The sequence below is a fragment of the Gobius niger genome, assembly GCF_951799975.1.
Source record: "Gobius niger genome assembly, chromosome: 9".
Classification (NCBI taxonomy): Eukaryota; Metazoa; Chordata; class Actinopteri; order Gobiiformes; family Gobiidae; genus Gobius; species Gobius niger.
In genome coordinates, this window is record NC_136860.1 from 33,415,117 (window position 1) to 33,487,205 (window position 72,089).

At 40.4% G+C, this 72,089-nt stretch overlaps 2 protein-coding genes across 2 annotated transcripts in view; both read right to left on the reverse strand.

The window, feature by feature from the left end:
• Positions 1-18,277: 18,277 nt before the first annotated feature.
• On the reverse strand, positions 18,278-34,249 carry sec22a (SEC22 homolog A, vesicle trafficking protein). Its single transcript, XM_079563478.1, has 6 exons — positions 34,013-34,249; positions 26,337-26,500; positions 25,029-25,211; positions 22,273-22,391; positions 20,277-20,342; positions 18,278-18,753 (listed from the first exon to the last, which is right to left on the reverse strand). Exons 1-6 carry the CDS (start codon positions 34,192-34,194, stop codon positions 18,553-18,555), a joined length of 915 nt encoding a protein of 304 aa, XP_079419604.1. The 5' UTR covers positions 34,195-34,249; the 3' UTR covers positions 18,278-18,552.
• A 17,856-nt stretch (positions 34,250-52,105) lies between these two features.
• pdia5 (protein disulfide isomerase family A, member 5) overlaps positions 52,106-72,089 on the reverse strand; it is a 175,103-nt gene continuing 155,119 nt past the window's right edge. Inside the window, exons 16-17 of the mRNA XM_079563441.1 lie at positions 55,469-55,603; positions 52,106-52,975 (exon numbers count right to left, since the gene is read on the reverse strand). Coding sequence (XP_079419567.1) covers positions 52,895-52,975; positions 55,469-55,603 — 216 coding nt within the window. The 3' untranslated portion in view covers positions 52,106-52,894. The remainder of the gene's footprint in view (positions 52,976-55,468; positions 55,604-72,089) is intronic.

A 72,089-nucleotide genomic window follows, 5' to 3' on the forward strand; every position in this document is an offset into this window, starting at 1 on the left:
GGCTGGTCTCAGAGCGAGTCATTCTCCGCAGCTATTACGAGGATCTCAGTCAGGCTCAACGACACAACATCAGCACAGAATCACAACACAACAGGACTAACCCGGAAACACTTTTCCCTGGAAGTAAACACTGATATGCGGCACTCGTGGGCAGGAGTTATTTCACTTTTACGCTGTTTAACCTGAAGCTAAAGCTAGCTAGCTCAACCAGCTCAACTGTTTATGGAAACAGCTGCGGTGGAGTCGCTCACACCCGGGCCCCCCCAACTGAAACTTTTATGTTTGACTTTACTAATCCAGACAAATATGCTTAAATGCAGGATCATTTTATGTACGCCTGAAAATGATGAATAGCCTTAACCGTTTTCAATAGAAATGTAAAGCTCATATGTTATTAACAGTAGCTAACCTAGCTGCTCACTCTCCTCTACAAACATTTATCAAACATTTTGTTTTGGCCAAAAACATTGAAATTAACACAAAATCCATCTCATACGTTCCTGTCAGTCACTAATTACGCCTTTATCTGATTCAGCTGTGTCATGCGTTGCTATGGCGATGCCCACAGCGGAGTGATATCCCAGTGATTTAACTACCGGACTACGTGTGCGGTTATACGAAAATAATGCACCAGCCAACCAGAATCGAGTATTCACCCAGAAATTAGAAATAAGTCACCTAAGCCTTATATTGTCAGGAGAGCAACAGCCACGACTCCAAATGTTTCACGTCTTTACAGCTAAATCTTATCGTTTTCTGTGTCGTCTCTGTCCAGGGCTCCACCTGTTTGACTTTGTGAAAATGTCCAAAGTCCAAACGCTGAGAGCTTCGGTGAATGAGCGTCTGGCGGCGGCGGCTGAAGAGATTTCTGCGCTGTTTGAAAGAGCCACAGCGGAGCATGAGGAGGAACTGTGTCACTCTGAGGAGCAGAACCGGAGGACGCAGCAGCTCCTGGACCAGGCTCGGAGCAGAAGAGTCATGCTGAACCAGGGTCTGAACCAGGACTTTACAGAGACTGCTTGGATTAAAGAGGAGCCAGAGGAGCAGCACGTCACTCAGGAGGAGGAGCAGCCCCCAGTGTAGGCTCTGACATTCTAAAAAACGTCCACTGCTATTTCACTGACAAATGTTATTAAGTCTTTCTGTAATTGATTATTCAGGCCTGTCCCCGAGTCCAGTGCTGTCAGAGTGAAGCCTGAAGAGTCCTCAGAGTTTCAACAAAGACAAACTGAGCATCAAGAGGAACCACAGGGAGAGCACATCAGCTCAAAGCCACATTTCCACACAGAGACTGAGGGACACACTGAGCACTCGCCCGACACTGACGACGATGAGGACTGGGAACCTCCACAGATGGAGACAGAGGCTGATGGAGACGACCAAGTCCAGAACAGAGGCAGAAGCACCAAACTGTCCCCCAACAACTCGTCTGCACCAACAACCGTCCACAAAGAAGACAAATCAGGGCCTGACGGAGCCGAGAAGAAGAACCAGTGCTCAGTTTGTATGAAGAGATGTGGGACGAAGCAGCAATTACGAAGACATATTAGAGTTCACACAGGGGAGAGGCCTTACAGTTGTTCAATCTGCAACAAAGCCTTTACAGCAAAGTTTTCCCTCATCACACATAGAAGAACACACACAGGAGAGAAACCATTCAGCTGCACAACCTGTGGGAAAACATTTGCACAACACAGTAACCTCATCACACATGGAAGAACACACACTGGTGAAAAACCTTACAGTTGTTCAATCTGCAACAAAGCCTTCACAGCACAGGCTTCCTTCATCAGACATAGAAGAACACACACAGGAGAGAAACCATTCAGCTGCACAACCTGTGGGAAAACATTTGCAAGACCCAATAACCTCGTCACACATAGAAGAACACATACAGGGGAGACACCTTACAAGTGTCTAACCTGTAACAAAGCCTTTTCTTACAAATACCAACTCAAAAAACACATGAGCACCCACGGAGGACAACACCGAGAGCTCGATGGAGTATTTGAAGTGTGATGATTTGGTAAAACTGGAGCCAAGAATCTCTTCATTTTGTGACACTGCAATAAAAAAAATCTGCATATTTCTGTGCCTTTTTTTGTTAAGTTAGTTTTACTCTGTCAAAAGTGCCATACGTAATTTTCACATGAAACATTCACTCAATTTACACATTCAACAAAGACTGGTAAGAGTTGAAAGTCTTCACTGTGTCCGCACAAACAAACTAAGATGAAATTGTCACTGCTCCTGTCTTGTCGGCCATAAACATTTCAGCAACATAGAGGCCACACAGGGACAGATCTAAACATGGTTTGAACACACATGTACAGAGCGAGGGAGGTGAGGCGGGACAGCAAAAGAGCTCTCTGTAAACAGGAGAAAGAGTGAAAGAGGATGTGGAAGAGTTCATGCTGTATGATGATCAAAACCCGATACTGTCAATCTGTTGTCTTTCATTGTCATCCTGAGTAGAGATATTGTTACATGCTGTAGTACTGCATAATGCTACTTCGGTATTCAAAATGGCCGCCGGAGCTATCCGTGATGTCACTGGAAACCCATGTATGTAAGTTTAGATCATTTGCCATTTTAAAGGAATAGGCCACCGTTTTTACCTTAGCTTTGACGAGTTCTGTAGGACCTGTCTGATCTTCACCCGTGCCTTCAGTCACGTAAACACAGCGCAGACGGCGTTAGCATTTAGCCTCTCCCTCTCTCCTCTATAGCTCCAAAACTGGTCAAGATAGAAGCTACCAAGCTCTTCCACGTTTTCACCATTTAAATATGGTTACGTGAAGTGTCACTACAAAGTATAATACACAAAATTAAACAATGTTGATTTTCTAAGCGGATAAAAGGGGGAACTATATTGTAAGGCGTAATAATACCAGGAGTAATTTGGCATCCGCACAGTAAAGTGAAGATTACTGCGCGGTTTTCGAACTACTACTGGTAGTCGTCAAAGCTAAGGTAAGAACATATCTCAGTATGTAAAAACGGTGGCCTACTCCTTTAAGAGACTCAAGTATTGATTTTATACTTTTCTATGCATGAATATTTAAAAATAAAAAACGTTCCCTGGGAAAGCCAACTGCAGCAAAGCACTTCCTTTTTGGCCACACAGTGTTTCATTAAATGTGAGGAGCTGGATTTGAAATTAGAAAAAAAGCAAAAAAATTGTGAGAAAAATCGTCAAAAAAGCAAAAAAAACATGACAAAAGAGTGACGACATCAGTTTTGTAGACCTTAGCTTTCAAATGAGGCGTTGCACTGGCCGGTTGTAAACTCTCCAGTCAAGAAGCTTTTAGATTTGGGTAAGGCTGAACTGGAGAAAATGTGCTCAGTTAAGGTGGGGGTTTAGAGGTTAAAAGAGAGGTCTTGGTCAAACAGAACTCCAAGGTTTTTCACTGTAGTTCTCGACGATACGCTAACATTATCCAGGATGATGATCCGTTCAGATGGAGACTCTCAGTTTTTGAGGGCCTAATATATTAACACTAGTTTATCAGGTGGTGGATAGTTTGTGAACTGCAGGCTATATTAACCCCTTAACTCCCACCTGAACCGAGCACATTTTCTCCAGCTTTACCCCAGTCCAAAAGCTTCTGGAAAAAGGTGTGAAAATAGCAACAAAACTGAGACGAAAACAAGGATGAAAATGTGAAAAAATTGACAAAAAATTGACAAAAAAGTGAGGAAAATTTTACGAAAAATTGAGAAAAAATGGACGAAAAAGTGAGAAATAAGTCATGGAAATTTGACAAAAATGAGATGACTGCCCAACAAAAAAAGGGATGAAAAAAAATCTGATGTGAGGAAAAAGATCAAATGAGGTGTTAGACTGGCCTAAAGGATTTGGGTAAAGCTGAACTGGAGAAAATGCTCTCAGTTCGGGCGGGAGGTCAGAGGTTAATAAATAGGATTTAGGCACAGAAAAAGTATTTTGGGGGTAAATTTTGTCCCTCAGCGCCCCCTAACTAAAATATCTTCCCACGGCTCTGGTCTTCCAGGTCTTAATGGCTTTTACGCAGGAACTAAACCTCTCTAATTTATCATCTAATTCATCCATCTGACCTGAAGAAAATTGGCCCGGGCACTCAACCCTGTGGCACCTGTAAGAATGACTATTGTATCTGCCTGTGTAAAACTTATAAACAACCCATTCGGAGAAGAACAACGTGAACTTTGTGTAATGATTTTGCTTGTGTCATTGTTATATTAATGTCCTGCCTTGAAAATTACTGGCAGATCTATGATGGCCAAAGTATAAGATCAGTGATGGAAAACAAAGTTGTTTTGCTGAAACTTGCACATACCATCTGAGTCAAGGTCAGTTTGTGCGTCTGGTTTAGAGGCAGGACTAACAGTATAAAATACTAAGACAGACTTCCATAGACAGACTTCCCATCAAATACTTGTTAAGATGTGACGTGTATTTTGTGCTATTGATCAAATAAAGACTTCTTCGAACGGACGCCTTCTCTTGAGCTTCTTATGTCCCGGAGCTGAAGAATCTCACACACCCCTTTGATTAGATTAGATTAGATTAGATTAGATATAGGCCTAGTTGGCTAAAATATCAGGATTGAGATTAGGTTTTTCCAACAGTGGTTTGATCACAGCAAATTAAAAGCACTGTGGCAAATCCCCTTTCTGGGAGTTTTGTGTTTTATTTTTTGCATTGTTACCCAGACTTGAACATGTTGAATTGATTTGAATTTACAATGATCAAGGATAATGTTACCTTCTACAATATTTGTTATTGTTTCCTAGATTAGTTATACATTTCTACATATTTATTTCCATTTGAAAACAGCTCTGCCCAAAGTGTATTTGTGTTTGTTTCATTTTAAAGTTTGTTTCCACAGCAACGCTTCTCTCTTACTGTTATGAGTAAACAACTATTGGCTGTGATTTCGTGGTTTCGGGAGATTTTACAGGTAAGCCCTGTGTTCAATTGATCCCATATGTTATACAGGATTGTCTAAAACATTATTGCTGCCTTTTATCATGATGTTTAGATGAAGTTTTAGCGGCAAGTTTGGATTTTGTGTGGTTGCACTGTGTTAAATGAAGGTATGACTGAAGAAAGTAAGATTTTAATGACTAATGAACTGAACACAATCTGTTTTATAGAATTGTTGCTAATTAACTCTCTAAATGAGGTCCACTGACAGTAAATATTGTGTATTTTGGTCAAAAAATTCAATCTCCTTCAATCTCAATCCCTAATCATAAATAAGTCACCTAAGCCTTATATTGTCAGGAGAGCAACAGCCACGTCTCCAAATGTTTCACGTCTTTACAGCTAAATCTTATCTTCTTCTGTGTCGTCTCTGTCCAGGGCTCCACCTGTTTGAGTTTGTGAAAATGTCCAAAGTCCAAGCGCTGAGAGCTTTGGTGAATGAGCGTCTGGCGGCGGCGGCTGAAGAGATTTCTGCGCTGTTTGAAAGAGCCACAGCGGAGCATGAGGAGGAACTGTGTCACTCTGAGGAGCAGAACCGGAGGACGCAGCAGCTCCTGGACCAGGCTCGGAGCAGAAGAGTCATGCTGAACCAGGGTCTGAACCAGGACTTTACAGAGACTGCTTGGATTAAAGAGGAGCCAGAGGAGCAGCACGTCACTCAGGAGGAGGAGCAGCCCCCAGTGTAGGCTCCGACATTCTAAAAAACGTCCACTGCAATTTCACTGACAAATGTTATTAAGTCTTTCTGTAATTGATTATTCAGGCCTGTCCCCGAGTCCAGTGCTGTCAGAGTGAAGACTGAAGAGCCCTCAGAGCTTCGACAAAGACAAACTGAGCATCAAGAGGAATCACAGGGAGAGCACATCAGCTCAAAGCCACATTTCCACACAGAGACTGAGGGACACACTGAGCACTCGCCCGACACTGACGACGATGAGGACTGGGAACCTCCACAGATGGAGACAGAGGCTGATGGAGACAACCAAGTCCAGAACAGAGGCAGAAGCACCAAACTGTCCCCCAACAACTCGTCTGCACCAACAACCGTCCACAAAGAAGACAAATCAGAGCCTGACGGAGCCGAGAAGAAGAAGCACCAGTGCTCAATTTGTATGAAGAGATGTGGGACAAAGCAGCAATTACGAAGACATATTAGAGTTCACACAGGGGAGAGGCCTTACAGTTGTTCAATCTGCAACAAAGCCTTTACAGCAAAGTCTTCCCTCATCACACATAGAAGAACACACACAGGAGAGAAACCATTCAGCTGCACAACCTGTGGGAAAACATTTGCACAACACAGTAACCTCATCACACATAGAAGAACACACACAGGTGAAAAACCTTATAGTTGTTCAATCTGCAACAAAGTCTTCAGAGCAAAGTCTTCCCTCATCAGACATAGAAGAACACACACAGGAGAGAAACCATTCAGCTGCACAACCTGTGGGAAAACATTTGCACAACATCATCACCTCATCACACATAGAAGAACACATACAGGAGAGAAACCATTCAGCTGCACAACCTGTGGGAAAACATTTTCACAACACAGTAACCTCAACACACATAGAAGAACACATACAGGAGAGAAACCATTCAGCTGCACAACTTGTGGGAAAACATTTGCACAACACAGTACCCTCGTCAAACATAGAAGAAGACATACAGGGGAGACACCTTACAAGTGTCTAACCTGTAACAAAGCCTTTTCTTACAAATATCAACTCAAAAAACACATGAGCACCCACGGAGGACAACACCGAGAGCTCAACGGAGTATTTGAAGTGTGATGATTTGGTAAAACTGGAGCCAAGAACCTCTTCATTTTGTGACACTGCAATAAAAAAATCTGCATATTTCTGTGCCTTTTTTTGTTAAGTTAGTTTTACTCTGTCAAAAGTGTAAAAGTGTACGTAATTTTCACATGAAACATTCACTCAATTTACACATTAAACGAAGACTGGTAAGAGTTGAAAGTCTTCACTGTGTCCGCACAAACAAACTAAGATGAAATTGTCACTGCTCCTGTCTTGTCGACCGTTAAAGAAATTCAGCAACATAGAGGCCACACAGGGACAGATCTAAACATGGTTTGAACACACATGTACAGAGCGAGGGAGGTGAGCCGTGACAGCATGAGAGCTCTCTGTAAACAGGAGGTTGTGGAAGAGTTCATACCAGGGTTTCCGTTAGCCGGCTGTAGCCGGCTTTTGGCCGGTTTGAAAAGCAAATGGCCGGTAAAAATAATTTCCATCGGCCAAATTGGCCGACAGTAAAAAAGTGAGAAAAAATATAAAAAATAGAAAAATATAGGCTATTAAACATGCCACCTAAGTCAGTGACTAACATAACAAAGTGTTTTCGAGACAGGCCTAAATATTAAAAAAGGTTCAATATTTCTATCAAAAAAGTTTTTACGCCTTTAGCCCGTTTTACAAAGCGCAGTCGAAGCTTCATCATCGCTGTCTGGATATGTTACGCTTTTTCTTCGTGCTTCGTCACATTTTCCAAGAAAACTGCAAACTACAGGTACATTTACTTTTATATAAGTGTGTTAAGAACTCAGCAGCTAATACGTTTGAGTAGGATATTCTTGAAACGCGCGTGTGTTCAGTCAGACTGACGCGCTGTCCCGCAGCGGCTCTTCCTGGGAGAGTGGCCGGGTTTAGAGGCGCTTCCCTCGGTCGGTCTGCGCAGACGCCTCGGCTCAGTTACCGGTGTTCGGAGCCGCTCTACAGCGCGGCAGAGCTGGGTCCGTTTTGAATCACTCGAGACTGACTTTTGTGACTTTAGTGCTGTCGATTTGTCTCTCCACAATATTTCCGTGGTGAGGGAATTAATCACTATTTTACACCTGAAGCCACGTAAAAGCGCGGAAGGGCATCTACAGCCCAGCCCTCGCTGAGCAGCTGGCCAGACCTGGATAAGGACAGCGTGAGGGTCGTAGATATCGGCTACTTTCTGTCTGAGTTAAAGTGCATATGAGTGGTGTATATCCGCGTGACACCTGCTGCTCCACCGTCTCCACGCGCACAACTTCATGTTTGGATTTTCGCTGTTGCTACATTTTTCTCACGTCAGTCTTTTATTAGAAATAGCCGTGTTTTGGGACCCACTAAAGCACTCGTGTAGCTCTGTCTAAATGTAGATTGTTGATGATAATAAGCCACGTTCATTATGTATATATATTTTTAATGGCCGGTAATTCTTGGGAATGGCCGACATTTTACGACCCAGCCGGCCAAAGTGGCCGACAAAAAAAAAGTCTAGCGGAACCTCTGGTTCATACTACATGATTTCAGTAAGGATGGGTACCAAAACTCGGTATCATAATGGCCCCGGGGCCACATGTGCCGGTCCACCTGGGCCAATAAGCTCCTTCCTAAACGGTCTTTTTAACGGCTCGTCCACACTAGTCATGCATGTTAATAAGTTAATAATTGTCAGGTATCGGTATCAAAAACTAAGTATCGTTAAAGTAACAGTATCAAAAAAATGTAATGGTATCCAGCCTTACCCGGGAGCGCACAGTGTGTGCAGCGAAACAGGTCCTAAAACATGCCTTATGCAGGGGCGGACTGGGACTGACAAAACACCTGGACTCTGACCAGCCTGGCCCAAATTAACGTAATTGTGACACTTCCACAAATACATATTTTAACCTCTTACCCCCCGCCTTAACCGAGTGCATTTTGTCCAGGTCCACTTTTTATTATTTTTTATTTTTTTATTGGTATCATCAGCAAAAAGAACTGGAAAGGTGGTCATAGTCATTAATATAAATAATAACGGTCCCAAAATTGAACTTTGTGGCACACCATACTCCACGGAATTCCTTTTAGATTCATATTTTTTTTAAACTGGGCTTTACCCAAATCTAAAAGCTTCTTGACTGGAGAGCAACAATGTAACGCCTCATTTGAAAGCTAAGACCCACAAAAGTGATGGAAACATTTTGTCAAGTCATTTTTGTCATATTTTTGTTGTTTTTTCATTACATTTTTGTCACTTTTTTGTTGCTTTTCCAGCACATTTTTGTTTTGTTTTCATCCTCTTTTTCTCGCTATTTTGATGCTTTTCTTTTTAGCTTTTAGATTTGGGTAAAGCTCAGTTGAGGCGGGACTGGTGGCCCTAGAGCCAGTGGCCCTTCTGTGCTCTTCCAGAATGGACATATGGCCAGTCCGCCCCTGGCCTTATGTATACAAAAACGCTATACATACCTTTCAGTCATGTAACTTTTGTTGTTATGGTGGCCATTTTGAATACCAAAGTAGCATTATACAGTACTACAACATGTAACAATATCTCTACTCGGGATATAAAAGAAAGACGACTGATTGACAGTGGCATTTTCATGAACTCATAATCATTGCTCGAGAAGATAACAGTTAAAACACGGCCCCAGAGACGAACGGTTATGTGAAGAAACCGGTGAGTCAGTGTTTAAGATGTTAGCATGCTACCGGTTAGCATTTAGCTTCAACAGCTCACCTCCGACCCTGAACCACACTCCAAACATCTAGCCTTGGATACAACATGTGACCAATGGGCGCTGGCTGCTCTGCTTTATGCCCACGACACTGGGGGCCGGCATTGCTGTAGTACCTCCATATCGCCACTAGGCCCCCATTGAAAAGCATTGGAGTTCAGACACGTTAAAAACAACTTTAACGCCTGGTTCTATTTTTTCAACACTAGACTAGATCTTCCTCCTGTGATAACGCTGGGTTAGTCACAATTTAAGAAACAAGGCTGGTTTTCGTAAGAAGAATTTTAGAAATCTCGTACTTAATGCGGCTCGAACTGTTAGCATTGGAGCAGCGCGAGCTACACGTCACACAAGGGCGGAGTCGACAGTGAAGATCCCGCCCTTTTGCCCTTTTTAGGGACATGCTTTGTCAGAGCTGGGGAGGGGGAGTCTGTAAATCCGCCATGACTTCCCCCTCGACCATGGTCATTATGGTAAATGGGGAGGAGTGAGGAGAAGCTGTCCATTTATATATACAGTCTATGCATGTGACAGAGGTCAGAGCTGAGCTGTTACTTTAGTATTTCATCAGTGTTCATAGGTGTGAGCCAAAAATGCCACTGTCAATCAATTGTCTTTCATTTTCATCCAGAGTAGAGATATTGTTACATGCTGTAGTACTGCATAATGCTACTTCGGTATTCAAAATGGCCGCCGGAACTATCCATGATGTCACTGGAAACGCATGAATATAAGATGAGACCATTTACCATTTTAAGAGACTCAAGTTCTATAATTTTTCTATGCATTAATATTTAAAAAAAAACGTTTCCTGGGAAAGGCTCGCGCCCCACTGAAAACTGTTCCCCAACCCGTTGAGAGTCACTGCTATGAACTTGTCTGAGATTAGATTTGAACCTCTGACCATTGCGGAGAGACAAACACCTGAACTACTGTCAAAAATACTGTAACCTAAAACATATTTTTTCATTCAAAGATTCCAAAGAAGGCGTAAACTGTAATGATGGCAGTATTCCTTATATTTATCTCACACACTCGCTTTGTGGCGTCTTTATTGATTCTAACCTTTCCTGCAGTTTCCACGTGACTCCTGCCGCGAGATCAAGTACATTATTAGCCCTGACATTCACTTCAATCCGAGCAAAGAGCGCTTTGAGCTAACGGCAATTTTCACCTCCAGCGAACAATACGCAATTAACATTCACGGCTCCGGTCAATGTGCTTTTGATGATGTATAACGCACTAAATGTGATCCGGGCATAATTTAACTTCCACTGACATTCACATTCTAGCAAGTAAAGGTAGATTTGTGACGAGTGCAATGGGCAGAGAAAGGAAAGTGGCTGCCGATCTGCGCCAACGGCTTCTCCGACCATGATCGCTCATACTTAGGCAAGTGAAACTGTAAACTTAATGATCTTAACCTTGCCTTTGCCAATATCAAGTTGAAATAGCTATTTTTGTACAACCAATACAACTAAACTGTGCCTGATTTTGTGCCTGCCCTTTCTTTAAAAACAACTAAACAGGGAACAACAGTCAAGGCGAGACGCTGCAGGTGAATAAGGAAAAATAAATACATTCAAAGATATCAATTTGCTGAATATTCCTGATATAAATATGAGGGGGAAAAATATTGCAAGTTTTCTGTCATTTTTAATATAAGAATAAGGCAGTTTGTGCGTAAAAATGGCCAAAATTGCCCATATTTTCAGACATCTAAATAATGGATAGATTCAGATTTAAATCCATGGTTTTATTTTGTTTGTATATTAGTTAATAAGATTTTTTCAGAAGGGATTTGGGATCTTTCATAAGTTTCATAAGTTAAAAATAATGTAACATGTATTTTATTACTAAACCCCCAAAATACATTGCCAAGGACTGCAGTATGTAGTTTGTTAGTAACAGCATGGCAATAATATGCAAATAGAATCATAAGTGTAAAGTGGTTTGTATTTTCTTGGTATTAGGGCAGACTCAAGGCAAATTACGGAGATGATTGAATCTGGCCTATGACTTGTCAGGCATCAATTCCTGAGTATGTAAGTCTCCAGCCCATTCCTTCACAGAGTTATGATTTTTTTAAAGAAATTACCAGAATGCTCACTCCAGCCACTAGGGGGCTGCTTGAATAAAAATAAAAGGAAAGAATTCCACACGTGTCCAGCAGAGGGCACTGACATAATGAGAGATCAGAATACAAACAACACATTGACTACAGTCCTGTCAGGCTCATTATTATTCATTTATTGAAATTAAACATATTTTCTATTTAGGAGCTTTTGTTAATGGACCCCGGCAATACACTCCCCATGTATGTTTTGGCCCCCAGGGAAATTTACTAATTTACTAATACTACTGCATTAGGACAAGACTTAGCAGGTTTATTGGGAAACAGAGAAATCAATTTGGAAATATCAATGTGAAATGTATATATGAGGGAAACAAGTACTGCCTCCTTGCACTTTGTGTCATTAAAAAAATTATGTGTAAAAAGGTCAACATTGTGCATATATAACAAAATACAAATGATAGACAGAGCTGGATTTAAATGTATGGTCACTAATCATTTTTTACAAGGTGATTTTGAATTATCTTATTTAAACTAGTTTTTACTGGAGGAAATCTGAATGTAAATTTTGCCTTGATTTTGGGGGGTTCAAAACTGAAAAAAATACTCCTGCACACAATGGAGTTAATTCCACAGTGTCTCCATTTATTACTATGTCATTACTGAGCTGTAAAGTAAAGACCAGCCTCACTTCGAAGATTGCGGAAGATGTAACGGCAGGAAACGTCCAATCTTCCTCTCCAAACACAAGGACCATGTGTTCACAATGGAAACGCGTCTGATTCCAGGCACGCATTCACAGTTTCGGTCTCCGATCTCTTTCCAGACGGAGATGTGATTTTAATTTCACCTATTGAAGCAGGAGAGAGGGTGAAAATGGAGAGAGAGGGGGAAGGAGGGAGAATGGCTCTTAATGTGGACCATACTGAGTGAAGGGTGAGGTCATGTGGGTGTGGACAGACATGATTCACACACGCGACCAGACACACTGGCTCTCACTGAGATTGGAGGCAGGTTTAGGTCAAAAAAAGTGAATAAGACATGACCTAAAGTGAGATTTTTGTTTCTCTCCAAACATCTCACAAAACATGTATGGATCTCATCTATGAAGAGTGTGTTTCCTATGAGTTAAGCTGCTCTTGTTGAGTAGAAACACCTCTGAATGAGCTGAAAGAAGATGAAGGACCCCACTCTGAAGTAAATTAATTTAATTAGTTGCATAATTTGGTAGAAAAAGAGTTTCTATGCGTTCCAGATTACACTTTGGCTACAACATAAACTATTTCCTGACACTTTCACTTCTGGAAACAATAACCGTGATTTCAAAGCGTGTGAGGGCTGAGTTTATAAAACGGCAGCCTGGTGTTGGGAGCCCAGGGGGATTGTGGGTAACAGCCCAGGGGGATTGTGGGTGGTGGAGTTGTTAGATTGATGTTCTTTGCCTCTGGCCTCAGCAGCAGCAGCAGCAGCATCCGTCACATCGGGCTGTTTACTCAGTCACATGACCTGCAGGTGCGCTGCGAGCTCATGCCAGAGCGTAGTAGGAGATTCTTTTGAGTCATTATTTTTGATATTTGGGACGGTTTGCTTGTTAGAAACGCAGAGCTCAAAATGCTAAAGAAGTCACTGTTTGTAAAATCTGCATGTGTGTTATTGCGTTTGCTACCTAGTTCATCGGTAAGTATTTTAAAGTGGACTTATCCTGCAAAATATCCTAGTGGATCCTCAGGAGGTGCTGCTCTTCCTGTTCTGTTATTTCTCTATGAGTTAGTAGCTATGAAGCTCATGGAGGAAATTGCACCTGTTTTTGTTCCCTTCATAATCCCATGTGTTCATTCATAGTTTAATGAGAAGACATAGACATAAAAAATGCATTTTGAGAAAATGGCTCATGTAATGACAGTTTCTCAAATAAATATATGCAGAAACATTGAATCAGTGCAATAATTCAAAGTTTATAAGTTAACGAGACCAATTTGGCCCCCCCCCCCCAAAAAAAAAAAGTGTCTCTAACCCTTTAATGTTACTCCCTACACGTTTTTTTTATTTTCATTATTATTATTTTCTAACCATTTGGGGGACAAACAATGTTTTTATTTATTATTTTTTTGGATAGACCTCCCAGTTATCTGCTCTAAACCAGTCCAAACCTGATCTAAACCAGCATAAAACCGAGTCTACATCAGTCAAAACCTGTCAAAACCAGCATGGACCAGTCCAAACCAGGTCTAAATTGGTCCAAACCAGTATCACTTTTTAGGTTCGTTTTGTCAGACACTAAGGTTAGAGATGTTAAAGATCTTTTACCTTTACATGTTTCAGCCGCCATCCAGAAGTATGCAGATGGCGCTGAAACATGTAAAGGTAAAAGATCTTTAACATCTCTAACCTTAGTGTCTGACAAAACGAACTTAAAAAGTGATACTAGAACACAAGTAGACACAATGAACGTTACGAAGTTTATACGTCGTCCAAACCAGGTCTAAACCAGTCCAAAGCAGGTCTAACCCAGCCCAAAATATGTCTAAACCAGCCCAAAATATGTCTAAACCAGTCCAAACCAGGTCTAAACCAGTACAAACCAGGCTTGAACTGGTCCAAACAGGTCTAAACCAGTCCAAACCAGCCCAAAACAGGTCTAAACCAGTCCAAACCAGGTCTATACCAGTCCAAACTTAAACTGGTCCAACCCCAAACTGGATATTTGGAGTCTTACACACTTGAACCGAATGGTAGAGATGGGCAGATTAAGAACAAAATTTGATTGGATAAAGCGTGCTCTACCAAATGGTTGAGCAAATTAATAAAGGGTTAAGCTCAAAAAAGTCAATTTTGCGAGATGTCTCAGATGGCCTTTCCATAAGCCTGCCTCCTGGTGCCTGGAGGAGGTAATACAAGTGAAGAGTCTCAAGGACCGAACACTTGGGTGCGAGGTTTGAACATTCAACTTTGTGAGACTGGCGAATGAACAGACTGCAAGAGAAAGTAAATGTAGAAATAATAGCATTTTATTCACTTGAACTGGACATGAACGCTAAACAGGCAAACCATATCTCTAAAAACATCCATCTTTTAATCCAACCTAAACAAATCATTCACGTTTTTCCAATCGCATTGTTTATAAATACAGTTTTAATTTGGAAACTCTCATCTCGATTAACGAAGGCAAAGTTGCATAGTTTCAGTCCTGAACAACCGGAAACATGTGCAAAAACAACGCAATGGGAAGGAAACTGTCAAAAAATATAAAAAATACCAATTAAAATAACATTGCACGATATTTCCTTGGTACAAGTGTAGTTTGAGCCATGGCGAGCGTTGTTAAGTAAAACAATCTGTTTATCTGATGTAAATTATCGGGCGTATTTTGCAGCGTCTGTGATGAGACCTTACAGCAGGGGTCGGCAAGTGTGCTCAGTGGAGGGCCAGGATTTTTCATCGTCAAAAGACCAAGGGCCGGACCCTCCAATTGAAGTAAAGCATCCCTTTCTGCATATGCCAGTGTTGTACATCATATACACTGGAAAAATGTCCGTCGTAAATTAGATAAATCACTTAAAATCGCTTGAATAAAGGTTTTTTTATGCTAAATTTGAGTCGGTTTGAGCTAATCTAAGATCAGATAAAAACACCAATGCCAATTGAACAAAGAGAAATCCCACTGGAAATCAAACAAATTAACTTTTGCCGTAAAAAATGTAAATTTTTCACTTGAAATTATACAAAATCATCTGAAATAAGACAGAACTTCCATTGGCAAGAATAGGTTTTATCTGCTTTACGGCCAGACCAAATGCACTCAATCTTTAGATTTTATCTCTTAAAGCAGTACTAAGTAACGTGTTTACCTTAATAAATCCTTTTCGTAGTCCCTGTGGGGGTAATACAAGTGTTAATGGGATGATTGGAGGGTCTTTCATCTCCCCCTGGTGTCTCTGGCCAGTGGCCAGAAAACCATGTTTGCAACTTGACTGCCACCGGTCCGGAGAAAGCAATACACACTAATTTTTCCATTATTATTTCCATTGTATAATTGGATGCACTGTAACCCTCTCTCCCTTCGCCTTTCCTGTCAGCGTAGTATTTACAATTAATAAGTTAAAAAATCATAACTTGCTATGACACCTGCAGTTGCGCTTATGGCATCTAGGGGGAAAAGTTACTTAGTACTGCTTTAATTAAGTAGATTTAACTTAAGTAGATTTAAGTAATTTCTTGGTATTCTTAGAGTATTCTTTTAGGATTATGGCCTAAAAGGGTGCTCTGCCAAGACATTTTAAGGAATTGACAGTATTTTTCACATTTCTACAGTACTTTAACAGGCATTTGAGCTCTGATTTGGATCATAATATTTCTCAAAATCATCTCGAGGGCCAGAGTTGGATGATGGAGGGGCGGTTTTGGCCCCCGGACCTGACGTTGCCTACCCCTGCCTTACAATGTTTATAAAAAATAAATTAAGGATATAAGTGTGCATTGTGTATACATGGCTTCATGCGTTTTCAGTAAACTTTCAGTCAGCTTTTGTAAAACATGACACAATTTAAGTATGTAGCATCTTCTGTCATTCATATACGTTTTTGTCTAGTAATATTTCTAGAATCTTTCCTGCTAAATATCAGAAAATAAATTAAAATGTTGACTGTATAGTGTCACCAGAAAAAAAGAAACAAAAAAAAACCTGTGTGTTTTGTTACACAACCTTCAGAGTGGACGTGTCATGCAGAAACGAGCCCTGAAACATTCCTTTTGGAGCAACACAGCCTTGATATTGTAGGTTTTTACATTTTAAATAATGTAAAGGAGCGTGAAACTGGGCTGATAAGGATTTTGAAGTGCCCTGGAAGCGCCTTCTGCAGGAATCAGTGGGAATGGCACCATTTGGCTAACGGCACGCCAGCAAATCCACAGCGCCGTGATGGACGACGGTCAAAACTGTGTGAATAAAATGCTACTCCAGGTATGATTTTGATGATTTAATGTTGGTTAAAAGATAAAAAAAGGCGATGATACAGTATGTCTAATGGCCGGTGTACACTGTGTGAATCCGTGAGCTGCACTAAGACCAAAGTTTTGTCGTAGCAGTTTTAGGCGTCAGACGGTGTGTGTTTAGCTGAGGCAAGTGCCGCAGGCGAGCGGTGTTTATTTACGCGGAAAAGTGAAGGGAAAGTCCTGTAAAATGTAAAGTCAGACCCGCTCATGCCCGGCTTTTGCACTACAAAAACTAAATATCAAGACCAACAGAGTAGTTTTACACTATTTTGATTATAGCTACGGTATAAGGTTTTATTATTATGGTATGAAGCTTTTTCTTTGGTAACCATAGAAACCGGAAGCATGACAACAGAAATGAGCTTGCACGGAGAAAACGGCGAAAGAAAAAGTCTGAAAAGGATCACGGTAAAAACAGAAAAGGCCACGGAAAAACAGTTAAAAATACAAGATTTAGCTTCGGTCAATTGGGGAACAAGGTTCGTAAAGTTAATGAGAAACATTTTTGAGCAACTTGAAATGTTTATTGCAATTTAACATTGGAACTAATGTAATAACGGTTTAACAGCTGAAATGTAATGGTTGTTACCCTGCTCTTACATTGGTTGATGACAAGGACAGAGAATAAAGTCATTTAACCACCAGTTCTGGCCTTCTTATATTGACTGGAAGCTACAGATATTAATCTTGTTTTGAGCGGTTTTCCCTCATTTAGATTTTTTTCCCCAATCTGACCAAGAATACTTGCAACATGCAACATGTCAGACTGGTTTTAAGGTAATCTCGTTTGAAAAATAAAACAAAATAGCCAATGGGACAAGAGCACCCCTTCTGGAACCGCCACCTTAACGTGGAGGGGTTTGAGCACCCGAATGATCCTGGGAGCTCTGTTCTTGGGGGGCTTCGTGCTCTTGGTAGGGTCTCCCAGGTCAAACAGGTTCTAGGTGACGGGTCAGACAAAGAGCGGTTCAGAAGCCCCTCATGAGAGACCAACAGGCCTGAGAATTATGAGGCCGTCCTTCTGTGGACCCACCACCTGCAGGAGGAGCCATAGGGGCTGGTGCAATGTGATTTGGGCAACTCCAACAGCTGCCCCCACGATCCGGAAACGGAAAAGAGGATGGATGGATGGATGGATGGGACAAGAGCAATTTTCTTACCCCATTGACAAATAAATCAACCTGAAATAAGAACAAAATGTATTGAATCGAGTCAGAAACATGTGGGAACAAGTGAAATCGTCTGTGGTCAAATGCCCAACTAAATCTTAACCAGTCAAAGCAACTCAAATTTAAAATATTATACTCAATTCGAGACATTTAAACTAATCTAGATATACATTTTTGTAGTGTGGCTCACACTGCCTGATGTCGGTCACAGCTCGTCTTCGGTCCTACGGTGGTTCTATTCTAAATCTTACACTCGGCGACCTACGACCTGTTAGATTTTCCCCACGATGACTGAATGATCATTGGTCGCGGCCAAAGTCCCTCCGTGTACACCCGCCTTCAGTTCATTAAGCTCTGCCCTTCAGGGATTTAAAAAGGCTTTTTAAAAGACAAATAGTAGATAAATAATGTCAATGCACTGAAATTCCGTAACAAAATGTGCTTGTTTGATAAAATCATGATATTCCTCTAACAAACTATGATAAACTGTTTTAAAACTCGAAGGCTTTGAGCGCCTCTACAACTGTTTTGAAATGATTTTTTTCTCTTTTTTACACACATTCTTACAGTATTGATAAAACGCATCTGTGATATAGCCCAGTAAATATCGTGTAAGACGTGGAAGTTGCAAAAAGGTGACGTGTGCAGGACTCTCGACATCAAATCCAGCTGCATTTGAGAAAAAAAACAAAAAAACATTCAAAGCTTAAAATAAAATCCATGTATTTGTTTTGTTTTTTGCAAATGTTCCTTGAGTAAATAGTTTGCAGTTCATCTTTGCTTGTTTTTTGAAAAAGTACGGTGTCTCGCTTGTCCAGACAAAAAAAGGTCCACACGCCGCAGACGAAGTCCACGGTCAAACGTTGTAGTCCGGCGCTTTGCCGATGGGCTGCCGGAGCCGGATCTGAAAAGTCATGAACGCCGCCACCGCCACGTGGAACAGGATCTGCCACACGTTCCGCAGTTCGTACAGATACATGTTGCAAAGGCAGATGAGCGCGAAGGCCAAGAACGACTTACCGCTCCTCCACACCGAGAAGTTTGCAAACAGGCAGCACTGTGGAGAGGGAAAAGACACATTCACTTCTTGTTTACAAAGACAGGTTCATTGTTTGGAGTTTGAGGGTTAAAACTATTTGCCGTGGTTAAATGGTTAAAAAATAGTTACAAAAGGTTTTTCAATGGTTTTCTGTAGTATCAGGTGTGCTTATAAACATACTAAAGGTCTACCAAAATCTGACCACTGGAAAGGTCTGATTTTCAAGATGGCGTCCAAGAGGGTGGCGAGATCCTTAAAATGCCCATTACTCCTTTATTATTCATCCTAGACAAGTCATTTTGGTGCCTAACCCCATGTTTTGGGTGTCTAAGAATCCAACGGGCTTGTTCAAATTGTAGTGACATGATCACATAATTATGGTTGGGGCTTTAAAATGAGCCCATCCATGGCCCTCTAAGCCTCTGGGAAGCGATGTAAGGTTGCGTTGAAAATGTGTGCCGTTGCCGTGACAACTCACTAATGTTAATATATAGTCTTTGTCTACGATTTGTATATCATAATTATGTGATCATGTGACTACATGTAACGCTTTCTAATGGAAAACTAGCTTGTTTTGCCACCTACATATGGAGGCACTGCAGCAACGGAGGACAATGTTGGCCCCTAGCGTCGTGGTCATAAAGCAGTGCGACCAAAACCACTGATTTTCATCCTTGTTGTCGTCTCATTGTTGACTTGTTCTCACCTTGTTATAGTCTTGTTTTCATTTCTTTTTTTTATCTTGTTTTCATCCCATTTTAGTCTCGTTTTTGCAGCTTGTCGGTTCATATTCATCTCATTTTTGTTTGATCTAAAGCACTGTTAATTTCGTCGACTAAAATATTTAGTCTTAATTTTAGTCAAAGTGATATTTTTGCCGACTAAAATTGGACTAAAACTAAATTAAAAGTTTTTCATGAGACTAAAACTATGACTAAAATGTCCAGATATTTTAGTCGACTAAAATAAGACTAAATAAAAATGAAAAGGAGAGACTAAAATCATCCAAACTTCTATTCATAGTCTGAAAGAGCCTCATATCATGTAAATTCACTGCCAAAGGATCAGCTCTGAGCTTTGTTCATGTGGAGCAGCTCCATGAAGCAGAAGAGCTTTATTAAATATGATTATAATCAATATTATAAAAACAAAGCCAACTAAATTAGTCTTAAATTTAGTCGACTAAATTGACATTCAATTTTAGTCGACTAAAACTAGACTAAAATTTAAAAGTTTTTTTTGACTAAATCTCGACTAAAATTAAATTACATTTTAGTCAAAAGACTAAGACTAAAACTAAATTAAAATATGTTGTCAAAATTAACACTGATCTGAAGAGACAGACAACGCACGACAAACGGGCGACGCTTGATTCACATTCAGTATCGATACGCTCCAGTTTGACACGATATTTGGCCCGAACCTCCCCTGCGTTTTCCCAAATATCCTTTGCCAGTTTGCCGTTGATGCCGGTGCACCATTACGCCTGCTCCCTGTCAGGCCGCGGAGCCGCTAAGTGGCCTCAGACACAGATGACTGACCTGATAGATGCAGGCCGCCGTGCCCAGGAAAAAGGCAATCACGTAATTAAAGTCTTCGCCGTCGTTCTGAAAGGAAGGAGGAAGAAAAGAAAATGAGAAAATGAGCACAAACAACACGATAAAATGATACACGCAATCGCACTTCTAAGTCTCTTCAAATTTTCCTGTCACACAATGGCCGAGTTGAACTACTGTTATTGCTTTTTATCCATTTTGTCAGACACACTTGGAGAGATCTGAAATTGCATTTTACTTCACAGCACTGTATTAGCATGGTAATATGATGGAAATAGCCTGGTAACACGAGGCAACGGTATTTTCAACACCGTTTTTATTAGAAGAAGAAAATACCAGCCATATTTCCCGGCAATTTACAATCTTTAGACTGGATTGGGCTATGACTGTGGCATTTTCAAGCAAATACCGTAATTACCATGTTAATGCCCTTTTTGGAATCATGACATTTCCATCCATTATACATGTTCCACATTCCTAACCGTTCTACCATACTCGTAGCATCCTAATTCTTCATAGGGATGAGTTTAAAGGCACACTTCACAACTTGCAGGGTCACATTTCAGGGTCAGCTGTACAGAAATGCTCAAAAACTAGCCTTTTCTGGACATCTGGCAACTGATTCTGAACAAAAATAACCTAACATAGACTGAACTGACCACGTATTTGCAGATAATGTGTCTGATTGTGGAGATCTTTTGGAAATTGGGACTTCAATGGATCTGGTAGTGAGAGCACTTGTATGCGAGATTTGGTTCTTTTGTTTTTCCTTTTGCCTCTCTGCTGATTACTTGTTTTCTTTTTGTTAATGTAAGGAGAAAAACGAAGGGGAAACGCGTATTATATTTGAATGTAATAAGCACAATCCCAAATAAAAAGAAAACATTTCCTAAAATTGTTGCAGGCACAGTGTTTTATCCCATAAATGTCCGAGTTCACAAAATACTAAAGGAGGACAAAGCAAATTTTGTCATGTAAAGGGCCTTTCATTCTTCACTAAGATCTTGTATTGATGATGGGAGAGTGTGACCAGTGTGCAAAACCTTCTTCAGTACATCTCAAAGATGCTCAATGGGGTTAAAGGAATAGGCCACCGTTTTTACATACTGAGATATGTTCTTACCTTAGCTTTGACGAGTTCTTTAGGACCTGTCTGATCTTCACCCGTGCCTTCATTCAGAAGCTACCAAGCTCTTCCACGTGTTCCCTATTTAAATATGGTTACGTGAAGAGCTTGGTAGCTTCTATCTTGACCTGTTTTGGAGCTATAGTGGAGAGAGGGAGAGGCTAAATGCTAACGCCGTCTGCGCTGTGTTTACGTGATTGAAGGCACGGGGGAAGACCAGACAGGTCCTAAAGAACTCGTCAAAGCTCAGGTAAGAACATATCTGTAAAAACGGTGGCCTTTTCCTTTAAAGGAATGATGTCTCCTGCTCCCTGAATGACAGTGTCATCTTGGAATATGCCTGTGTCATCAGGGATGAAGAAATCAAAAGATGGAAGAACCTGGTGGTCATTCAGGATGTTCAGATCATCAGCTGATCTCATTCTTTGGGCTCACAGTGTTGCTGAACCTAAACCTGACCAACAGTTTAGTTCAATCCAGGTGCGACTTTGTTTTCGGTCAGGCCTGTGGTGTCGATTTATTCAATTTTCATAAACAGCACAGTGATAAAAACATGTCGCCAATGTTTTCAAGTTTTTCTTTCTTTGGTCAGTAGTTAACACATCGCTGATTAGCCTCCGTCACGCCTTTATCTCTAATTAGCATTTTTCTCAAAGTCAATGGAGATTTTCAATTTGATTTTTACTTTTGGCACCACCCAATCACGTTTTCATTGACTAGTTAAACCGTCTGTCGACAGCACTGGGTCCGAGGCTCATATTGTTTTACCTCATATTTTACCTCAAATACCTCATATTTTGTTAAATCTAATCTAAGCAGACAAACCCTATAGCACAGTATATACCGTCTCCTGACCTGCAGAATGCTCTCTATGGCGTGCACCCCTCGGAGCAGGTTGAGGCCTCCGCAGAGGACAGTGAGCACACAGGAGACCACCCCGGGCAGCGACACGGGCTCCAGCAGCTGAGTGGGAGCTGAGAGAAGGACAGAGCAACGCACCGTCAGCAGAAAAACACCAGCGAAAGGCTCATACATGCACAGCGGGAATATATGTCCCTGCTCCATATAGAACACAAAGTCATAAATACATTAGGGCAGGATGAGGACAAGCTTTTGGAGGGACAGCGCTCACAAGTGTCTACATCCATCAAAAAAGATACAGGGCGCTTGTAGATTAAATGTAATATAGTAAATGTATAGAGTATAAATACTTTTCTTCTCACATGAGGCTACAGTCACCTTTCAAAGATGCTTGCCAGTAAATACTAGCAAAGTAAAGCTGTAATTAAACCCTGATAAAAGGGACAAATCAAACAAATTTAGGAAGATTTAGCGCAGAGGTCAGGGAATGGCGAACATCTGTCCAGATCCGGACCTGACCCTTAGATCTGAACAGGGGCGGACTGGGACTGAAAAACACCCCCTGGACTCTGGTCAGCCTGGCCCAAATTAGCGTAAATGCAACACTTCCACAAATACAGATGTTGACCTCTTACCACCCGCCTTAACCAAGAGCATTTTTGTTGCTTTTTCATTACTTTTTTGTGGCTTTTTGGCGTGTTTTCGTCTCTTGTTTTTTTTTTTTTTTTTTCATGTTATTGTTGTTTTTTCCATCGCTTTTTTCATTGCTTTTGCCCCTTAACTCCCACGTGAACCGAGCACATTTTCTCCAGTTTGGCTTCACCCCAGTCCAAAAGGTTCTGGAAAAAAGCTGTGGAAATAGCAACAAAACTGAGACAAAAACAATGATGGAAAATGGACAAAAAGTGAGAAAACATTGATAAAAAAGTGGCAAAAATGTCACAAGAAATTGACGAAAAATGGACGAAAAAAAAGACAAAAATTTGACAAAAATGTGACAAAAATTGACGAAAAAATTGACGAAAAAATGACAGAAATGTGACAAAAAATGACCAAAAAATTGATAAAAATGTGACAAAAAAGACAAACATTTGATAAAAATTGGACAAAAAAATGACAAAAAAATTTACCAAAAAATGTGACAAAAATCTGATAAAAAAAATTGACGAAAAAATGACAAAAATGTGACAAAAATGACAAAAAAATGACAAAAAAGTTACAAAAATGAGTTGAATACCCAACAAAAAAATGATGGAAAAAAAATCTGATGACGGGAGGAAAAAGATCCTCTCGGTTCAGACGGGAGTTAAGAGGTTAAGCTTTTAGATTTGGGTAAAGCTCGGTTTCGCCTGGGGGTAAGGGTAAGGTAAAGTGAGAGGCCAGACCGGTAGCCCTAGAGCCAGTGGCCCTCCTGTGCTCTTCCAGAATGGACATATGACCAGCCCGCCGCTGGATCTGAACTTTGGACCCGACCGTAAAGTCCCTCGGTCGAGCTGCGTCGTGGTCTTTCCCTCGGTCTCATTTTCTAAATAAAAAGGCAGGTCTTAATCTGGACTAAACCAGGTCGAAGCAGGGCTCAGTGTGTTGTGCCAGTCAAAACGGAGAAACGCAGCGCTTCATTGGTAACACTGTAAACAATATATTAACATTCTGCTATTTCGGACCATGATGTTTTAGTCTTGTTTTGTATTGAGTTAAAAAATAATACTAATAGGATTCAAATAATTGCATTCTTTTCATTCCAAACTGTAATTATTATAAAGGCTAAAAAACAAATGCATTATTGCCCCCTTATAAACGCAAATTGACCCCGTATGTTCCAGATCTTTGCTTCTTATTTCAGGACTCCTGCTTTACCTGTACTGTGGCGTCTGTGGCAGCAGTGCCGTACTTTTACGCACTCACGCAAACTATTTGAGATGCTAAAATTTTTAGCGGCAACAGGATCTGTAAAACTACTGAGACAATTCTTTCCAGCTACAAAAAAAAAAATAACAGCTTTTCCAGATATCAGACACTTTAGGGAGAAAACAAACAAAAAATACACAATCGATATGCGACACCCTTTTCTGAGTCTTCCCCTTCTTCTCTAATCCTACGTTTTGCTCCACAACATATCTTCGTCAAACATTATGTCGACTATAATGCCTTTGCAATATCACAAACAAACAGAAATCATCATTTGGTTAACTACTTCATAGCTAATTCCAAGCTAAAGATAATCGATTTAACAAAAAGTGAAGCGTTTCATATTTCCTGTCATCGTATGTCTTGAAGGCAGTTTCACTCTTTGCTGAATAATTGAGATGTTCAAATCATTAAAGGCTCAAGTGGAGGGTTTTTGAAAGCTTAAAATGTCTTCATTTTTATTCACAAGAGGCTTCCTTTTCCTTTGAAGAATCTGTCATAAGAATCAACTCGTGTGATTCTCTGTTGAATTGAGTCAAGCAGTATTTGAACGCGGCGCCTACTGTCATAAGTGGCCCTTCATCCGAAATAATAAAGTGAACAAAGCTATTTTCAAACTTACTCTCAACCCGCCACGCATTATTACGTTAAGCCCTGAATCTTCATAACACAGAGCGCAGTTACAAGCTCTTAGCGAGAGAATATTCATAGTGGAGAATGAGAGACTGGCTGAATATGCTGATAACTCCAAAATGCATGACTCAAACAGACCCAGGGGTGTTTTTTATATGAAGGAAGAACATTAAGGGCATGAGAAATGAAGGGTCTGCTGCAGTTTTTACCGATGCCGTTGTACTTGGCGCTGGAGTCTTTTCGGGAGCAGCCGTTGAGCGCCTGCAGCTCGTCCAGAGACAGCGCGTACGGGGGCCTCAGCCTGATCTCCGTCTGCATGTCCGACAGGTTGATTTTCGTGGAGAGGGAGCGCGGGTTGTTGTAGCGCTGCTTTGTCTTCTGGATAAACGTGTCTGAGGGAGGAGAGGCAGAGCGAAAACAGAGGTGACGGACAGCGGGGGTCAGCGGAGCCTGGCGCGGGGGGGGATTTGATTGGCACCCACAGCTGGAATGTGTTTCTACACCTTCGACTTGAGCGGAAATAGTGACCCACTGAAAAAACCCAAATGGCAGTCCGAGAACTAAACCAGAAACTTAATTTACCGTAAATTCTCTAATACTGGCCTGTATTCCATTAGCGGCCGGGTCTCTAACAGAGGCCGGGTTCGAGGCTTACGGAGGCAAATTAAAGCCGGTCTCTAAAACAGGCCGGGGCTTTTATTAGAAACTACAGCAGTAGAAATATTCCCCATGTTAGGAATTTGTCTCATACTGGTGTAAATGAAAACTCACGTGCAGGAAGTAAACAAACGGGAACCCGGGCCGAGGGGGACGCTGCGGAGGAGCTGATCCGAGCGTGACTTTGACACAGATTTAGCCACTTTTCAAACCTCCTGTGACAATATTTGGAAACAGGGCAAACAACAAATGTTGTGTGACCCTCCAGGGTTTTAGTAAAGTCACCATCGCGTCTTCAAAGCACGTCCAGCTGCTCCGTGTGCAGGTCAGTCCCACGCCTCAAAATAACTCCTCCCATCAGCGCGAGCGTCTCGTCTTCTCTCGGGTCAGTCTCATGATCGATCACAAACACAAACGCTCCGTCTAAACTCGCCTTTTACACGAGATAACAACAAATAATCCGGTCCGCGGTAAAAACAAAACAGAAACCTACAGTGACATTGATGTCAAAGCTCCGCTAACAGCAACGAAACACTTCCTGTTGTCCCGACAAAATAAAAGGCGTCAATGTTCCAGCCGCTGGGAGAGGGTTTGAAATGTTCATTAATAAATGAACCTAATATTTTAGGTGCAAATGGACACAAATGTCGTTTTTCTTCGTTTTCCTGGTCGTCCGTTTTGCTCAAATAGAAATAAAGGCCTGTCTTTAATTGTGGCCTGGTTCCAATAAAGGCCTGGTCCCAGATGCCCTTGAGTAAATAAAGGTCCCGGCCTATATTAGAGCATTTACGTATTTACATTTACATATTTTACAATAAGTTGCTGTGTCGGTAAAAATCAAAGCCTGACTCTGAACTCACCAAACTCTATGAAGGAGTACGGCCGCACCGCGCTGCCGATTCTCTTGGGCTCGTACGCGACGATGAACTCCCTCTGCAGCTCGTCCAGGAAACAGAAGGCCAGGACGTTGGGGTAGCTGGCCGTGCACACCATGAGGTAGCCCACGCCCAGGGAGCTTGTGAAACTGAAATCACACGCAAAATCAATCAGGCAAAACATTTATAACCGTGAACAGGTGAAGTGGAGAACACAGACCCTCTTCTTGATTTTCCAATCAATCCGAGTTGTGGAGACATTTGAGAACTCTCTTCTGGTGAGATAGGCCTGAAGGCATAAAGGGCCGATGTCACCGGCCTAGAGACGAGTTGGAGACTTGAGTCGAGACGTCCCTGTAGATAAAGCGAGCCTCAAGGTAGTCGGGCTCAAGTTTTTTTTTTTACATTTTTTATTAATGTCATTATAGTCTCTAATAAAAATCTACGCTATTTTCTTAGTCTATTGGATACAAAATGTGGTTATACGCAATATAAAATAGAGGAGTCTGGGAGGGAGGTAGTGCAGGTGCAGGTGGTGCTGTGTTGTCATGTTTAAGCAGCATGGCCAGGCTGTGATGCCGGCACCACACAGAGAACATCACTCTTCTCTCTTTCTCTCAGGACAGCATTTCATTAACAGTGGATGAATAAGCAGTTTGGTTCCTGTGTTACTGCATAAAAAGTAGGCTTTTGTAAATACAGTGCGATGTTTATGAACAATAAGGCGGAAAACAGGAGACAGAGACATTGAGCTGTGGCGTTGGCACATAACCTGCTCCGCGCCGCGTACATCTCTGCCCTCCCCAGGTATGTGCGCTACTGCTGCGTGCACGTATACCGTGCGCATAGCCATGTACCTCGCTAACATGGTGCGGCTGCACTGTGCAGATGCTCCTGTCTGAGCCTTTAATAAATCATTATTTATATTACGTCGTGTTTGTTTCCCCTTTGAGTTCCCCTTGGTGTCTGACACAACTGCTTGAGACGTACCCATATGTCCACGCTGAAATTGAACATTTTGTTTCCATCAGCCTGGAGGTTGGTCCTTAAACGACTGTGAGGTGTGAGACCTGGTTTACACATTGTGTAATACAGCTCTTGCGGGATAACAATGTCCATAAATTCCAAATTTCTTTCTGACTAAAATGACTAGTTTTTATTATTTATTTCAGCCAGGCAACTTTCCATGGTCTTATGTTGTGTTGCAAAGTTAGGTTCATATCCTCGGCATCTGACCCGTCCTTCAATGTTCCCCCAAAATAGGAGCTTTTTCAAATCAGAAAGTAGGGCTGCACAACAAACTATAGTTCTTCCAATATTAGGTGACGTAATATCCGTAACAAAACAAAACAAAAAATTTGCAAAAGGCAAGTTTTTCTTTTCATTTTAGCCCTGTTTTGGTCTTTTTAAAATCGACACAAACATTTATAACATTAGTCTGGCGTTATAAGTGATTTGCCTCAGGTGCACTGTGGAGTGTGTCAGACTGTTTTTAATGCAGGCTAGCTGATACCATAGAAATGCACTAGCCTAGCACAAGCCTAGCACCACAAAACTCTTCAAATATAAGAACTGCATGAATTCCAAAATCTCCAGAAATCAGCAACACTCTGGATAACTCGGAAATGAGACCCTATGTCAAAAATCCTGAAATATCCCTTTAAAGGATACATCAGTGCTTTATCAGCGCATTTGGCAAATCAAAATTACATATAAAATACACTAATTAAAAAGATTACTGACATTTGCACCCATTACGACTTAATTAAACATTCAATTAGGTTCCTATCAGGCCTGCGGAGCTAATTCAATTGATAAACCAAGCACAAATTAAGTCCCCAGATAGAAAAGATTCAATATTATCAGGCGAAGCTGGAGGCAGGTTATCAGAACATGGAAAACGGTGTAAAACAGAAATGTCAACAAGGATACGGGCTAATTGGGTGATGATTATGAGGCGGAATTAATAACACGGTGAAGACGAGGGAAATGTCACGGCAGAAAGTGGAGAAGCCGAAGAGGCACACAGCGGGAGCGGGATTAGGGCAGTGGAATAGGTTATAATAAAGGTTATAATAGGGGTAACAAACAGGGCTGAACAATGTTGAAAAAGTATCTAATTCTGATTTTTCGGCCAAGTACTGCGATTGTGATATACAGTGTTTAACCTCTTAACTCTCCCGCCTGAACCGAGAGGATCTTTTTCCTCACGTCATCAGATTTTTTTTTCCATCATTTTTTTGTTGGGTATTCAACTCATTTTTGTTACTCATTTTTTGACATTTTTTGCCACATTTTTTATCATTTTTTCATCATTTTTTTCATCTAATTTTTTTCATTTTTTGGTCAAATTTTTATCAAATTTTTGTCACATTTTTGTCATTTTTTTGTAATTTTTTTGTCACTTTTTGTCATTTTTTTGTCATTTTTTGTCATTTTTTCTTCTAATTTTGGCATTTTTTGGTCAATTTTTTGGTCAATTTTTTGTCACATTTTTGTCATTTTTTTGTCACTTTTGTATAATTTTTTTGTCACTTTTTTGTCATTTTTTTTGTCATTTTTTGTCACTTTTTTTGTCTTTTTTTGTCTTTTTTGTCACTTTTTTGTCATTTTTTTTGTCATTTTTTGTCCCTTTTTTTGTCTTTTTTTGTCTTTTTTGTCACTTTTTTGTCATTTTTTTTGTCATTTTTTGTCACTTTTTTTGTCTTTTTTTGTCTTTTTTGTCATTTTTTCGTAATTTTTTCGTCATCTTTTCGTCATTTTTTCGTCTAATTTTTGTAATTTTTTGTGACATTTTGGCACTTTTTCATCAATTTTTCGTCACTTTTTTCTCACTTTTTTGTCACATTTTCATAATTGTTTTCGTCTCAGTTTTGTTGCTATTTTCACACCTTTTTTCCAGAAGCTTTTGGATTGGGGTAAAGCCAAACTGGAGAAAATATGCTCGGTTCAGGTGGGAGTTAAGGGGTTATAATCAGAAATGACTCACTTCACAGAGCACTTCGAAGACCTTTTGAGAGAAAGCTGAAATATGAGCTGTAAAACAACACACTCAAGCATTTCTGAACTTGTCTGTAGAAAATCCAGCAGATTTCAAAACTAACACGACCCCAAGGAGACACATTTTTGTAGCTTGCAGTTGATATTTGCAAATCGCCAAAATATGTGCAGCTGTCCTGGAAACGGACTCATTTCAGCCAAAAAATGTTTTATTTGATTTGGATTTTTATTTTGCCAGGATAGTCTCCCTGAGATTCAGAATCTCTTCTTCAGGGGAATCCTGGCCCCAGAGGAGGAACCCTATTGTACATAGTTTTGTGTAGGCCAGACCGGGTGAGCTATTCTTACAAAACAAAACAATCAGACTATAAGGTGTGACAAATATATCGATTTTGCAATATATCGTGATATTTTGCAGGACAACACGATACCAATATTTTTTATTCTGCCCGATACTTTAGATGACATCATGCATAGTATTAATGAGGTAGCAGGGGGCGGCACTACAATTTTAAGCACTTGGAACAAAAATTGACACACAAATGTATTACTTTTACTGATAGTTTTTATAATCATAAATAAGAATAATTTGTGGTTGATTTATTCCTTTTCTTGTTTATTTAAATGTAAATAAAGTGATGCCACTGACAGATCTATAGACTCATTTTCAGTGTTTAAAGTCAGGGATCATCTACTTACTTATTCATTTAAAGGGACTATACAGAGTTTAAAAATGTACAAATTAAGTATTTTCCTCCCTCTACATGTTCCAACAATGTCCTAATGTGTAGAATGAGCCCAGACCTGTTCACCAGAACTGCCTCTGAAATCCTGTCACTCAAAAAGGTGTTGATTCGGGTCTGAAGTGCCGTCATGCACGAGCTAAACATAGAAGCTGCAGTTACACATATGACCTGAGTTGGCGGTAGTGAGTATAAAATGGCTAACTTGCATCTAGCCCCTTTAAGAAAAATTGGTACAATGCACATTAAAACAAATATAAATCACGAAAAAATGCAGTATGTTAAAAAAGGTTAAAAATCACATCTTTCTGTAGAAATAATGATTTATCGCTATTGTTGTTTTTGTGTAAATATAGCGATTATTGCAGTATCGACTTATCGTTATCGTGAGACATGTATCGTGTATTGGGCAGCACGGAAGCGCAGCGGTTAGCGCTCATGCTTCACAGCTAAAAGGTCCAGGGTTCGATTCCCACCAGGACGGGGCCTTTCTGTGTGGAGTTTGCATGTTCTCCTCGTGTCTTGCATGTTCTCCTCGTGTCTTTCCCCTACCACTAAAAACATGTACAATAGTCCAGGATGAATGATGTTGGACAGAGGGGCCGTTGGCGCAGATGTGTGCAGTTGCGACAGTGCTTCTGTCAGTCTCCCCCAGGGGAAACTGAACCTTCAAACGTAGTTTACACCACCGAGTATGGAGTGAATGTAAAGCGCTTTGTGACTATATCTGTGAAATGCGCTATATAAATAAAGATCTTCTTCTTTTGTATCAAATTGTGAGATACCCAGGAGTTCCTACTCCTAGGTAATAGCAAAGATACTTCAACTAAATTTAAGACATTGACTTGAATTGTGTCCTTATACTTTATTTACCTGATGGGTTTGTAGATTATGTTCAAAATGCTCAGCTGGAAAAGAAAACACATCTAAAAATGTATCATTTCTGCAGCACCACTGTGCATACAATTACTTTTGCATATTCCACTCGTACTCCTGCTTCACGCAACATCCTACAACAGTGGCCTCCAACATATTTCACCCTGTGAACTACATTTACTTTACACAAATGCCAGAGAGTCACTTGAGCTTTAGGTGGAGTTTATCTTGGAGAGTTAGGAGCCATGATGATATTTGATTGATAAAGTTTGTAGGTGAAGGGGTTTGTTTATTTGGTCGGGACAGTGCACGTTAATGAACATACATGGGACTCATGCATGTAAACACGGCACTCTGGATTGTAGCCTTATGCTTGTCCCCCACTCGCACTCATCCAAAAGACCATAAAACTTTGGAGACTTTTCACAAACACCTTTAACATGTTTCGCTTTTCTCCTCCAATGTGTCAGGAAAGAACCCACTTCAACACCGCGTCTTCCCGAGACTTGAAGCCCTAATTGATTAAAGCGACGCGTGTATCAAACAGACGCCTGACGGTGGAGGGTGAAGTAAGTGACTCTGACTTGCTTTCATGTCCGTTTCCTTCATCTCGAAAAGGCTCATTGACACTGAACAAATCGAAGGCGGCAAGTTTACACAGAAGCAAAAACACATCCAAGGAAATCAATATCAATTTGCTTCAGTGACAAGGCTCTGCTTAATTGGATCTAAGTAAAGTACAACCTGGGACACGCCAGAGAATTTCAAAATCTTAGACAATTTTAAAAAGAAATAAATCATACTCTCTCTCCTGCAGGAGCTGGTGATGAGGCCGAGGAGCTCCTTCAGTGAGAGGCTCTCGCTCTCCTGCTCAAAGGACAGGCTCAGGAGATCCTTCTTGCCCAAAGCAATCAGGCTGTATAACAAATCCTTGTGTGGGAGGGGCTAAATGGGAATGAAATGGCTTTACAGTACTTCTATATCTTTATATTTATTCTCTGCACTGTCCTATTTATTGAATGTTTTGCTAGTTATTTTAAATCTGATGTTTTTATGTGTGACTTGATTGTACAGCTGATGAACTGACTTTCTTTCAGGATTAATAAAGTATATAGCATTGTATCGTATCGTATCGTATCGCTTCGTATCGTATCGTATCTGAACCTTGATCCCCTAATCTCAAGCACATTGTTAGAAAATGCAACATTTACTATATTGACTTATTGTTAAATAAAAACTAAATAAACGATACATTTTTGGGCTCGATATTTATCGTCTGTACATTTATCAGCATTTCACCCACGTTCTTTCCTTGTAAAACTCAGATTTTTAACTGAAGCAAATTGAGTTTCATAATATTTCATGTTTATTGCGGCCTGTGTGGCATTTTTGGATATGATGATGCACTTTTTGAACAAAGCTTTACTGTCATTTTTATGCTTGACAGTATCGAGTATCGTTAGAGTCAATAATAATCGTTTATCACGATACTTTCCTGCCTCGATATATCGAACTTCAATTTTGCTATTGTGACAGGCCTAGCAACATTGCTCTACCACAGCTGAAACAAAATATCCCGAATTTCACTGGCTGAATTTCATGCAATCTCACCGCACCCATCCTCTTGCTCCCCTTTGCTGCGCAGAATTAAGTTTGGCAAGAGATCAAGAGGAAAGCATTTCCTGGACACATAGGACCTCAGGAGGAACTGTCGCTGCTAAGAACAGCCACTACCCATTAGTCAGATTACTCAAAGCTGCGCGAGTGGGTCGAAACACAGCTCCAGGTAGGGCTGTGCAATTAATCAAAGTTCAATAACGATTTCGATTACAACAGTAAACGATTACAAAATTAGCATCATCGCAAAAAATCGATTATAATTTTTTTTTTTCCCACTTTTTTTGTTTCACTTTTTTTTTTTCTTTTTTTTTTTTTCCAAAGAAGACTTGCGTTATTTCAGGCCGCTGGGATTATTTTCCCTTCGCTTTTCACGTGCCACGGCTCATGCTTTTGTCATAGAAACAAACGGCGCTGTGTGATGATGTCATCAGGCCGCACTGCTTAGTTTCCTTGCGCAGGTGTGAGGGCCGGCCAGCAGGGGGCAGGTGTGAAACAGGGACCTCTCTTTAATCAAGGCGTACTTGAAATTATTTGTACTTTTATGACTGTCCAGAAAACATAAAATATCATCAGTGTTTTGATTGATAAATAAATAAAATAAAGACTACATAAAGACTACACACTAACGGGCTCTTCATTTATCCTTCTTTACCATTAACATTGTCTCTTGTCAGAGCCTCCACAGCCACACTGTACCTGGTGCAGTGTTAATTTTGACATATTTTAATTTAGTTTTAGTCTTTTGACAAAAATGTAATTCGATTTTAGTTTAGTTTTAGTCAAAAAAATATCTTCAATTTTAGTCTAGTTTTAGTCGACTAAAATTGCAAGTAAATTTAGTCAAATTTAAGACGAATTTAGTCGACTTTGCATTTAAAATATTCATTATAATCATATTTAATCTTGTTCCTCTGCTTCATGGAGCTGCTCCACATGAACAAAGCTCAGAGCTGATCCTTTGGCAGAGAATTTACATGATCTGAGGCTCTTTCAGACGGTCAGTAGATGTTTGGATGATTTTAGTCTCTCCTTTCATTTTTATTTAGTCTTATTTTAGTCGACTAAAATATCTGGACATTTTAGTCATAGTTTTAGTCTCATGAAAAACTTTTACTTTAGTTTTAGTCGTCAAAAATATCACTTTGACTAAAATTAAGACTAAATATTTTAGTCGACGAAATTAACACTGACCTGGTGTCCAGATACAAAAGCCTCTGGATATGCATGTGGCAGCATCAAGGGAAAAGAAAGTGAGACGCAAAGTTTCTAATATACGACTGATAAACTGAGCTACAGCTTCAGCTTTGCACCTCTCACTTACAATTCACATCTTTTCACATCATTGTTCAGCCAGAAGTCATCGCATCCTTATATTCTTACGCTCCAACCAAATAAAATGCCGTTACTTTCTGATGAACCTACTTGACATTGTAGGGTCCTGACTTGAGGCTGCAGCGGTCGGGGAACTGGCCGAGTTTCTTGGACAGGGTTTTGATGTGTCTCTTCGTCTCCTGCAGCTCGGCGTCCTGTTCGTAATCTGTGGAGGCCGAGAGGGGCAGGCCGTCTTTGACCCGCACCACGGAGGCAAACACCACCATCGACATCGTCACAGCAGTCACATCCAACTACATCCAGTTATGTCCAGTTACATTCAGAAGGGTGGAGACCTGGGGAAGAGAAGAAGCAATTTCTACTTTTGGACGTTTGAAAGTACAAGCAGAAGAGATCAAGTACTGACCCGCCTACATTAATTGATCAACAATACTTTAAAAAGAACCCTCACAAACACAGCAATTCTCTATTTTCTACTGTATTGATTTTGTTTGCCTTGTAACGTTATATTTTGCTCAACAAATAAACTTTCTTGGCCTTTCCTCGCCTGACATGTCTTTTATCCTGGATGGTTTTCATTATTAATATTACGCGCCACAAATTTCTTCGTCCTCTTCTCCAAAACCGAACAAATTCATAGAAGAAAAAGGTACAAACTAGGTAGTAGCACAACACAATAACATGGATTCAATCTGTAACTCTTCACAAGCTCCAGTTTGGCTTTACCCAAATCTAAAAGCGTCTAGTACAGAGATTAGCGCTCTTGCTTCACAGCTGGAAGGTCCGAGTTCGATTCCCAGCTGGACGGGCCTTTCTGTGTGGACTCTGCACGTTCTCCCGTGTCTGTGTAGGTTTCCTCTGGGTACTCCGGTTTCCCCTACCACTAAAAACATGTACAATAGGCCGGGGTGAATGAGAGTGTGTTTGAGAGTGTGCGTGGGGATGACAGATGGAAATTAGCTACAAGGCTACAATCCGGTCTGGCTTGTTCAACATGCACCGTCCCTACCAAATAAACCAACATGCAAACAAACAAACTTACAGCCTACAGGCCAGTGCCTCATTTGAAAGCTAAGTTACTGAAAGGTATCTTCTTCTGCACTTTGCTATTGCTGTGTTTTTGTTGAGTTTTCTTCACACATTTAGTGTCACATTTTTGTTGCTCTTCTGTTGCATTTTCATCCTTGATTTTGTCCCATTTTTCTTGCTATACTGACACTTTTTTCAAGAAGAACTGTGCTCGTTTCAGGTGGGGGTTAAAGGAATAGGCCACCGTTTTTACATACTGAGATATGTTCTTACCTTAGCTTTGACGAGTTCTTTAGGACCTGTCTGATCTTCCTCCGAGCCTTCAGTCACGTAAACACAGCGCAGACGGCGTTAGCATTTAGCCTCTCCCCCTCTCCTCTATAGCTCCAAAACAGGTCAAGATAGAAGCTACCAAGCTCTTCCACGTTTCCCTATTTAAATATGGTTACGTGAAGTGTTCCACTACAAAGTATAATTACACAAAATTAAACAATGTGGATTTTCTAAGCGGATAAAAGGGGGAACTATATTGTAAGGCGTAATAATACCAGGAGTAGTTCGAAATCCGCGAAGTAATCTTAACTTTACTGTGCGGACGCCAAACTACTCCTGGTATTATTACGCCTTACAATATAGTTCCCCCTTTTATCCGCTTAGAAAATCCACATTGTTTAATTTTGTGTAATTATACTTTGTAGTGGAACACTTCACGTAACCATATTTAAATAGGGAAAACGTGGAAGAGCTTGGTAGCTTCTATCTTGACCTGTTTTGGAGCAATAGAGGAGAGAGGGAGAGGCTAAATGCTAACGCCGTCTGCGCTGTGTTTACGTGACTGAAGGCACGGAGGAAGATCAGACAGGTCCTAAAGAACTCGTCAAAGCTAAGGTAAGAACATATCTCAGTATGTAAAAACGGTGGCCTATTCCTTTAAGAGGTTAAATAGACAAGTTCTATCAGTACATTGGCAGAGAACCCCACAAATCAGTACAATCACCAGAATAAAAACAGCTTTCATGTTTTGCTTAGAAGCTCAAAGTGACATATGCTGCCCCACAAGCTGCACAACCAATCGATATTGATTTATTGATAACAAAAGAGGCCAGGTTCAGCAAAAACTGCAACATACACTGCAAAAAGTCTTTGACTAGATCAGTATAAACATCTCAATTTGAGCTACATAATCAAAATTTTTGTTGTTTTGACTAGTTAAGATGTTTTTCGGCATTTGTCCTGGATTATTTCACTTGTTCTGAGATGTTTCTGACTCGTTTCGATACATTTCGTCCTTATTTCAGGTCATTTTCTTTGCCAATGGGGTAAGAAAATTGGTCTTATCTCATTGGCAATTTTACTTTCTTATTTCAAGCGAGATTTACCCTAGAACTGGTCTGAAATGTCCTCAAACAAGCAAAGTAAACTTGGTCCGATCAGGAAAAGTGTCTGAATGAGTGAAAACCGCTCAAAACAAGATACATTTCCTCATTTCGGGTCATTTAAACCAATGCTTGATATTTACTTTTTGTAGTGTAAGCAAAGCAGTCAGTCAGTCAGTCAGTCAGTCAGTCAGTCAGTCAGTCAGTCAGTCAGTCAGTCATGCTTTTGTAAGATGTTTGTTGAATCACTTAATGTCAGATCTTTGCCATAGGTTGCTCTGCCAGGTCGGATCAGCATTAGCTTCAAACCATCGCAATAAACAACCTATCGATCTCTAACAATGCTGATGTAGCCGGTCTCTTTAAATGTTGTATTTTGCCTCATTGACATATGTCCCGAGGAAAACAATTACTCTTTAAAAGATGTAAGATCTAAAAAGGTGATGCAGCTAAGAACCACGGACAGCTCCAAACGAAGAGGAGGGAATCCACCGAGAAACCTTCAGCTATTTTTAGAAACAAACCTCTCCTCTGCACGTACAAAGTTTAACTTCATCGATTACGCCATTGTTGCTCATAAAAGCGTCGTTTCTTCCAGCACGTCATCCTAGTAAAGTAAACTGAAGCACGATTGTACAGTTTTCCAGCTGTTAAGGTAAACTAGGGTAGATGCTAAACTACAGTAGATGCTAATGGCATTGATAAAAAACAAGATCTGAATAACCTGCTTCGTGACATTGCGTTGACACAATTCACAGTGAGCATTAATAATAAACACTTTGATATTAGGAGTGCTTTAGTCGGCAGAATACTGTGTTGTTGATGTTAGCATTTCCTGTTAGCCGTCGTTAGCAACATTTTTAGCATTGTCTCAACATTAGCCAAACATATTAGCGAATCGCACGTTAGCGCCAGGCTAATGCGGGATTTGACCAGTTCCCCTTACCTGTAAAACGGATGTAAATTCACATGTGGTTGAATGAAGTGAGTTTCTGAGCAGATGCTAAAGCTGCAGCACAACCTCAACTCAGCTGAGGACTGCACGTTTACGTGGCTGTTCCGCGGTGCATTATGGGTATATCTGTCGCTCTGATTTTTTGGGTTTTTATTTTGTTTTTGTTTTTTCGTGACTATTTTGCTGTTTTACTGCAACTTTGGCTTATCTTTTAGTGGAAACTTTACATATGTATTTACTACAATTTCTTTACTGTATGCAAATCTGAGCTTCAGCTAGCTGGAGCCTGTAGGCTATTTTTTCTTCTTCATTTCTTTAAATTTGCAAGATACAGACGGCATCTCGTCATCGAAGGGGGCGTGGCTTCGCCGAGGGGGAAAATAGAATCTTTAGAGAAACTCAAATTTCCCTCTTTTTAGCCATTTTCTGGTGGAATATCAACTTATTTATCACATAAATAAAGTCAAATGTAAATCGGGCCCATATGGATATTTTCTCACAGCAGATTGTTCAGTAGAAGTGAAAAAACGGCAGTTGTAGCAAGCGCTAGCTAGCCGTTAGCATTAGCCCGATGCTAACATGTAGCATGAAGTTAGCATTCTCCGTTATTCATGTATTTATGGGCTGTTGAACCACTTTGCTCCTCCCCATGTCTTTGTATCTTTATTTAGTATAAACTATATTCATAATTCAGCATTTGTTACAGTAGTTTTTGAATAATTAGACAAAGTTTACATTTTTTCAAAATTGTTTTCCCCCTTAACTGTTTTCAAGAATGACCATATATGGGCGATTCCAGAGATGCCGTCTGTATCTATCCTCACATTATATTTAATGTCATGTTCTGTGCTTGTTACTCTGGTTGCAATACAATTATTTGCAAAACAACACAATTCTGTAAATAATCTATAAACTGCTGCCCAGATTTGCAATTCTCCATGACTGACACATTTGGGTCCCATTGTGACTGCATATATCTGCTATATTGCCAAATTATTGTTGTTGCACATTTATTGAATCAGATAGACAGACATTTTCACAAACACAATCTAAAACAGGGGTCTCCAACAGGCGGCCCGCGGGCCGGACATGACTCAATCCGGCCCGACTTGTAGAGCAAAGTAAAAAAGTAAGTCTTTCCTGTGCGGAGTTATGTAGGGCTCAATCCGAAACCATCAAATTGTAGCCTCTAAGCACTAACACTAGCAACTAACTCCTTAACCTTTCATGGGGTCGACTGTTAGACCTCTATGCAGTTAGGGAACTAGAGCTTCAGCAGAATTTGAACAATCCGTCCGTCCTTAAACAGGGGAAAGAGAAGTGACATCACCAACAGCTGTTTTTCTTCTTCTTTAAAGTTATTGGTGGAGTGCAAGCCAAAGAAAAGTGCATGTCGCCCCCTAGTGTACAGTGTCCAACAACAACATAGTGTCCAAACATAGACATTTAAGGAGAAAAATAAATCCAAATGATCCAAACATTTCCCTTTAGTGTTATTTTATTTCAACAACTGTTTCATAAAGCTACATTATGCAAATGATCTATGTGGCTTAGGTTTCTACTAAATGAAAACAAAAGCATTTAATCCGTTTACTGAGTTTCCTCTTTAACACTGACATGTGACTGAGCTGTGGGGACGACAACATGGATTTATCACTTTTATAAAGTTTGGCTTGTGCAGAATCTTAATTTTTAATTATTATTATTTTTATTATTAAATGTGCTCCTGTCAATCAACAGTGGTTGCGCATGAATCACTCGAGGGTGGGGGCGAGGGGGGTGGGGGGATTTGGCGCAGTGGCTTGTGGGATGGCACATAGCTCCTAATCATCGGTTAGTTAGCATCAGAGGTCCCTATGCTAAAGTGGCCATGATAGTTAGCATCAAGGCTCCTTTTCCTAACTACTTCCTAACTGACTTACCAATTCGGAGGCAACTTGCCATGGCGGACGCTGACGCACATCCGGTTTGGCGTAAGAGCTCTTAGCAATCTGCCCGTTTCGGAAGCAGCCAAGGTTTAAGGAAATAATCAGCTTGCTCATTCCAGCCACTAGAGGGAAACTTAAATAAATAAAAAAGGAAAGAATTTCACACGTGTCCAGCAAAGGACACTGACATAAAAAAAAGCTCAAGATAAATATAACTAATTATAGCCACGTGGTACATGGTCAGTCTTCCCCAGGGCGGGTGTGACTACAATAGTACAATAGTATCTTACCACCACCAAGTGCTGAGTGAATGATGAATATGTCTACAGTGTAGCAGAGACTTGTGACACAGGCTTGTAAAGTGCAATACAAGTGTAAGCCGAGTTTACAGTCCTTTGCAGGCTCATTATTATTCATTTACTGAAACAAGTTTCCTCAATAGTATTTTCCCAATCAAAGAATATTTTACTGGAGCTTTTGTTTATGGACCCCGGCGATACACTCCCGATATATTTTGGCCCCCATGGAAATTCACATGGAGAGCCCTGATCTAAAACAAAAATGCACAATTTAAAAATGTGTAGAAAATCGGACTTTCCTTGCTCCTGCTGTTACGTGTTTTGGTTTTTGTTTGTCTCTTTGCTACAGTAGATGCTGAAATTGCAGTTGCAGTTTACACTCACTGCCACTCTCATTATTGCAGCCCCTGCTCTCACAGCATTCATCATTCTATTATACTGCAGTACAATATGTTGTGCTTTACTAATAGTTGTTGCGCAGTGCCACGGTACCCCACGCTTATTTGTCTTGTATACCGTATTCCAATCTGCTGTATTTGTAATGTCCTCGGCAATTGTTGCTGCCATATTTATTTTAGTTTCTTATTAGGGACCCCATTAGCTGTGCTTTACAGCCAGCTGGTCTTGCTGGGGTCCTTGTTAAAAGCATCCATATGACAGACAACAGACATAAAATACATTATAAAAGACAATACGACAAGTACAATGTGAACTTGACATCATAGAGCTCCACAGTCCCGCCCCTTGCAGTCTTGTTGCTCCGGTCCGGAAGCAAAAAATCCCTGTTTATACGACCGTCAATTTTCCAAAAATTCAAAAATTAAGAGTTTAACGTCACCGCAAAAGCTAATCAGCTATGTAGCAATTCGTGACCATAAAATGTTTCATTTCAATCCAAAAAGAAGACATTGATAGATAGATGTTGATAAGATGTTGAAGATAATGTTGAAGAAAAGGCAAAGGTACAAGGCTGTGACATAATTCACTTCCTGACTATAGAAACTCCGTATCCCAAGAACCATTGCGACATCAGGCAACGAGGTTTTCAGCAAACACGGAGAGTTTCTTTTACTTTGCAGACAAAAGTTCTATATCATTTCACTATTAAACAATCTGAATCATTCTAATTGGAATAAAAATGATCGGTGGTTCGTTTAATTGGATCGTTGGGAACATTCTTTGATCCATCTGACGTTTTTCTTACTATCAGTGTTAGACATGGATAAAACGTCAACTATCTGCCTGCATTATGTTTGAATACATTGTTTATAATATGTTGTCTACATTACAATAAATAAACGCGTGTGGGAACGTGAAGCTCCACCAATCAAAACCCTCATAGTAGATCATGGGACTCCCGAGCATCCTGGGTAATGTAGTTCTAGGACGAGGGCTCGCAGTTAAACTGTATTTTTTCGTAAACTAGATCGATCTCATACATGAGTTCTCATACGTAAACTAGATCGATCTCATACAGAGTTAAAGACTTTATTCCAAATCAACATGGTCTCAAAGGATGGGGAATTTTACTTCCCGACCGGAGAGGAGGCGGGACTGTGGAGCTCCATTCTGCATCCTCAAAGATAATCAACACCAATATAGTTCTTCAGTTGTTCATTAAAAACAGATTTGTGGTCTATTTGAAACAGGTTGATATGTTGCCATCTGTATTGTTGGGAAAAATACTTTTTTTTTTAGTTTTTAGTTTTGCAATACTATTAATGACAGTCACACATTTTCCTCATATTTTGCCGCAGTATACAAGCACCCCTGCATGCTGTGCTGTATGGAGAGAGACCAAACACAGAGCGTAATTTCATCCCCTATTTTTGTGCCCACATTCCCCCATCTCTCAGGAGTTGGAGGATCTGGCAAAGGATTGTAAAAGATAATGGTGCTTGACGTGTTCTGGCAACTGCCGCGGCTTGTTCCTCTTATCCATCACGGCTCAAATCGAAAGGGTTCCTGTAACTACTTACTTAAAACGAAGCACAAAGTAATACAGCTGCATTACACAGCAATTTGTTTCTAAAGTTTTGTGCATCATAACTTCGCTACTAAACTATTCCTTCAGAAAACTGCATCAAATTAGCTGTAACCCAGAGTCTCGCGCCAGGACACTCATTTGAAGTCGAAATTAAAACTACATAAAAAATGAATCATGTTTTCTCGGGTTGTGCCAACCTTTAGAGTCAAAATAGGCCAATCACATTAGCATTTGCAATTCCCCCAATCCCTATTTCCTCGGCCTTTTAAAATGAGGTGGACCAAAACAGCATGTTGAAATGAAAACAGTCCAACAGAGATGGTTAGTGGATTCATCCGTCAGCCAAGGCAATCTCCCGCAGTCGAAGAAATGTGTCGACCTCTGTGGGCCCCGTGCTGCCCCCTGTAGGTCTGCGAAAGCATGAGGGGAAAAGTCAAGGTGCTGTGTGCGGGTAAAGATGAATATGTAGAAGTAAACAAAAGAGATACAATTCAATAAATATGTCCCATTACTGTGCTGCAACTGCAATCACGAGCTGTTGTTATTACAGTAAATTACCACTGCTCCGGCACTGTTACATCTTTTTGGTTTAATATAGCACTAGTTTGACACTTGACATTAATTTTAAATAGCATCACTTTCATATGGTAAGATTATACCCCTCCTGGAACCGCCACCTTAACGTGGTGGAGGGGTTTTAGCACCCGCATGATCCTGGAGCTCTGTTGTCGGGGGCTTCGTGCCCCTGGTAGGGTCTCCCAGGGCAAACAGGTCCTAGGTGACGGGTCAGACAAAGAGCGGTTCAGGAGCCCCTTATGAGAGACCAACAGGCCCGATTAATCGTGAGGCCATCGTTCTGTGGAGCCACCACCTGCAGAAGGAGCCATAGGGGCTGGTGCCATGTGATTTGGGCAGCTCCAACAACTGCCCCCATGACCCGGCAACGGACAAGTGGAAGAGGGAGGATGGATGGGAGGATGGATGGATGGATGGATGGATGGATGGATGGATGGATGGATGGATGGACGGACGGACGGGAAGATTCTAAGGTGTACTCTAAATAAGAGCGATGAATCCTCCATCACTTTCACCCTGACAGGGACACAACGGCCTAAACCTGTAAGAGCTGGGATTCGAACCGCCAACCTTTTGGTAATAAGACAACCCGCTCATTATTTGTAATGTTGAAATTGTTGTAAATACAATGTCACCATAAAATGATTGCACATTTTCCATTTAAAATTCACCCCATAAGGTCCCAGGTTCAATCCCTGGACTATGCGGGCCTTTCTCTGTGGAGTTTCATGTTTCTTTCCCCGTGTGTGGATGGGTTTCCTCCTTCTTTTTCCCCCAAGAGTCAAATCCTCCAGCAGGTGATTCTGATCATCAGCCTGGCTCGATATCTGGAGACCGGTCCCTGCCCCCTGCTCCTCACCAATGGCCCTGGGGCATCGAAGGATGGGTCAAATGCAAAGGACACATGTTGTAGTTGGATGGACAAAGGTGCATTATGTAACTTTCTTTGCGAAGAAAACCCCCCAAACTTGATATTTGTACGTACTTGACCTTGTAGTGACCCAGCGGCTGTACGGGCGGTCACCATGGTGCTTTAAAGGGACTATACAGAGTTTAAAAATGTTAAAATTATGTATTTTCCTCCCCCTACATGTTCCAACAATGTCCTATGGTGTAGAATGAGCCCAGACCTGTTCACCACAACTGCCTCTAAAATCCTGAACTGTCGCTCAAAACGGTGTTAATTCGGGTCCGAATTGCCGTCATGCACGAGCTTAATATAGAAGGTGCAGTTAAACGTATGACCTGAGGTGGCAGTAGTGAGTATAAAATGGCTAACTTGCATCTAGCCCCTTAAAAGGAACAGGCCACCGTTTTTCCATATTGAGATATGTTCTTACCTGAGCTTAGACGAGTTGATGCGTACCTGTCTGGTTTTTGTGCGAGCCCTCAGTCACGCAAAAAGACCAAAGATGTTGTTAGCATTTGGCCTCTCCCAGCATATTCCTATGGCTTCACCCCCCAAACGGGGTGAAGTTGGAAGCGACCACGCTCTTCCATGGGCACGCCCAAAGACCAGACATGTACGTATAAACTAGTCTAAGCTCAGGTAAGAACATAGCTCCGTATGGAAAAACGGTGGCCTGTTCCTTTAACTTTGGATCATCGTGGCCTCTACAAGGTTCCAGGATCAACTGTTTTGTAGGTTGTCTGGTGAGTCTGTAGAGAAAACCTTCCATACTATTGATCCTGGAGTGTCCTAGAGACTGTTATGGAAAGAAAAGGCGCCATGCTGACCACTCATGCAGCCACTGGGTCACTACAAGGTCATATACGCACAGATAAACATTTTTTTTGTGTGCATTAAAAGTCGCATAATGCACCTTTAATCCTGTACAGCACAGTATTAAGAGCAAAGCAGTAAAACAAAACTTGAAATGTTTTACTCCAACAAACTCTCTGTAGTGCGTTCATGAGGCAGCTCCATTTGTTTGTCATTGCGCAACTGTTACGGCCCTAGGCCACCAGCTCCTCCATTTTGGCCATACCCCTTTTGTGGTGTCATCTTGTGTGCTGAACCCTTGTTTGTTTGTATTTAAATGTGACTGTGGAAGTCATCGACAGCCATTGGTGGACTCTCTCTGAGCCTGGCTCCTGATTGGATAATGGTCCTACTGCTTCCCTGGCCTGTGATTGGTGTGCCGCCCCAGAGTCGGGCCAAACTGGGCTTCCACCTGAACGGCCACACCCTTAAAGAACCTGCCAACCTGCCATTCGGGGCGGCTGGGATTTGATGTGAACAGCATGCCACTTTGCTCGGTCTCTTTTTGAATTTTGTTAAGACTCTCGTAGTCCTTAAGACTTCGTTAGAGACTGGTTTTGCTTTTTGTACTTCGTTTGGTTAGTAGTTTGAGCTTTGTTTTGGAACCCTTATGAAACCTTTGTTCAATTTACCTTTGCATTCCTTTTTAAATAAATTATAACTTTAGTTTTACCATTTCACATCTTGGTTTTGTTACTTCCCCTTCAACTTAGCAGAGCTGGGTCGTAACAGCGGCATTGTGTTTTTTTATTCCATTGTTGGATTTGCGAGACCGCTCTAAATCAGTTGCACATTTAGTGGGATTAATAAAGTTGTCGGAATTTGAATAGGGCAGAAATAGCACAAACAATGGGTATTTACAACCTAAAAACATGGGGATTTCAGCCTAAATTCGAGGTCCCTCATTAACCCTATAGCCATCATGCAATTATCATGTTATTGCGGTGCTGTGAAGTAATTTTCTTTCTTTTAAACCCACAAAAGCTTCGAGAGAATGATGTGAATTCATGTAATATATGTGCCCAGGGGCTGACGGCTTGATGGATGGGCAGGTCTTGGCTTTTGTCACATTGGAAGGAAAACCTTGTCATTCTCTGCGACACGACGTAGGCAGAAAACAGGAGAGGTGAGTGGCATCAGCAGCAGTGGCCTCTTTCCTCGGATGTCATCACTGAAGGTCCCACTGAGAGCGCGGGATTTAGAGCTAAAAATACCCGGGAGAAGAGAGGGGTTTAGCTGCAGGGGGAAAATGTGTCGCATATTTTAATGATAGAGATCGACGCCGGAAATGCCTTCGGTTTGTTCAGCAAATTGATGTTAGATTTTCAGAGGAAACATACAAGTGGAATTGAAAGAAATCTCCACACATGAAAGTTGAAGATCATTGTTTGTTAGTTCTTCGGTCCACAAGCCTGAAATATCCTCTGGCTTTTACCTGAGAACACACCATTAACACTACACAACAAAAAGAGACACAGCAGTTAAAGATTATCCATAAATCAGGTCCAATCATCTACATTTTGACTCAACTCTACTCTTTTAGATGCTTGTTTTCTGCTTGGTTAATTTATTGTTATTCACAATTAATACTTGGTCGACATAGAACGTGAAAATTTAACCCCTTAACTCCCACCTGAACCGAGCACATTTTCTCCAGTTTGGCTTTACCCCAGTCCAAAAGCTTCTGGAAAAAAGGTGAGAAAATAGCAAAAAAAACTGAGACGAAAACAAGGATGGAAATGTGACAAAAAAGTGAGAAAACATTGACAAAAAAATGACGAAAAATGGATGAAAAAGTGGCAAAAATGTCACAAAACAATGACAAAAAAAAAAAAAAATGACAAAAAAATGAAAAAAATGTGACAAAAAATGACAAAAAAACGTGACAAAATTTGACCAAAAAATTACAAAAAAATGTGACAAAATTTTGACAAAAAATTTGACAAAAATTGACAAAAAAATTACAAAAAATTACAAAAAATTACAAAAAAAAACTACTAAAAAACTAAAAAAAATGACCAAAAAAATGTCAAAATTTTTTACAAAAAATGACAAAAAAGTTACAAAAATGAGTTGAACGCCCAACAAAAAAATGATGGGAAAAAAATCTGATGACGTGAGGAAAAAGATCCTCTCGGTTCAGGCGGGAGTTCAGAGGTTAAAGCATTTGCTCACATTTCATTGACCTCTTAACCCCCACCTGAGCCGAGCATATTATGTCCAGTTTAGCATAACTCGACTCTAAAAGCTTCTTGTCAAAGTGTCAAAAACGAGGATGACAATGCAATAAAAAAAGTGACAAAAGAGCAACAAAAACATGCCGGAAAAGCAACAAAAAAAGTGACTAAAAACAATGAAAACGCAAAAAAAACAGACCAAAATGTGACAAAGGGACAAAAATGCTACGAAAACACAAAAAAAAAGCAATGAAAAAAAGACACAAGACGGAAAAGTGGAAGAAAATGGATGGATGGATAAAGCCTCGGTTAAGCGGGGGTAAGAGAGGTTAACCAATTATTCCCTGTTTCATAAATCTATGGGAAAAGCCCAACATCTTGTAACAGGGATCTCCAACCACTCTTTCTTGAATCCCGGCATTGTCATCTTGCAATACATACCGGTGCCATCAGGGAAGAAGAAATCCATGGATGGAATAACCCGGTCATGCAGCTGATCTCATTCTTCGGGCACACAGTGTTGCTGAACCTACACCTGACGAACAGATGTCTGGGTGAAAGGACTAATTAAGAGATCAATACAGATCAAGCTCTACATTTAAATCACACATTATGACTTTTGCCAACTCTAAAAGATTTAAAAGCAGGCTGTTTTCCCTGTCTGGTTAATGATGGTGCTTTATAACAAGAACTTAACGACGGTCTGTCTGAGAGAAGAAAAAAAATAGCTCAACAAACAACATCCACACTGATAATTGCGTCTGGTCTGTTTCCTAAAAAAAGCTTTTCTATACAGATTCCAGCAGGATGAATATGAGCCAGAGGAGAGCAATGTCAGGGAGATAAAGCTGAATGACCAAAACACAATTACGCATAAAACTATACTGGCTCTTTTATAAGGAGAGTGCAGGCCTTGGCTTAGTTTTAACAAGACTTCCGAAAACAGGCATACCCCAGGTTGGAATGCATGAAAACCTGGGGAAGATCAATAAAGGAGCGCTGTGTCAGGGGGGGGTTAAAAAGAAGGCAGGTGTTTGTGAAGGGACACAAATCACCTGAAGACATCTTACAACTTCCTCCTAAAACATCCCGGTAGATTTATGGTGATCAATCTTGTTTTTTTGGAGGGGATACAATGAGAATTTGTGAGAGAGATTGCCTGGTGTCTGACTTTAAACACCTCTGAACTGTTATTGACTACATCTAGAGAAGAAACGGAGAAAGAAAGAGAAAGAAACATCCTTATCTCAATCTACTCAGTCAGATCTGTGTGAGGGAAACACAAATGACATCACATTTCCCGTTCTTAACCCTAACGGCAAGTAACAGGTTAACCCCTTAACTTTACCCCACTCCAAAAGCTTCTGGAAAAAAGCTGTGAAAAATTTGACCAAAAAATGACAAAAATGTCACAAAAATGTCACAAGAAATTGACCAAAAATTGACCAAAAATTGACGAAAAATGGACAACAAATGACAAATGTGACAAAATGTGAAAAATTTGATTAAAAAAATGATGAAAAAATGACAAAAATGTGATAAAAACCAGGAAATACGACCATATTAGTCCAGTGCTCCGGTCTCTGCACTGGCTTCCTGTCACTCAGAGAACAGCTCTTTTCATGGTTAAGCACCAAAGTCCATCTCTGACATGTTACAGCCGTATGAACCATCTCGCGCCCTGAGAACTTCAGGGAGGGGTCTCCTGGTGGTTCCCAGAGTCAGGACTAAACACGGTGAGGCTGCATTTCAGTTTCATGCAGCTAAAATCTGGAACAGTCTTCACGAGGATGTGAGACAGGCCTCAACTCTGACAATGTTCAAATCCAGGCTGAAAACAGTTCTTTTTACCCGTGCATATGACGATTAATGAATTTCATGTTGATGTTTTTAATGATTTGATCAGTTTTCTTTTAATTTTATGCAACTGTGAAGCACTTTGAATTGCCTGGTGTATGAATTGTGCTCTACAAATAAACTTGCCTAGCCTTGCCTCTTGTGTAGCGGCTCAGGACTAACACCTGAACACAGTGTCATTGCACGGTTGTACAATGACAAAGCGCTTACTTACCAACCACGTTTTATAGTGAGGACACAAGTTAGCAGTTCTACACATCATTAAAATTTGGATAAACATCTTTGAATCAAACAATAACGCTCAGACATCCAGACTGACATTCCAGATCTATTCTCCTGTGGGAATCTAAGTCACAAGCTTTAGCTGCTGCAGAAGAAGTTTGAAAGAACCTCAAAACATCATTACCTCCAGCTGATCGATCCGACTCCCATTATGAACACCGCATAGAACAGTTATTTGGAAATGTCATCTTTATTTGTCGATCTTTGAAGGTCCATACTGTAAAGGGCAGGACTGTACATATGGCTGGGCACTGTTTAACCAAAACAAACAAACAAACAGAAGGCAACGATGACTTCTTGGCATTAAGCGACAACAGGGACATGAAACCTTTGGGATCAGACATTCAGACGCGTGGCTCGTAGAAGAAAACAACGAGTGAAGGTGAGCGGAGCCGCCCCGGTTTGTGAAGACACTCATTCGTCGGGGAGCGATTTGTTCGACGGTGAAGTGCGGTAACACTCTGTACAGTTTGCTTTACAGTCAGTCACTGGATACAAAAAGACTGTTTTGGTGGTTGTGTGTTGAGAAAGTCTACGTTTTGGAGACCTGCACAGACACAAAGACGACAGCTATCTTTGAACATCGACCCTGAAGGTGGACACATCATGCAAAATTGACTTTTTTGAGCTTTTAACCCTTGTGTTCCGGGCATTTGGATGCAAGGTGACACAAGGGGGCGCCCTTCCAACCTTCTCAGTGTAAATGCAGTTGACTTTCTTCAGAGTTAGACTTTAGGTCAGACACCATGAGTGACAGTAACATGACACTAAATACAGTGAGCTCTTTGTTTCCAGTAAAAAGGCTGAGGCCTCATTGCTCTTCAGTCACAGACTGAGAAGTGAAGAAGGAAGTCATGGAGCTTCTGCTTTAGACAGAACTTCAGACTTCAGCTGCATGAAAGAGTCATATCATATTCTGAAACTCAAATCTGCAGTAAAAACATAATATATGGAAAATTATTATTACAATTACAAAAAGAAAAATATTCAGGTCATTTGTATCTGCTGTAGCTCACTATTTTCTCCAATGTAAAAGTAGATCTACCACAGTCCTGTCCACATCTGTCATGGTCCACCATGACCCATCACGACTCAGAGGAACTGGGACAAACATGACTTTACAGCAGATACAAGTGGTTAGAGCTTGTTTGGGTTTTCTTTTTTAGAATGAGAGTAAATTTAAAAAGATACAGGAATTTCAAATATTTTTATTTTTGTAATTGTAATAATAATTTTCCATATATTATGTTTTTACTACAGATTTGAGTTTCAGAATGTGATTAGACTCTTACATGCAGCAGAAGTCTGAAGTTTGTCTAAAGCTGAAGCTCCATGACTTCCTTCTTCACTTCTCAGTCTGTGACTGAAGATCAATGAGGCCTCAGCCTTTTTACTGGAGACAAAGAGCTCACTGCATTTAGCCTCATGTTACTGTCACTCATGGTGTCTGACCTAAAGTCTAACTCTGAAGAAAGTCAACTCACATTTACACTGAGATGGTTGGAAGGGCGCCCCCTTGTGTCACCTTGCATCCAAATGCCCGGAACATATGAAGGCAACACAAGAGTTTTAATCCACGTTATAACTTTGTTCCCTCATGGAATGATATTTTGCTTTGTTCACACAGTTTTGAGAAAAATCCTGTTCACATTAGTCCTTTCTTCACATTTTAAAACACTATGGGGCCTCCAAAATAACACTGTCAAGCCTCAATTATGCAGGATGTGTCCACGTTAAAACTGGGAATAGCTCAATCACACGCACTGTATACAGTTTGAAACAAATTTACTCTTTCAACACTCGAGTCAAACATGTAAACATTGATTTTAATGACCCAAAATAAACCGACGCCTCCAGCTGAAGTGCTGAGAATAACTCGCAGACAAATGAGTTCCCTTTAATCGTTTCCCTGAGAACCTTTTTTTTTTTCCGTGACGTTGAATAATAAAACACGGCTACAGATATGTTTTTAAATATTCATGTGGGCCCAAGAGTGAGAAGTGAAATAACAAGCGCTGTGAACAAAAAGCGCCCGCAAAGCCATTAACGTGAACGATCCGAGAAAAAAAACAAAAAACGGGTTAGTGTGTTTCTCCGTTTTGAAGTCATGCTTTTAATGAGAGAGAGAAATAGACGAGGAACTCTTCTGTACCGAGTTGTGCATATGTGTAAAAGAAATGGCCTCACCTAAATGTTCATGAATTAACTGTAGAAACATGGGAGTTAAAAGAGTTGTTCTCGATTGGTATTGGTGATCTGACCCATAAATTAAAAATACTGATATTTCGCACAGATTGTTGTTGATTTAAACCGTGGAATAAAGTTTGGGCACTAGTTCAGAACCAGTGATTTAAAATAGGGGAATGTTGGGCTCAAGAAGGGCTGTGTAATTGTGGAGAGAAATCTAATTGCACTGTCTTGACAAACACTGCGACTGCGTTTAGGTTTTGCATGTCCAAGACAAGAGCATTAACCTCTTAACTCCCGCCTGAACCGAGGAGAGGATCTTTTTCCTCACGTCATCAGATTTTTTTTTCCATCATTTTTTGTTGGGTATTCAACTCATTTTTGTAACTTTTTTGGTCAATTTTTTATCACATTTTTGTAATTTTTTTGTCACATTTTGTCAAATTTTTTGTCATTTTTTGCCACATTTTTTTTCATTTTTTCATCAATTTTTTAATCAAATTTTAGTAAAAAAATTTTTTGTCACATTTTTGTCATTTTTTTGTCAATTTTTTATCACTTTTTGTCACATTTTTGCCACTTTTTCATCAATTTTTCATCACTTTTTTGTTGGGTATTCAACTCATTTTTGTTTCATTTTTGGTCAATTTTTTATCACATTTTTGTAATTTTTTTGTCACATTTTTTGTCATTTTTTGTCACATTTTTGTCAATTTCTTGTGACATTTTTGCCACTTTTTCATCAATTTTTCATCACTTTTTTGTCAATGTTTTCTCACGTTTTTGTCACATTTCCATCATTGTTTTCGTCTCCGTTTTGTTGCTATTTTCACAGCTTTTTTCCAGAAGCTTTTGGATTGGGGTAAAGCCAAACTGGAGAAAATGTGCTCGGTTCAGGTGGGAGTTAAGGGGTTAACATTTGAGAGGAGACTGAAACTGTTAAACTAAAGCCTGAATTTAGACGTGGGCAAAATATCGTCTATATATTGAATTCCTGTTTGGAAGATATGCAAATTTACTTTATTAAGATTATCTCCAAAGTAAAATGTGGGAACAATGTGGGAAAATATTGGGGGGAAAATGTGTGAGGGAAAAAAAAGGAAAAATTGGGGAAAAAATTGTACAGAAAAAACTAGTAAAAAGAGAAAAAAAAATGTGAAGAAATACAAAAAAAAATTGAAAGAAAAATGTTGCTTTTTTATTGGTGAAAATGGGGAGTGAAAAAAATGTAAAGAAAAAAATAGGGGGGGAAATGTGGGATATTTTTAATGGGAAAAAGTGTGGGGGAAAAAAGATTGCTTAAAGAATACAGGAAACACTTGGAAAAAAGTGGACAAAAATTGTAAAGAAAAAATGTGTAAAAAGAAAAAAAGAAATGGGAAGAAATATTGTGGGGAAAATGTGTGAAAAAAAATTGGGAAAATAGTAAAAAAAATGGGGAGGAAAAATTTAGATTTTTTTTTATTGGTGAAAATTGGGAGGAAAAAGTGGAAAAAAAATGGAGAAAAGTGAACAAATTGTAAAGAAAAAAACAATTGTAAATTTATAAGCAACAAACCAATGTAAATTAAGATTGCAGCACATTTTCACAGATTTCTGATGGTTTGCAAAAATGTGGCTTTATTATCGTTATCGAGAAAGTCCCCACAAATACTGAGATAATCAATTTGGTCAACATCGCCCTGTTTGTAGCGTGAACTATAGGGTCAACAGGTTCTTCGAGACTCAAAGGAGAAGGAAAATATTACTTGGTTGTTTCGAACTTCAAATTTCGATTTGATTGTGCAGCCCGGCTCTGAAGGTGCATATGTGGAGCGTAATGCAAATGCAGTAATATTTGGCATTTTGTGTATGTTTATTTTCAATCAAATCCCAGTGAAATTAATCTCTCAAACGACACCAAAAAATCCCATCTTTCCCCCACCGACATGTCAGCATTTCCAGCTATTTTTGGTACTTTAAGGCCATATTGTTAATTAAATCATAACTCACACAGCAACCCCAATTGGAAAAACCTCTTATGAAACCCATTTTAAATCACATTGTACCAGTGTTATTTATCTACAAGTCCCATTTACTTTGTGATTGCTTGATCTCTTCATTCTCCAGCATTTATAGAAAAAAAATGACTATGACTTTTAATACAACAATGCCCACCACCGACGCCAGTCTTTTGCTATGGGACCCCTCCATGTGTCTACAAAGAAAAGGAGCCCATAATGATATTGCATAGATACAGTATTGATGTCACGGATGCAGTCACAGTGTACGGGGCAAAGCTCAAATCCAAATTGCCCATTTTTCAAAACTTCACAGTCGTCAGAGCGCTGGACCGTTTTTCTCTCTATTAAATCAGGTATAAAAAAAATAGCATTTCGCTGAGGTCATCAAGTCTTCCTCTCCCCCCGTCGGTGCCGATGGGTGACACCCCCCACACCGCCACCACCGCCACCACCGCCACCACCACACCCCGGGGTGCAGGGGGTTCGAGCGAGCGGGGGTCAAAGGTGACAGTTCACAGTGCAACGACAAACTGTGGAGCGCGGCGCGGGTCCGGTCAGAGCTCGTCCTTCTTCTTCACGACTTTCTCCTGGTCACGACCCCTGAGGCTGCGCATGAAGCCGATGAAGCCGGCCTCCTGAAGGGACACAGGCGGAATAATGTTTTACTGCATGGAAAAATAGATAATACGAGGTAAAAAGTACATAAAACACGCTTTAAAGTGGACGTAACATGAACACGCTTACAAACCGATATACTGTAATGTTGGATTAGGGGCTGTAAAAGTGCTTTCGGTTTTTACAGTGGCTACGTTAACATGGTCCAAAAAAATGTGATAACTGGACAGATCCGATAACCAAGTAATCAGATTTGATGCGTTTACAATCTCTTCAGTAATCGGAGAATCCAAAACTCCAGGTTCTACATGTGCCAGTGTAGATTTGGATTTTTAGAGCAACTGAATTGTCTCCACTCCCTCTCTTCAATCAGGCCATGGTGCAGAACCAGGTGGAGAATGATGGTGCCTCCATATTTGGACTTGGGGCTCCTTCCAAAACGAGCAGATTGGTAAGAGGTCTAACGCCAAACCGGATGTGCGTTAGGGTCCGCCATGATAAGAAGCCTCTGAATTGGGCTTCAGTTAGGAAGGAGTTCGGAAAAGACTATGCTAACTATCATAGCCACTTTAGCATAGGGACCTCTTGTGCTAACTAACCAGTTATTAGAAGTCTCCCCACCCCCCTCGGCCCCACCTTATGGTTAATTTGAATACTGTAGCTTTATGAAACAGCTTTTTCTTTTTCTCCTTAACCCCTTAAGCTCTAAAGAGCCATATCTGGCTCCGCCCCCCTTGTGTCTGCATCTCCGGGGCCATAACTTCCGCTTACAAATACTGTCTGTCATATTTTTCACCTCTCCGTGTGCAGTGGACTCTCAGCAACAAATTCATCCACTCCAATTTCAAATCAACAGATCCGAGCTCAAACAGCCACAATATGTCAATTTGTCATAATTCGTTGTACATATTTTGGTCAGTGACAAATAAATGCTATTGTGTAATGTTTTTGGAAAAAATGGTTTTCATTTTTAGACAGGGAATACAATGTTGTACCCGATATGTCCCTATGGCTAAAATACTTAATTTCTGTAAAAAACAAACAAAAAGATTATTATTTTTCTTAATTTGGCACAATTTGGCACAGTTAGATTCCGCCTGGACTTTTTTTTTTTAATAAAGCATGTATAACTTTAGTGTTTTGACCTACTGGTATTTTGTTGACTGCAGGGACCACACATTATATTGATTTTTTTCCATTTCTGTTCTTATTTGCTACAGCACAGACAGAGAAAGAGCATTTTTAGGTGCAAATATGTGTTTTTTCATTCAGGCGGAATTTTGATTTTTCTGTTTCAATCTAATTTTTACTTACAAACTGTAATTTTTTTTAAATTATTTTTCACTGAAACAAAAAGTCCCAAGGAAAAAGTTTCAAGATTAGCCATGTACCCCTTGTAGAGGCTGAGTTAAACCCCAATCAACACATGTATAGCATTTTGGGGAAAAGGGCCCTAAACAAGAAAGTCTTTATTTGGACACTATGTTGTTGCATATGCAATACAGTAGGTGGCGGCATGCGCTTTTGTTTGCCTGCAGTCTGCCAATAACCTTAAAGAAGAAGAACAACAGCTGTCGGTGATGTCACTTCCCCTTCCCCTGGGTAAGGACGGTCGAATTGAGTAAATAATTTACAAATGCTGCTGAAGCAAAAGTTCACTAACTGCATAGAGATCTAACAGTTGACCCCATGAAAGGTTGAAGGTGCTAGATGCAAGTTAGCCATTTTATACTCACTACTGCCACCTCAGGTCATACGTGTAGCTGCAGCTTCTATATTAAGCTCTTGCATGAAGGCAATTTCGGACCCGAAGTGCCACCTTTTTGAGTGACAGTGCAGGATTTTAGAGGCAGTTGCGGTGAACATCTCTGGGCTCATTCTACACCTTAAGACATTGTTGGAACATTTAGGGGGAGGAAATTTGATAATTTTACCATTTTGAAACTCTGTATAGTCCCTTTAAGGATCAGCAGCTACTGTTAGGACATAGAGGATATAATTTGATGGTTTTTTGGCCGCAGCCTTGGAGTCAAAGGCTACATCTGAATCAAGCAAATTGTTAAGAGGTCTAAACCAGATTTGCGTCAGCGTCCGCCATGACAAGAAGCATCCGAATAGGGCTGCCAGCTAGGAAGGAGGTGGGAAAGGAGCCTCAATGCTTCCTATCATACCTCCTTTAGCATAGGGACCTTTGGTGGTTCATCACCGGGGGGGTTAGGGGCTATGTGCCAGCCCACAAGCCACCGCGCTAGACATGTCAGCCATCATATATTTGTAGAATAATTTCAAAAATACCCCTAGAACATCAGATATTTTAAAATGTTGTATGTTGTGTGATGTCAAGCCGGAATTACGACTCCATTTTTCATTTCTTGTTTTCATGCAGTATGTGTGAATGTTATATACAAGATTAACGTATAAAATGTGTAAAATAATGGCCACTGATGATGCAAGTATCACACATAACTTTTGCATAGAGATGTGAACTTGAAGTGAAAGCGTTGTGGACGTACCCCTCTGTCTCCGTTGTACCTCTCGGAGAACTTGCCGTAGTTGTAGTGGTTGAAGGTGGGGTATCCCTCCACTCCCTCCTGTTTACACAGCTCATGGTTCTGTCCTTTAGTGCAGTCCACGGCGGCGTACACGATCTGAAACAGCAGGGGCATGTGAGTTCAAATTATTCATTTCATCATAGAAAATCATTCAAATCAAATCATAAACTCAGTCCATGCGCAGGAACAACCAGGCTCACCCTCATCTGTATAAATTATCAGGCACATTAACGTTCTGTCAGACATTTCACCATTATGATTCTCTTGTAAATGCTGACAAAGAGACGGGGCTTGTTTTAGCTCATCACAGCAACTATTACATTTCTTTGCTGGATAAACAATGTTTTCTTGGTTGAGTTCTTGCCAGGTAAACATTATCTGTATTTAAGGATTTTATTGTTTAACTTGATGAATTCTCCGGAACAACAGAGTGGAAAGAACTTAAATGAAAGTATAAGACTCATTAGAGAGAGGAGGAACAAGACCAACAGTTTGTCCCGTGGACATAATAGAAACAAACAGCTCAACAGACGACCCTTCATCCGCACAAAACTCCTCTTCCTCCAGCTGCTCCGGTGAAGCTGAGGTAAATGGTCAGTGGTTTAGTCTCTTACGTTTCTTTTATTATCATCCAGCCATCCATCCATCCATCCATTTTGTTCCGCTTTATCCGGGGCCGGGTCGCGGGGGCAGCAGTCTCAGCAGAGATGCCCAAACTTCCCGATCCACACACACTTCCTCCAGCTGTTCTGACCCCGAGGCGACACCAGGCCAGCTCGGAGACATAGTCCCGCCAGTGTCTCCTGGGTCTTCCACGAGGCCTTGTCCCACTAGGACATGCCTGGAACACCTCCCGCGGGAGGCGACCAGGAGGCATCCGAAACAGATGCCCGAGCCACCTCAGCTGGCTCCTTTCGACGTGAAGGAGCAGCGACTCTACTCCGAGCTCCTCCCGGGTAACTGAGCTCCTCACCCGATCTCGAAGGGTGCGCCCAGCCACCCTGCGAAGGAAACTCATTTCGGCCGCTTGTATTCACGATCTTGTCCTTTCGGTCTTTACCCAAATCTCATGACCATAGGTGAGGGCGGGAACGTAGATCGATCGGTAAATCAAGAGCTTTTAGTATCATAGTAGTTTTCATTTCATTTGTTGTGGTCGTTGCTGTCCAATGGGAGCATCGATCGTCACACACCTGTATGTGTTTACAAAATATAGTTCACTTGCAAAAGGTACAGTATGAATGCGAACCGCACCAAACAAAACAAAAAAAGTCTGGACCAAACAAGGATCAAAGGACTTCAGTGTTAATTTTGACAACATATTTTAATTTAGTTTTAGTCTTTTGACGAAAATGTAGTTCAATTTTAGTCAAGATTTAGTCCAAAAAAAAAAAATCTTCAATTTAAGTCTAGTTTTAGTCGAATCAAATTCCAAGTAAATTTAGTCGACTTTGCATTTATAATATTCATTATAATCATATGTAATCTTGTTCCTCTGCTTCATGTTTCTGCTCCACATGAACAAAGCTCAGAGCTGCTCCTTTGGCAGAGAATTTAAATGATCTGAGGCTCTTTCAGACGCTCAATAGAAGTTTGGATGATTTTAGTCTCTCCCTTTCATTTTTATCAAGTCTTATCTGGACATTTTAGTCATAAATTTAGTCTCATGAAAAACTAGTCATCAAAAATATCACTTTGACTAAAATTAAGACTAAATATTTCGACCAAATTAACACTAAGGGTGAAAACACCCTTAGCTTTCAAATGAGGCGTTACACTGGCCTATAGGTGGCAACCTTTTAGATTTGGGTAAAGCTGATACAAAGATCATAGAGAAAATGCACTTGGTGAAGGTTAAGAGGTTGAAACATTTATGTTTATATTCTATTACCAGCAGAAAGAATGCACAGACGATTGTATTGAAGATTGTATAATCAAAAGTGGCTCGTAAAGTGGTTTGTCGATACAAAATTACGGCTCTAACAACTGCCTTCGCTCACATTATTAAACTTTAATGAACATTTTACTTCTCCGCAGCCTATTATCTTTTATGTGTGCATAAGATACAATATTACAGTTTAAATAACACAAAGTTTTAAAGTTTTCACAGGCCACACTTGACTTTACAGCACATTAACGCCAAGGCAACACACTGGAAACAGCACAGTGACTCAATAATGTAACAACTGCCATGTTATTACGTTTACCACTGTCGTGCTAATCGCAGGGGTAGAGGCAAGTGTGGAAATATGTCTGTATTGTCTGTCTTGTATTTACGACATCTGTTTAAAGACATCTATTTTAGTGTCCTGTTAAAGAATGCTTTGATGTAAGACCTTATAGATCAGCCCCTTTGGTATATAAGCTGGCTGCTTTGTTAAACCGGCAGACTCTCTGCGACTGTCTTCACGCTGTCATCTTGTGCTAATAAAGGCTCTAAGAACTACTTTGCTTTTAGCATTTTTCTTAGCAGTTTTGGTAGCCACAACATCCACACAAGTTAGCCATTTTATACTCACTACTGCCACCTCAGGTCATACGTGTAACTGCAGCTTCTATATTAATGGAGCTATCCTTGTTTTTTAAATTTTCTGTATTGGTGACGGGTCCTAGGTGACGGGTCAGACAAAGAGCAGTTCAGAAGCCCCTTATGAAAGACCAACAGGCCCGTTTAATCATGAAGCCGTCCTTCTGTGGACCCACCACCTGCAGGAGGAGCCATAAGGGGCTGGTGCAATGTGATTCGGGCAGCTCCAACGGCTTCCCCCACGACCCGGCAACGGACAAGTGGAAGAAAATGGATGGATGTCCTTTAGTAGATGGTAAAAGCAGACATTTATCCAAAAACACTGGTTTTAAAGCCTTTTAAACAGTCATAAAATGTCAGGCTAGTAGGCATTTTTTACAGTGAAGGGACCGTTTTCCTCCTGAAAGTTGTGAAACCTGGTTTAAACTCAGTCCCTGTGACAAATGTTGATGTTGCAAATGCATTAGCAAAGTTTGAGATGAGTTTGGATCAGAAAATAGCCATTTGAAATTTGAGTGACCCTGTTTCTTTGTACAATCAGGTATAGCTCCTTTAAGCTCGTGCATGACGGGTTGATTTTTGAGTGACAGTGCTGGATTTTAGAGGCAGTTGTGGTGAACAGGTCTGAGCTCATTCTACACATTGTTGGAACATGTAGGGGGAGGAAAATACTTAATTTTAACATTTTTAAACTCTGTAGAGTCCCATTAAACATCATCCTAATCTGAATGTCTTTGGAGAATTGAACTGGTATCTTAGATTTCACTCTGAGGATTCGCAACCTTAGGCTCAAAGCAGGTTGACAGGACTTACAACTTCCTAAAACTAATACAGTAAAGCCATACAACATAAAAGCAAGCGCTGGTTCCTCCCGCAGTGCGTGTGTTCCTGTGATAAGGCTCCACACCAGTGCCTGTAGACATTGTTTTATCCCGCCTCTGTTTCACTCTGTCCGCTGTTATCGTTACAAGGCGGTGATTTTAATTCACACCTGCCTTTTTTCCCCCCTTTTTATTACAGCCGTTTATTGGCCTTGTATTTTCTGGACAAATAAACTTCATTGGATTTGTGGATCGATGAGGCGCAGAAATGCACGGAGGATATGACTGAGCGCCGTGTTAATCAAGTGTAAAAACAGCACTTACAGCCAGCGCTTACATCACGGTGCACTCAGCAATTTATACGGGTACGTTTGTGGAATCTATCAGCGGGAAAGAATTAGGACAAAATGAAAAGAAATAAACACTGTATGTGAACGGACAGAAACCAGGGACTAGGGCTGCAGCTAACGCCTCTTTTGGAAGTCAATCTGTGGATTATACAGTATATACGATTAATCTCTTACCACCCGCCTAAACCAAAGGCATTCTGTCCTCTTTTGGCTGTGTAACGCCTCAGTTGAAAGCTAAGACCCACAAAACTGATCTTTTTCCTCGTGTTGTTGCTGTGTTGTGTCACCTTTTGTATGTTTTCCTTTTTTTCCTTTTTGTCACATTTTTATTGATTTTTTGTAGAATTTTTGTAGAATTTTTGTCACTTTTTGTTGAATTTTTGTCACTTTTTGGTTGAGTTTTTGTCACATTTTTGTTGAATTTTTGTCACTTTTTGTACAATTTTTGTCACATTTTTGTCACTTTTTGGTTGAATTTTTGCCACTTTTTGGTTGAGTTTTTTGTCACTTTTTGTTGAATTTTTGTCACATTTTTGTTGATTTTTTGTTGAATTTTTGTCACATTTCTGTTGAATTTTTGTCACTTTTTGTTGAATTTTTGTCACTTTTTGGTTGAGTTTTTGTCACTTTTTGGTTGAGTTTTTGTCACTTTTTATTACATTTTTGTTGAATTTTTGTGACAATTTTGTTGAATTTTTGTCACAATTTTGTTGAATTTTTGTCACTTTTTGTTCATTTTTTGTTGAATTTTTGTCACATTTTTTTTTTAATTTTTGTAACATTTTTGTTGAATTTTTGTCACATTTTTGTTGAATTTTTGTCACATTTATGTTGAATTTTTGTCACATTTTTTGTTGAATTTTTGTCACATTTTTGTTGAATTTTTGTCACATTTTTGTTGAATTTTTGTCACATTTATGTTGAATTTTTGTCACATTTATGTTGAATTTTTGTCACATTTTTTTTTTAAATTTTTGTCACATTTTTGTTGCGTTTACATCCTTACTTTCTTATTTTCTTTTTCTTATTCTTATTTTTATTTTATTTTTTGTGTAATCCATCACACATACAGTATATTTACTGTTCACATAGATACAGATACAAAAGGGAGTAGGGAGAAGTATAAAACATATTGGAGCTTTCAAGCTTTGGAGCAGACTGGTTTAAATAAAAGAGCCAGACTTTTAAAACGCCTCTGCCATTCGCACTGTTCAAAATAAATATCTGACTGATTTATGTTTCATTTTCAGCTGCTGGAAACTCAACTTGTGCTTTTTTAATGAATTTATTCAGGGTGAAGTGTTGAAGTTTAAGAGCAGAATATAATATAATCACCAACTTTCTCAGATTCTGCCACCAGAGTCACTCTTAACCGATGAAAATATCAGTTTTCAACTTAGGACCAGATATTTCTAATTTTCAAATGAGTAAAGTCCATTTTCTCCTCCTGTGGTAAATAGGCTGTGCACATTTGAAATCTAAATACAAATCAAACCTTCAGCATTGCTAATTGAGTTAGAACCGTGAAACAAATTATGGTAAGAGAGCGCCGAGGGCCAACTTTTTCTTTTTTTCTTTCTGTGCTTATTTCCAGTTTCTCAATGTTGCTTACAATGCACACACTATCCACCAGGGGGTGATACAGCACCCTCAGCACCCTGGGTTCCCATGGCCTTTTCATTGAGAAGAAAATAAGTGAAAACATTGCAGACTTGCACCTGCATTTGCTGCTGTTGCCGTGACTGAATGCTAACCGCCATGCTGTTTTTTTTCTTCTTTTTTTTCTTTTCTTTTAACTTAATTAGTTGTACATGGGAAATGATATTGGTTAAAAACATAGAACAGATACAAAAAAGGAAGAGCAAACAAATTGAGTTTTTTGTCACTTTTTGTTGAATTTTTGTTGAATTTTTGTTGAATTTTTGTCACTTTTTGGTTGAATTTTTGTCACTTTTTGGTTGAGTTTTTTGTCACATTTTTGTTGAATTTTTGTCATATTTTTGTTGAATTTTTGTCATATTTTTGTTGAATTTTTGTCACATTTATGTTGAATTAGCAAAAAACATAAAACATAGAACAGATACAAAAAAGGAAGAGCAAACAAATGGAAAGGAAAAAACAACAACTAAATAATAAGAAATATGAAAGAAGAGAAAAATAAAAAAAATAAAAAATAATACTAATAACGCAGTCACACAAGTTCTCTCGCACACAGGCACAGACAAAGGCTGAAACATGGGCTATGGATACGATTCGTTGTACATATGTATTAGAAAGATTAAGTTGGAGGTTGCGGAACACATTGTTTTAAGGCAGACAGATATTGATTCCACTGGACATAAAAAGCATTTAAGTTTCTGCACAGGGTAACTGCGATCTTTCCATTTGAATAAAATAATTCGACGGGCCAAAAGTGAGATAAAGGCAATGGAGTCTGACTCAGCTTTAGACAAGCCTGGAATGTTGGAGGCACCAAATATGGCCAACAGGGGGCATGGTTTTAATGACTTATCAATTGCAGACGTTATTAGTGTAAAAATATTATGCCACAGGAGGTGAATTGTTGAGCAGGACCAGAACATATGAACATGATTGGCTGGAGTAGCACCACACCGATTGCAGTTTGGGTTCACATCAGGAAAAATCCTAGCTAGCTTCTGGTTGGTCCAAAAACAGCGGTGCAGAATTTTACATTGCATAAAGGACTGTTTGGCATAGACAGAGGAGGTGTGGACTCTATTGAGAATTGAAAGCCAGAGGTCATCATTGAGGTTCATACTGAGCTCAGTCTCCCATTCACTTTTTAGTACGGAAAACCCAGATTTGTCGTTTTGTAAAATGTTGCTGTATAGGATAGTACAGCCATGCGGTTGCGACATCATGTGCACAACCCCTATCGTGTTCACAGAGCTTTGTGTAAATAAGACACTGTTTTAGGTAAGGTGAACAGAAAATTTGCAAATCTCAGATGGAAGATGTGATTTTCAGATTATACTGTGGCTTCTTTGCGATATTAATATTGCATTACCAAATATCGCAATAACAATAACTTGCCTTAATGGCGACTTAAATGCATGAAAAGTTGAATATATCAATAAACAGAACCATAGATTAGAATAAATCCTCCTCAGTTCTGTAATGAGTAACTGGTGCGGTGACTTTGTACGTGAATGGTAAAGTGTGTTTGGTGAAAAGCTGCACCTCTGGCCAAACTGTAAGAGCATCTCTGGAGACGGAGGCAACAATGTTTGAGCTGAGATTCGTTCAGCCCTGTTCCCTTGTCCCAAAGCAAGAGGCAAAGTTTCAGAGAGACTGCAAAGATTTCAAAACGTTGCCACTCGCCGAAGGGAAGATTTTCATAGCGGTTTTACACGCCACACTTGAAATAGTCAGTTTCACATTTCTGATGAAAAAGGTGCCAGAGGAACTGTATGATTTTATATGTGAGAAACTGGATAACACTTTTGATTTTGATTGTACTATGGCCTTCAGGGGCACCCATACATCTTTTGTTGTGTTTACTTTTACAAATACTATTACTGTAAAGGGACTTCTATTCTAGTTCTTCATGTCTGAGTAGAGGTGGGTGGTTCTCACTTCAACATGAGTAATATATAGAAAAGTATCTGTTTCTTACTCAAAGCACCTTTATCTGAAAAAATGATGCCTAATACCTTGTGCCTCTGTGAGTAAATATTAGTGACAAAGTGACAAATTAAAATTTTTAAAGATGCATTTTGTGTTTTGTTACTATTTTCTCCAGTTTGGCATTACCCTAATCTAAACGCTTAAAAAATCAATATAAATGTAAATAAACATAGCAACAAGAACAGGATGAAAATGCAACAAAAAAGTAACAAAAAAGAGACGAAAACGTGATGAAAAAGCAACAAAAAAAAGACACAAAAATGAATCAAAAAAGCGACAAAAACAAGACTAAAACGTGACAAAAGCGCTTCAAAAAATTGACAAAAACGTGCTGGAAAAACAACAAAAATACGACATAAAAAGTGACAAAAACGTGACGAAAACATGACAAAAAAGTTGCAATCACTGCTGTAGATCTTGGTTTTCAAATGAGGCATTACACTGTCATTCTCAGTTGAGAAGCTTTTAGATTTGGGTAGAGCTGCCCCCAGTTCGGGCGGGCAGTAAGAGGTTAACTCTTTAATGCTGGTTTCTAGGGCTGGGACAAAATATCGGATTGCAATACTTTGTGCTACAATACCAAGTATCGATATTTTATCAAGTATCGCAATACTTTCAATACTTGTGTTTGGAGGCATTTTTCATCACAAACTCCTTTGTTAACCAGTAACCGTTACACAGCACTTTGTTACATTTTGTGTTAATGCACTTTTCAATCTAAAAGTCTGTGACTGTTTTTTTTTTTTTTTTACACATTTTAAGGTAAACATATCATTTGTTATAGAAGAACTTTATTTATATAACGCCTTTCACAGACATAGTCACAAAGCGCTTTAAATGAGACTACCGTAAATTCTCTAATACTGGCCTGTAATTCCATTAGCGGCCGGGTCTCTGACAGAGGCCGGGTCTCTGACAGAGGCCGGGTTTGCGGCTGGCGGAGGCAAATTAAAGCCGGTCTCTAAAACAGGCCGGGGCTTTTATTAGAAACTATAGTGGTAGAAATATTCCCCATGTTAGGAATTTGTCTCATACTCATAAATGATAACTCACGTGCAGGAAGTAACAAACGGGAACCCGGGCCGATGGGGGACGCTGCGTAGGAGCTGATCCGAGCGTAACTTTGACACAGATTTAGCCACTTTTCAAACCTCCTGTGACTATGTTTGGAAACAGGGCAAACACATGTTGTGTAACCCTCCAGGGTTTTAATAAAGTTACCATCGCGTCTTCAAAGCACGTCCAGCTGCTCCGTGGTCGTCCGTTTTGCTCAAATAGAAATAAAGGCCTGTCTCTAATTGTGGCCTGGTTCCAATAAAGGCCTGGTCCTAGATGCCCTTGAGTAAATAAAGGCCCCGGCCTATATTAGAGCATTTACGGTATTATACATTCATTCCATACTCAGTGGTGGTGAGATACGTTTGTAACGACTGCACACGTCTGCGCCAACAGACACTCTGACAACCACCATTCACTCACTCATACACTCTCATTCATCCTGGCCTATTGTTCGTGTTTTTAGTGGGAGGGGAAACCGGAGCACCTGGAGAAAACCTACGCAGACACGGGGAGAACATGCAAACGCCACAAAGAAAGGCCCCGTCCAGGTGGGAATCAAACCCTGGACCCTCTAGCGCTAACCTCTGCGCTACCGTGCCGCCAATAACTACTTACTGTATCGCAATACGTATCGGATCGGCCCCTGGGTATCGTGATACGTATCAGATCGGGACTAAAGTGGATCTTCCCAGCTCTACTTGTTTCTCATAAGTTACTGTATGTCTCCACTGAATCATAAATCACTCTTTTACTGTCACTCAGTACTCAAGTAAAATTTACTCCAAGTACTTTTTTACTGTTACTTGAATAATATTTTGGCTACTCTACCACCTCTGTATCTGCGTGTACGTCTAATGTAGTCAATTTAAACTTGATTTTCACCTTTAATTAACTAGGCAAGGAACCCTATTGTATATGTTTGCACACAGGACAGGTCAGAGCTGTGCCACTAAGAGGTTAGCACGTTAGCACTCTTGCCTAATAGAAAGAAGATTGCAGATTAAATTCTGGGACAATGAGGGGAGATATGAGCTCTTGAACTGGAGACGAGTCCCTGGATGCAGCGCTGTGGTCCCCCAAAGTCACAATCCAGACAATATCACTACAACATTGTACTAAAAACTCAGGCAACACCACAAAGTGACGATACAAACAGTCGAGCACGGATGTGACACTTTCTGCCCTCCCGCTGACGCGCTGCTCTGAATATAGACTTGCGATTGGTCGCGCGCTCACAGGCTGGATTTAGCTTCTGTTTGCCTTTGGTAAACGAGGCAGAGGGAGCTAATGGACTGATCCGCACAGAGCCACTTTGCTTTTATAAACACAGGAGTGAACGCAGGAGCTGAGGAGGTTCTGATGCCTGAACAAGCACTCGGACAATAAATGGGGGAAGAATAAGACATCATAGTACCTGGCTGCACAGGGATTATTAACGATAGGTTTGTTTAGTGATATGGAACCAATCCAATTTTCCTATTACAAAAGAAGATCATCAGATTAATTAATTATGCACTTTATCAATTCACCAAGTCATTCACTGTTTATCCAATCAAAAATCCTGAAGTTGACTTAGTTGATTTGTACACGGCAAAGTTCATTTACCAAGTTAAACAAAATAAAACCGCTAAATGCTTGCAAATATTGTTTACCCAGCGAGAAAGTAACTATAATCTCAGAGGAACATACATATTTAATCAACCGCAAGTACATTCTACATTAAGAAAACACTGTTAATCAAGCAAAGGAGTTACATTATGGAATATCTGCTGCAATGAGTTAAAACAAGCTACGTCTCTTTTTCAGTTCAAAAATATTTACAAGAGAATAATAATGGAAAAATGTTTGACAGAAGGAAAATGAATTAAATATGCTTCTGGAGCGGACAATGGTCCACCTGTGTTAATCGTGTTATTACCATTAACGTGCTGCGTTTATGATTTAAAAGTGAAGGGCAGGCACAATAAGCTTTAGCTTCTGCCTGCGCCTGCTCATTTATCGTGTTCATTGCTTGACTTGTATGTTTTGCATGTTTTGAATCATTTGTAAATGACCAAACCGAAATAAACTGAATATAGCTGGAGGTTTTCAGCCTATTGTGGATGTTTTGGGTTGATGGGGGGGATAACATTGAAGTTCAATATACTGAGGTGATGAACAATATCACTGAAGACCGTTTAATGCCACAGAAAATAGATAAGAGGCTTAAAAAGTTCTTAAATCTAAAAATATCCCACAATAAACAACGCCAACTTTATTTGTATAGCATATTTGCTTGCTAGGTGCACTTGTGGGCGTAAACCAGGGATCTCCAAGTAATTTTCCCTGGGAGCCAAGATATATCATGAGCATAAACCGAGTCCATAAACGAAAGCTCCAGTAAATGATGTTTTGATTGGGGAAATACATTTGAGGAAACCTTTTTTCAATAAATGAATAATAATGAGCCTGACAGAACAGTAGCCCCATAAAAACGGCTTATGAGGGGGATTGCCCTGTGTTCACGTTTGAGGCACTGGTGGGCAACGCAAATGTATTTAAGAGATATTAATAGTTCTATGGTGGGTCAATGGCAGTGCATCTGTGAAAAGATCGGTGCTGTAAAAGATCTGTGATTTAAATAAACAGCTCTTCAAGCTTGGAAAAATCAGCTGTTTGTCCACCAGTCACCAAAACATCCGGTGAAACATCCGGAAATAAACAATAACAGCGATCCTCCCTATACTTGCACTGTACTTTACAAGCCTGTGTCACAAGTTTCTGCACCACTGTAGTCGTTATTTATTTATTCATTCCACACTCGGTGGTGGTAAGCTGTATTGTAGCCACAGCCGTCCTGGGGCAGACTGACCATTTACCACATGGCTATAATGTGTTGCTTATATCCTGATCTCTTATATTGTCAGTGCCCTCTGCTGGACACGGGTGGAATTATTTTCCTTTCTTTTATTTAAGCTGCCCCCAGTGGCCGGAGTGAGCATTCTGATTATTTCTTTAACAATTGATAACTCCGCACAGGAATGGGTTAGAGTCACTTTTTTTGGGGACATACTGAGGAATTTGTGCTCTACAAGCAGTGGTGTAGCAAGGGGCCTCAGGCAAGAATGTCAGTAAGGGGCCCTCTGTTGGCCTCTCTGTGTACTGTGCACTGGGAGAGCGGACGCCTCGTGGACAGGAGTTGGTCACCTGACAACTCCCATAATGCCGTTCTCTGCATAAGTTTCCCTCAGAACAGAAAGCTGAGGTTCTTTAGGGCATGGTGGAGACATGAGTAAAAAGTCTGTCCACTGCTCATTATAAGTTATTATAGGGAACCATGACTCACGAAAGCAGCAGGGGGATGGGGATAAACAGCGCCACGGCACATTAGTGGAGACATGGTGTAATTGCAGCTCCAAAATCTTAGGAAGACTGTATATCAAGCGTTTGATGGGTCAGTTCACCGGGGCCCTTGCCTGTTGGGGGCCCCAGGCAGCTACCTGCCTTGCCTAATGGCAAGCTATGCCTCTGTCTACAAGTTGTGGGCCGAATTGAATCATCTCCACTTCCGGCCCGCGGGCCGCCTGTTGGAGACCCTTGGTATAAACAACATAAAAGTAGAGCATGAAAAAGACACAGAGTATAAATGCAGCTCAACTTGTATCAAACACCATGTGTTTTTAGGGCAGTTTTAAAGGTTTCTAAGGTTGTTTTGGGGGAGACGGTTCGAGAGTTGGGGAGCGGCCACACTAAAAACCCTATCGCCTCCGTCTTTAAATAGACATGTTCAAGTGCCCAGAACATGAATAAAACACATTCACTTTGGGTAAAAAATAATGGATTACTTTAAGGAAACAGGGGGAAAATGCAAATAAATAAAAATAAATATTGAGCCCATGAATGTATTGTTTATGCATCATTTATTGAACGATAAGTTGAAATAGTAATGATCATGACAGCCCATAGTACGAGGAGCCCCAGATGAAACCCAGACACAGGGAGAACAGGTAAACTATGGACAGAAATTCAACCTGAGACCTTCTAGCAGAGAGGCGGGAGCAGCTGCCAATCCATCGATAATAACAGTATTCTCCAAACAGGGCGGCTAAACAAAAGGGGCAAACGCTCAAATTATTTCCAAAGTGTAAAAAGAACCGGATATTACAGCGAGGAGTCCACATCAATGTAGTGTGTTGATAACGGCGATAATGATCAGCTCCTTTTTGTGTAAACCGGCCCGCGAGTATTATTTCTTACGCAGCTCTTTCTCAGTTTGACATGGATTTGGCCTTTCTACAAAATGAACATCGACGCAACAAAGAAGCTGCATAAAAGCTGCCCCGAAAGCCCACCATTTTTGTCTTTTTGAAATACAAATTCAATATCCTCCATTTTAATCCCAGTATTTGCTCCGGTGAATAATGTTTAAGCTCGGAGCCGTGAGCACGACCCGGACATTATTCTTTCCCCGTGCGAAGAGAAGAGAGGTTTTAGGCGAAAATCACTCCGAGTTGGACATAATTGCGTTGCAGAGTGCAAAGTGAAGAGCTTGCACGAAAAACACACAATACACCCCGACTATTTTCTACATTTAAAACACTGTTATTCGCTGTTTTTGAGAAATGTTACAGCGCTGCCAAAGACACCGTCGCCACATCTGACAATGATTCTGAAAAATACCAAATGAGTGATGAGGAGCCCGAGGAGAGCGGTGCGGGAAAAACAACACTATCCGGGAATATTTTCAAACATTACAGTCAAAATTTCTGAAGAGTTTGCAAGACTGTGACATTATTAAAAAGTTTTCCCGTATCTGCCGTGACGCTGACAGTTCACACTCGAGCGACGGAGTGTGACGAGCAGATTTCAGGAAATACGGAAAGCAACAGCGTTGGAATTACAAAAAAATCCGAAAAATCACACTGCAGTGAACTCATGAATAAAAAAATAATATATAGAAATACGAAGAATAAATAGGGACAATATAGTTGAGACATGGACAAGCGTAAAACCCCTGCGAGACCAATAAAGGATTATCTTATCTTATCTGTACACCTTATTACATACCTTACAATGGGTTAGCACAAGTTTTGAGAAACATCAAGTTAAGGACAGCAATATTTGCAATTTATGTTTTAAATTCAAAATTTAATTCATGGTGCACATTAGGGCTGCAACTAACGATTATTTTTCTTAATTGATTGATCTACAGATTATTTACGATCATTTGCTTAGCTGTGGAAGGTGTATGAAGATTTTATTTTATCAAAAAGCAAAGGGGCTTGATGCAAGTTGGCCATTTTATGCTCACTACTGCCACCTCAGGTTTTATGTGTAACTGCAGATTCTATGTTAAAGGAATAGGCCACCGTTTTTCCATACTGAGATATGTTCTTACCTTAGCTTTGACGAGTTCTTTAGGACCTGTCTGATCTTCCCCCGTGCCTTCAGTCACGTAAACACAGCACAGACGGCGTTAGCATTTAGCCTCTCCCTCTCTCCTCTATAGCTCCAAAACAGGTCAAGATAGAAGCGACCAAGCTCTTCCACGTTTTCCCTATTTAAATATGGTTACGTGAAGTGTTCCACTACAAAGTATAATTACACAAAATTAAACAATGTGGATTTAATATCCAATATCCAGTAATATGGCATCCGCACAGTAAAGTGAAGATTACTGCGCGGATTTCGAACTACTCCTGGTATTATTACGCCTTACAATATAGTTCCCCCTTTTATCCACTTAGAAAATCCACATTGTTTAATTTTGTGTAATTATACTTTGTAGTGGAACACTTCACGTAACCATATTTAAATAGGGAAAACGTGGAAGAGCTTGGTAGCTTCTATCTTCACCGGGTTTTGGAGCTATAGAGGAGAGAGGGAGAGGCTAAATGCTAACGCCGTCTGCGCTGTGTTTACGTGACTGAAGGCACGGGGGAAGATCAGACAGGTCCTAAAGAACTCGTCAAAGCTAAGGTAAGAACATATCTCAGTATGTAAAAACCTTTAAGCTCGTGCAAGACAGCAATTCAGACCCTGAGTAACAACTTTCTGAGTGACAGTGCAGGATTTTAGAGGCAGTTGTGGTGAACAGGTCTGGGCTCATTCTACACATTAGGACATGGCTGGAGCATGTAGGAGGAGGAGTCCCTTTAAGGACATGTTGATGGAGTAACCAAGTGAATGTTGGAGGCTCTTAGTGCTAATTCTGCTTTCTGATTGGATGAGAAACAGACAGATATTTATAAAACTTATATTGTACAAAACACTACATACATACGTTCTTCAAATACACAATGTTCATGTTATTTTTGCTCTTTTTGCTCAATTATTATGATTATCGATTAGTTGCTTCAGCCCTAGAGCACATACACCGCCCGATCACAGTCGCCGCCTGGATCTAGCTAACTGCTCTGATCTGGGCTCGCTGTAGTTGGTCAGGTCGAGGTTCAGCAACACAGAAGAAGACCAGCTGAAGACCTGAACACTCAGGTTATTACATCAATGGGTTTGTTCTTCCCTGATGGCACAGGCATACTCCAAGATGACAGGATTCATGAGGCTCACATTGTGAAAAAAGTGGTTCAGGGAGCATCATTTTCACACATGGATCGGCCGAGAGAGTCTAGATCTCAACCCCATTGAGGATCTTTGGGATGTGCTGGAGAAGGCTTTGCTCAGTGGTCACTAGGGATGGGTACCGTTCGTTTTTTTTCGATACCAAGTACTTTTACGATACCTGCTTTTCGGTTCCGGTGCCTTAACGGTACTTTTTTCGATACCAATGTTATTTTAATTCAATAAAAATGACGTGTATAAAAGTATAGTTCTGGAAAAAATCCTAAAACAGCACAGCAGAAGCTACACAGGAGCAGCAGCGTCGCCTGTGACTTCGTGTTTTGAGCACAATTTCCACTTAAGCAGAGATAAAAAGAAAGAAAGGACGTTATTACCTCTAAAGCTGCAGAGACAGGACAGATCCACATCAGGACATGGTTTTCTTTCAGCTAAACTTTTCTAAACTCACTGCGCTGTTCGACGAAGCGAAAGCAACTTCACACGTCAAAGATCCTTACATGGTGTGAGCGCTCACTCTGCCACTGACAATTTACCAAAACTGGACCAACAATGTCTAATACAGAGTGAGCGCTCGCTTTCAACAAACCATCTTGGATATTCCTGTCGCTGCAGCTGCTGTAAAGTTGTAAACAAGAGCACGTAAGCTCCGCCTCCGGGTCTGTCGCTAAAGGTAAAGACGTCTTTCTTATTGTCACTGCTCTCTTTTGCTTTTCACTTTGACTAAACGCTCAAGTTTCTTATTCAGTCCTGGTTTAGTCCTGGTTTATAACTGGTTTTGTTTAGCTCTGGGTTTTACCCGGTGTAGTCCACGTCCTGGCTCAGTCCTGCTCAGTCCTGACGCAGACCGCGGCTCTGCCATCTCTATTACAAAAGTTTAGCAAGTTTTGCTTCGCTAAAAGTTACATCTATAAAATATATCTTTGCTTCGCTCCATTTGCGCTGAAGCGGGTCAGTATCTGCGCACACGTTCATGTAGCTTTTTTGAGACTCACTGCGGGTCACATATTGACGTCTGGAGAGAAAAAGAACCGAAAGTTGGCACCGAAAGAATTAAATTTTTTCGATACCGCCTCCGACCGGAGCTTTTCGGTCGGTTCCAAGTAGGAACCGTTTAACGGTGCCCATCCCTAGTGGTCACCCTCTCCTATCATCAATACAAGATCTTGGTGAAAAATTACACTGGATCTTTTGACATGGCAGAAGCTTACTGAAGCAAACTTAATGAAAAAATATGACATCAAGTAACTTATTTTTTGGTCAGGCAGTGGATTAAACTAATTCAGGCGGTTCAGCGGATTAAACTGTGATTCACCTTGTAGCTTGTATAGTTCATCTTTGTGATATTAGCCTCTATGTATAATAAATATAATGCAGTCACGGTGTATTTACATAGAAAGCTGGGCGTATTGTGGACCATTGTGGACCTGATGATCCCAGGAGGACACAGAAACCGACTGCTCTAAACCGTCCTGCTGCTACATTATGACCCTCCAGCAACCCTTAAGTCATGCTTAAACCCCAGGATTAGAGAGATTTATGGGGCTGAGCTCAGTGGCCGTATCCCTAAGTGAAAAGATAAACATTTTTAAGGTGGAGCGGTCTTAAAGTTCAGATTA

Excerpts from the sequence above, each read along its gene's own strand:
- sec22a (XM_079563478.1), bottom strand. The coding sequence starts at position 34,194 with ATGTCGATGGTGGTGTTTGCCTCCGTGGTGCGGGTCAAAGACGGCCTG. Across the intron at positions 22,392-25,028 it reads CGCCAAGTACAACGGCATCG|CTCCCACTCAGCTGCTGGAG; the intron begins GTAAAAACTGCA and ends TCCTTCTCTCAG. Across the intron at positions 20,343-22,272 it reads CCATAGAGAGCATTCTGCAG|AACGACGGCGAAGACTTTAA; the intron begins GTCAGGAGACGG and ends CCTTCCTTTCAG.